General features: G+C 48.3%; 2 protein-coding genes and 1 non-coding gene across 4 annotated transcripts; 1 reads left to right on the top strand and 2 right to left on the bottom strand.

Moving 5' to 3' along the window:
• Positions 1-8,746: 8,746 nt before the first annotated feature.
• Positions 8,747-8,853, top strand: LOC112207154 (U6 spliceosomal RNA). Its single transcript, XR_002941620.1, has one exon. It is a non-coding gene; the product is annotated as a U6 spliceosomal RNA (small nuclear RNA).
• A 15,421-nt stretch (positions 8,854-24,274) lies between these two features.
• Positions 24,275-37,737, bottom strand: SUV39H1 (SUV39H1 histone lysine methyltransferase). 2 transcript variants are annotated; one of them, XM_016947496.3, is made up of 6 exons: positions 37,421-37,737; positions 34,243-34,388; positions 32,538-33,200; positions 26,882-27,028; positions 26,666-26,795; positions 24,275-25,854 (listed from the first exon to the last, which is right to left on the bottom strand). In XM_016947496.3, the coding sequence occupies exons 1-6, from the start codon at positions 37,470-37,472 to the stop codon at positions 25,721-25,723; spliced, it is 1,272 nt and encodes a 423-aa protein (XP_016802985.1). In that variant the 5' UTR covers positions 37,473-37,737; the 3' UTR covers positions 24,275-25,720. The 2 variants fall into 2 exon arrangements, with proteins under 2 accessions (XP_016802985.1, XP_016802986.1); XM_016947497.4 differs by lacking the exon at positions 37,421-37,737 and adding an exon at positions 36,485-36,788.
• Positions 37,738-41,876: 4,139 nt separating this feature from the next.
• WAS (WASP actin nucleation promoting factor) lies at positions 41,877-49,684 on the bottom strand. The gene is made up of 12 exons (XM_016947498.3): positions 49,320-49,684; positions 48,882-49,022; positions 47,672-47,758; positions 47,469-47,571; positions 47,318-47,359; positions 47,171-47,224; positions 46,350-46,524; positions 45,210-45,252; positions 44,853-45,006; positions 44,240-44,646; positions 43,872-43,986; positions 41,877-42,197 (listed from the first exon to the last, which is right to left on the bottom strand). Exons 1-12 carry the CDS (start codon positions 49,449-49,451, stop codon positions 42,142-42,144), a joined length of 1,509 nt encoding a protein of 502 aa, XP_016802987.1. The 5' UTR covers positions 49,452-49,684; the 3' UTR covers positions 41,877-42,141.
• Positions 49,685-70,004: the final 20,320 nt, after the last annotated feature.

The following is a 70,004-nucleotide window of genomic DNA, read 5'->3' as shown; positions in this document are numbered from 1 at the left end:
CATGGTGAAACCCCGACTCTACAAAAAAATACAAAAATTAGTCGGGCATGGTGGTGGGTGCCTGTAATCCCAGCTACTTGAGGGACTGAGGCCAGAGGATTGCTTGAACCCAGGCATTTGAGGTTGCAGTGAGCCGAGATCATGCCACACTGCACTACAGCCTGGGGATAAAGTGAGATCTTGTCTCAAAAAAATAATAAAATAGGCCGGGTGCAGTGGCTTACGCCTGTAATCCCAGCACTTTGGCAGGCCGAGGCGGGCAGATCACGAGGTCAGGAGATCGAGACCATCCTGGCTAACACGGTGAAACCCCGCCTCTACTAAAAATACAAAAAATTAGCCGAGCGTGGTAGCGGGCACCTGTAGTCCCAGCTACTCGGGAGGCTGAGGCAGGAGAATGGCGTGAACCCGGGAGGCGGAGCTTGCAGTGAGCCAAGATCGCGCCACTGCACTCCAGCCTGGGTGACGGAGCGAGACTGTGTCTCAAAAAAAAAAAAAATAATAATAATAATAATAAAATAATAAAATAGAGCACAGCCACTTTATAATGTTGTTTAAGCACAAACAAAAATAAGGATTCACTGTGTTGCCCATAAAATACCAAACATTCTCCTCTCTTGGTTAAAATGAGTGACTGCCACTTCCTTACCAATGACAGCGTTAGCCTCACTCTAGTCTGCCCTCCCTATAGATAAGATTTATTGAAATACCCAATTGTAAAATTGCCCTTGTTTTCTGACAGCATCTAATCTAGAGTGAGCCCCCACTTCCTTAGACCCTACCCCCAAATCACTCAATCAAACCCGACCACCCCACACTTCCCCATGGAGTGCGTTCTCCCTCACTGCAATGAGTAATCATCCCAACTTGTTCCACTACAGGTATGTTCCTGGGTGGGGCGGGGGTCTTTGGCTAAAGGACACTGGCAAGCTATATCCCTGGCTTCAACTCACAGATGACAGTAGCACGCCCGCAACACATATTTGTGACAGCCAAAATGTCCTTAGATATTGCCAAATGTTCTTTGCGGGGCAGAATCGCCTCTGGTTGAGAACCACTGGTCTGTGGGGTATGAAGCGTTTGAACAATTTGGGGGTCTTTGTCTGAGGTTTATGTTCTCTGAGAGGTGTTTGGGTCTGTGTCTCAGAGTGTGAGGTCTGTGGTCTGTCTTACGGTTTCTGTTCCAAGGTTTGAAAGCTCTGAGCTCTTTCGGGGTGCTATATCAGGAATTAGTGACCTTTTCACATACCAAATCCAGACATGAGGTATGTGTGACATCTCCTTTTCCCTCTGCCTGGACCATATGCCAGTTCAGAAAGGCAGTGAGGGTTGGGTGTGGTGGCTCACGCCTATAATCCCAGCATTTGGGAGGCCAAGGTGGGTGGATCACTTGAGGTCAGGAGTTTGAGACCAGCCTGGCCAACATGACAAAACCCCGTCTCTACTAAAAATACAAAAATTAGCCGGGTATGGTGGTGCATGCCTGTAATCCCAACTACTTGGGAGGCTGAGGTTGCAGTGAGCCGAGATCGCACCACTGCACTCCTGGGCGACAGACCAAGACTCTGTCTCCAAAATAAAGAAAAAGAAAAAGAAAGGTGGTGAGAAGTAGGAACCCCACAATTGGTTGTGAACTCCTCCAGTACACATTAGGATCGGGATTCACAGCAATCCTAGCCTCTTTGTCTAGACCAGCAGGCTTCCCTGGGCCACATTGGAAGAATAATTGTCTTGGGCCACACATAAAATAGCTAACACTAACGATAGCTGATGAGCTAAAAAAAAAAATCGCCAAAACATCTCATAATGTTTTAAGAAAGTTTACGAATTTGTGTTGGGCCACATTCAAAGCCGTCCTGGGCTGCATGTGGCCCATGGGCCTTGGGTTGGACAAGCTTGGCCTAGACCATAAAGTATAAATTACCAACTTCCTTCAGAACCTATCTCGCCCTCTGTTCTGGAGGGCACAGTTTCCCTTGGCACTGTTTGTGGAGATTGTGTTGTAGGGAGATGTTTGTTCTGTGTCTCCTGACATCAGCCACTGAGTGGGGACCCCCATCTCTCAGGATGGACGTTGCTCAGATGGATGTTGGAGTCCATCTCCCCTTAGGCTTTGATCACACTGATGATAACCCAGAACACATGGACTTTGGAGCCTGATAGACCTTCTTTCAAAGCCTGGAACCCCCAAGTCCTGGTTGGATGGTAGGAGAGTTTAGCGTTTTGGATCATCTAAACCTTGAGCTGCTGAGGTTTTTACAAGACTGGTAAGAATCGGTAGGACAATGCACAGTCCACACACGCTCTCCTGATTTCAGTCCCTTCCCCCTAATCCCACACCCCTTCTGAAAGTAGAATTCAGGGCTGGGGGAAGGGAAGCAAGCAATCCATATAAATGCCAGGGGCCAGTGTGGGCTTGGGACTGTCTCAGTTGGAACTTAGGAATCATGTGCACATGTTGTTTAATGTAAATGTATGTTGGGTTTTAAGAAAGAGTAAACACTCCCCAGAATTGTGTCTTCATCTCTAGTAAATCCACAGTTTTACTTCAGTTGTTCTCTTGAGAACATGCATAATAGATTGTGCACCATGAGGCAAGGATGCACAGTGAGAAAAAACTTTGTTCCTCTTCTGAAAACTGTGCTTATGAGATGGGTTTATACATTTATGTGAGAGGCAGGGTATGAGCTCCAGAGAAAGACTTTAGGGGAGGATGCAGGGCCCCAGTAGCTCAAAGTAGTCTCAAGAGAAATAAAAAATAGTTTGGACTAAATGAAAATCAAAATAAAACTTACCAAATTTGTGGGATGCAGCAAAGCAGTACTTACCTAGAGGGAAATTTAAAAGGCACTATGGCTTCTGCTGTACTTTTTCTTGGATCACTGACTAGTAGAAGCCAGCCATCATTCGAGGATGCTCAAGCAGCCAAAAGCCGGTAAATTTGGGGGTTATTTTTTATGTGGCAATAGATAACTCATAAGAGGTGTTTCTGAGCTCTTTGATGGTCTGTCTGGAGTTCGAGACTTTGGAGCTTTTTCGTGGTCTGTATCCATGCCATGATGTCTGGGTCTTTTGGGCATTCTATGTTTCGCATTTTTAAGTGACCTTTTGAGGTTCTCTCTCTAGGTTTTTAGATCTCTGAATTATTTGGGAATCTATGTCCCAAAGCATGGGGATTCTGGGCTGTTTTTTTCTGTTCATGTTCAGAACGTGATCAAGTCCAGAATATGAATTATCTGAGCTCTCTGGCAGTCTGTTCTGGGTATGAGGTCACTGGGGTGTTTGGCAGTCTGTGTCCCAGGTTCACATCCATGAACTCTTTGGAGGACGGTGTATTGTTTCTGTTTATTCTTTGGGGTATATGGATTTCTAAGTCCCAGGAAGAGACATCACCAAGGTGACTGGAGTCTGCATCCAGAACACTAGGTGTCAGCTGTTTGGGCCACTGAGTCCCTGGATATGAAGTCTTTAATGTGTTTGAGAACCTGTGTCCCGACTTTGATATTTCTGAGTTTGAGGGCAGAGGGAATCAGTACTCTGCACTGTTTATGAGTATATATCTCAGGATGTAAGGCTCCCAAACTGTTTGTGAGTATCCCTGACATTTATGTCACAGTATATGAGATCTCTGTTCATGGGTGTATATACCAGGGTGTAAGGTATCTGAGCCCTTTGATCGTGTGTGTCCAAAGTTGTGGGGTCTCTAATCTGTTTGAGTCTATATTTCCCAGAATAAGAGATTTCTGATTTTTTTGTGGGTATATATTCCAAGATGTGAGTTCTGTGATCCATTTGGAAGTATATTTGAGGTTTCCGTTCTGTTTGTGGGTATATGTCCAATGGTGTAAGGTTTCCAATGTGTTTGTGAGTATTCATCCCAGGGTATGAGGCCTCTGATCTGCTTGTCATTATACAATGACAAGATGTGAGGTCTCTCTTCATGAATGCATGTCAAGGGTTTGAGGTCTCTGATCTGTTTTTGGTTTTATGTCCCGGAATGTTAGATCTCTGATCTCTTTGTGGGTGTATGTGCCAAGGTGTGAGTCTCAGCTTTTTGTGGCTATATTTCCCTAGATGTTATATTTCTGAGCTTTTCTGGTTGTATTTTTTTAGGGATGTCAGTACTTTAATCTGTTTATTTGGTGTGTGTTGGAGAATATGAGGACTATTCTGTCTGAGGGTGTATGTCCTAGGGCATGAGGTCTCTGCTATGACTGTGGGTGTACATCTCTGGGTATGAGGTCTCCAAAATGTTTGTGGGTATATTTCCCAGGATGTGAGTTCCCTGAGCTCCTAGTGGGTGCATGTAAGGTCTCAGATCTGTTTATCCCTGTATATGTCCCTGTATATGTGAAGTGTCAAGGGTATGAAGTCTCTGATATTTTTGTGGGTATATGTTCCAGGATATGAGGTTTCTAATCTGTTTGGGGGTGGATTGCTCAGAGTGAGTTCTCAAGTATGTTTGTGGTTATATGAGCTAGGATTTAAGTATCTGATCTTTTTGGGTGTGTAAGTCCCATGGTGTGAAGTCTCTGAGCTCTTTGATGGTATATATGCAGAGGTGTGAGGTGTCTGATTTGTTTGGTGGTATATTTCCCAGGATGTGAGGTCTCTGATCCATTTGTTGCTGTATACTAGTATGTGATTTTCATTGGTGTATGTCAAAGTCAGTTTGTTGGTGTATTTCTCAGGATATGAGGTCTCTGGTCTGTTTCTGGATGTATGTTCCCAAGTAAGAAGTCTCTGATCCATGTGCCCACATATGTCTCTGTATGTAAGGTCTCTGATCTGTTCATGGATACACTGAGTTTGAGATCTTTCATCTGGTTGCAGGACAGGCAAGCCCCAAAGTTGAGGCTTAGCCCAGGAGGGTTCTTGGCTTTGCCTAGGAAGGAATTCAAGAGTGAGCTGGTGGTGTTAAATAGCAGCTTTTATTGAAGCGGCAGTGTATAGCAGGAGCAGATGTGCTGCTCCTTGCAGAGAAGAGCTACCCATAGGCAGTATGCCCAAAGTAGCAGCTCAGAGGCAGTTCTGCAGTCATATTTATGCCCACCTTTTAGTTACATGCAAATTAAGGGATGGTTTATGCAGAAATTTTAGGTATCTGGGCTATTTCTGCAAGTATGTCCCAGGATGTGAGGTTGAGGTCTCTGACATGTTTGTAGATGTATTTACTAGAATAGAAGATCTCTGACATGTTTGTGGATGTATGTCCCAGTGTGTGAGGTCACTGATCTGATCTGTGTTTGTGCATGTATGTCCCAGGATTTTAGGTCTGTGATGTGTTTGTCATTGTAATTATCAGTATGTGAAGCATCTTTCATGGGTATCTGCTAAGAATAGAAGTTCTCTGATATGATTGTGATTGTATGAACCTAGGTATGAGTTCTCTTATCTGTTTGTGGAGTATGTCCCACAGTGAGAGGTTCCTGAGCTGGTTGGGGGTTTATTTACTAGGATATAAGGCTTATGACCTTTTTCTTGTTGTGTGTGAGGTCCGTGGCTATCATTGTATCATTGTGTATCCTGGTATGTGAGATCTTTTTCATGGGTGCATGTAAAAAATGTAAGGTCTCTGATCTATTTGTGATTATATGTCCCTGCATATTAGGTCTCTGATCAGTTTGTGGATTTAATTCCTACAGTTTGGCATCATCAGTCTGTTTGCAGGTGTATGTCCCATGATGTAATGTCTGATCTTTTCGAGGATGTGTGAGGTATTTCATCTATTCCTCAGTGTGTTTCCAAACATGAGGTCTCTCAACTGTGTGACAGTGTATGTTCTGTGATTTGAGGCCCCTATTTTTTTTTTTACAGGTTTATTCCCAAGGATATGAACTCTCCTGTCTCTTTTGGGTGGTATGTCACAATTTGAGAGAATTGATTCATTTCTGAGTTGATTTCCCAGTATGTGAAGTCTCTGATCTGTTTGTGGTATATACTGCAGAATTTAATTTTTATTTATTTATTTATTTTTTAAGATGGCGTCTCGCTCTGTCGCCCAGGCTGGAGTGCAGTGGTGCGATCTCGACTCACTGCAGCCTCTGCCTTCTGGGTTCAAGCGATTCTCCTGCCTCAGCCTCCTGTGTAGCTGGGATTACAAGCATGCACCACCACGCCCGGCCAATTTTTGTATTGTTAGTAGAGACGGGCATGTTTGTTCATGTTGACCAGGCTGGTCTTGAGCGCCTGATCTCAAGTAATCTTCCTGCCTCAGCCTCCCTTTTAAAATGCTGGGATTACAGGTGTGAGCCACCGCACCCAGCCTTAGTTCTTTATGCATATACATACCAAGCTTTGAGGACTCTCACATGTTTCTATATATGTTCTGGATGTACCTAATATAATCTGTTTAGTTGTGAATGTCCAGCGTGTGGGGTTTCAAAGAGCCCGTAGTGAATGTATATCTTTTGGTCTGAATCCTCTGATCTCTTTGTGGGTACATGTGGGTTCCTGTTCCTGGATATGAGCTCTATGATCTCTTTGTGGGTGTATGTCACAGGTTATGAGATCTATGATCTATTTCTGACTTTTTTTCATAGCATGTCTGGTTTCTGATGTGCTTGTAAGTGTATGTTGCAGAATTTAGGATCCCTGGTCATATATAGTGTCTGATGTGTTTTGGAGTATATCCCATAATATGAGCTCCCTTATCTGTTTGTTGGTGTATATCTCAGAGTGTGAGGTCTCTGATATCTTTTTTTTTTTTTTTGAGACACAGTCTTGATCTGTCACCCAGGCTGGAGTGCAGTGGCACAATCTCAGCTCACTGCAACCGCCACCTCCCGGATTCTAGTGATTCTCCTGCCTCAGCCTCCCAAGTAGCTGGGACTACAGGTGACCGCCACCATGCCTGGCTAATTTTTGCATTTTTAGTAGAGGCGGGGTTTCACCATGTTGGCCAGGCTGATCTTCAACTCCTGACCTCAAATGATCCACCCACCTCGGCCTCCCAAAGTGCTGGGATTACAGGCGTGAGCCACCACGCCCGGCCGTCTCTGGTATCTTTATGGGTATATGTTGCCGGGTTTGAGGCCTGTGGTCTCTGTGTGGTTACATGTCTAAGTTATGAGGTCTCTAATCTGTTTGCTGATGTATATCCCTGATCTTTTTTTTTTTGTAGGTGTATGCCTAATGGTGTGAAGATTCTGATCTGTTTTCTGGTAAATGAACCGGGTTGAGATAAGTCAGACATCCTTGAAGGAGTTTTTTCAGAATGCGAGTTCCCTAATGTTTCCGAATACATATCCTAGGATGTGATGTCCCAGGGCTATTTGTGGATATATATCCCAGGTGTGAGTTTTCTCAGCCATTTATGGATATACATCCCAGGTTGGTAGATATCTTAGGCTTTTGGCATTATTTACAAGCATATGAGATTTCTGATTTGTATGCTCATATGCATATCAGGTTGCAAGGCGTATTATTTGTTAAAGTGTATATACATCCAGGGTATGAGGTTTCTGAGCTCTTTGTTGGTGTATGTCTCAGGGTCGAGGCTTTTGATCTGTTTGCAGGTATATGTCCCAGGATCGTAGCTCTCTCATCTCTTTGTGGGTGTGTACCCCAAGATATCAAGTATTTTTAATTATTCTGAGTGTGTATTTGCCAGGATGTGAGATCGCTAACATGTTGTGGGTTCTTGTTGCAGGATTTTAGACCTGATCCATTTTGGTTATATTTCTCAGATGAAGTCTCTGATCTATTTGTGTGTGTATGTTACAGTATGTGAGTTTAAAAAAAAACACCTCGGCTGGGCATGGCGGCTCACACCTATAATCCGAGCACTTTGGGAGGCTGAGGTAGAAGGATCACTTGAGCCCAGGAGTTTGAGACCAGCCTGGGCAACATAGTGAGACCCCGTCTGTACAAAAAATAAAAAATTAGCCAGGCTTGGTGGCGCATCTGTAGTCCCAGCTATTGGGGAGGCTAAGGTGAGAGGATCTGCCTGAGCCCGGGAGTTCGAGGCTGCAGTGAGTCTTTATCATGCCACTGCACTCCAGCCTGGGTAACAGAGTGAGACCCTGTCTGGAAAAAAAAAAATCTCTTTTGCTTGCTTATCAAGGGTATGAGGTCTGTTCTGTTTGTGGGTGTATGTCCCAATTTGTGAGATCCCAGAACTGTTTGTGGGTGTATGTCCCAGAACACGTGTGTGTCTGCTCGCTCTTTAGATGTATGTCTCAAGGTAGGAGGTGTGTGATCACTTTCTAGATGTATAACTCAGGATGAGGTAAGTGAGCTGTTTGTGGTGTGTGTCCCAGCATTTCAGGTCTCTGAGCTTTCTGGAAGTGTGTGAAGTCTCCCATTGTTTGTGCATGTATGTTTTGTTGTGTTGACTTAAGGCCCCTGAAGATGCCCATGTCCTAATCTTTGGAAACTGTGATGTGACTTTACATGCTAAAAGGTACCTTGCAAACAGCATGGATGGAGCTGGAGGCCATTATCCTAAGTAAAATGACTGAAACAGAAAGTCAAAAACTGCATGTTCTCACTTATAAGTGGGAACTAAACAATGGGTACACATGGACATACAGAGTAGAATAATAGATACCGGAGACTCCAAAAGATGTGAGGGTGGGAAAGGGGTGAGGGATGAAATACTGCCTATTGTATACAGAGTACATTATTCCGGTGGTAGGTACACTAAAAGCCCAGACTTCACCACTACACAAGATAGCCACGTAACATAACTGTACTTGTACACCTAAATCTATAAAAATTTATATCTAAATATATAAAAATTTAAGTGTTTGCTTCAGCAGCACATATACTAAAATTAGAATGATACACAGAAGATTAGTATGGCGCCTGTGCAAGGATAACATGCAAATTCGTGAAGTGTTCCAGAAAATTTTTTTAAGATTAAATTATTTTAAAAATGTTTATTAAAAACATTTTTGAAAGGCCAGGCGCAGTGGCTCATGCTTGTATTCCCAGCACTTAGGAAGGCTGAGGTGGGCGGATCACTTGAGGTCAGGAGTTTGAGACCAGCCTGGCCAACATGGTGAAACCCTGTCTCTACAAAAAATACAAAAATTAGATGGGCATGGTGGTGCACGCCTATAATCCCAGCCACTCGGGAGGCTGAAGCAGGAGAGAGAATCGCTTGAACCCGGGAAGTGGAGGTTGCAGTGAGCAGAGATGGTGCCACTGCACTCCAACCTGGGTGACAGAGTGAGACTCCATCTCAAAAAAAAAATTTTTTTTTAAAAGGTACCTTGCAGATGTGATTAAATTAAGCATCTTGAGATCGGGAGATTTTCTTGGATTTTCACTGAATATAATGACACAGACTGAGTCAGAGACAGCGATATGATGACACAAGTGTTGGGGGTGTGGGTCCCAGCTCATGAAGTCCTTGCGCTGTTCATGGGAGTATATCCCAGGAGGTGAAATCTCTAATTGTTTGTGCACACCAGTCTGTGGTTGGCTGAATAAAGCATCCCTCAAAGATGTCCAGTGAAAGAGATATGACCAGGGAGCCCTAAATGATGGAAGGGAATGTGATGGTGGAAGCGGAGTCAAAGAAGGAGATGCCACAACAGAGGTAGACATCAGAGAGCATTTTGAAGATGAACTGCTGTCCGCTGTGAAGATGGAGAAAGGGGGAAGGGATGAAGGACTGCAGGCAGCTCTAGAACCCAGAAAAGGCAAAGAAACGTGCTCTTCCTTAGAGTCTCCAGAAAGAAGACAGCTCTGTTGACACCTGACTTTAGTACCCTAAGGCCCATTCTTGGGTTTCTGCCCTACACAGATGTAATATAATAAATAAATTTGTGTTTTTCACAGCACTAAGATTGTGGTGATTTGTTACAACAATAAGAAATGAATACTGTGTCCCAGGTGCATGATGTCTCTGTCTGGTTGTTAGTGCAAGATGTGAATCCCCAATCTGTTTGTGAGTGCATGTCTTTTATTTATTTACTTATTTATTTATTTTTGAGATGGAGTCTTGCTCTGTCGCCCAGGTTGGAGTGCAGTGGCACGATATCGGCTCACTGCAACCTCCGCCTCCTGGGTTCAAGTGATTCTTCTGCCTCAGCTTCCCCAGTAGCTGGGATTACAGGCATGTGCCACCACGCCTGGCTAATTTTTGTATTTTTAGTAGAGGACAGGGTTTCACCATGTTGGTCAGGCTGGTCTCGAACTCCTGACCTCAGGTGATCCACCTGCCTCGGCCTCCCAAAGTGCTGAGATTACAGGTGTGAGGCACCACGCCCCGCCGAGTGCGTGTCTTATGTGGCAGATCTTTCATCTGTGTGTGGGTGTATGAACCAGGGAGGAGGTCTCTGACCTGTCTGAGGGTGTCTATCCCTCAGTTTGTGTTCTCTGAGGTTTCTGCAGGTATATGTCTCAGGATATGAGGTCTCTGACCTGTTTGTGGGTGAATGTCCTAGAATGTGAGGTCTCTTGGCTGATTTGGAGTGTATGTTCCAGTAAGTGAGATCTCTGAGGTAATAATAATATATATAATAACCTATATAATATATAATGTGTATGTTCACAATATTTATAATTGTGCATTATAATTATTATATGATTATATTATATCATAATATATCAATATATTAACATATAAGCATATGTTAAGTATATATTATATATACATAATAGTATATATAATATGTTAACATTAACATGAACAGATAACTATATAGTATATATTATATTTATATATAATATACCATAATATATTATATATTGTATTATATTGTGTAGTAACAATATATATTATATTATGATGTATTTCACAATATACCATTCACAATAAATATTGTGACTACATTATGCATGGCTTGAGGTCTCTGATATTTTTGTGGGTTTATATCCCAAGGATATGAACTCTGAATTCTCTGTGGGTGTATTCTGAAGATGTCAGGTGTATACTCAGTCTCTGGCTGTTTGTTCTAGAATGTGAGATCTCTTCTTTGATTGTGGGTGTATGTTACAGGTTGAGATCTCTGTTCTGTTTGTGGATGTCTTGGAGTGTGAGGTCTCTGATCTGTTTGTGAGTAATGTATTGCAGGAATTGTGGTCTCTCATCTCCTTGTGGGTGTATTTCTCAGATGAGGCCTCCATTCTGCTTTTGCCTTTATATTGCAGTATTTAAGTTTCTAATCTCCTCATGTGTGTTTGTCAAGGGTGTGAAGTATCTTCTGTTTGTGATTATATGTCCCAGTGTGTGAAGTCCCCACCCTCTTTGTGGGTATATGACACAGAACATGTGCTTCACTTCTTTCTTGGATGCATGTCCAAAGGTGGGAGGAGGTCTCTGATCCCTTTGGAATTATATAACATAGGAGGTGGAGTCTTTGAGTTGCTTATGTGTGGATACCTCAGCAAATGATGTTTTTCATTGCTTGTAGATGTATATCTTAGGTTGGTGGAGTGAAGGTCTCCATCCTTATATCCCTGGAATGTGTGACTGTGACCTTACATGTTAAAGGGTCCTTGCAAATGTGATTAAGTAATCATCTTGAGATGCGGGGACGGTTCTGGATTTCCCAGGTGAGCCCAGTGTAATCACAAGGGTCCTTAGAGGAGAGAGGCTGGACAGTCCGAGTCAGAGAAGCAGATGTGATGCCAGAAGCAGATATCAGAGAGATAGAGATTTGAAGATGAAATGCTCCTAGCTTTGAAGGTGGAGGAAGGGGCCACAAGCCAAGGAACGCAAGCAGCTCTAGAAACTGGAAAAGGCAAGGGCACAGATTCTCCCCTAGAGCCTCCAGGAGTAATGCAGCTCTGCTGACACTGTGATTTTAGCCCTTTGAAACCCATTTTTTTCTTCTGACCTGCAGAAAAGTAAGATAATAAATGTGTGTTGTTTTATGACATTATGATTACGATTTGTTACATACTGATCTCTGTTTATTGGTACACATCCCAGGATGTGAACTCCATGATCTGTTTGTGAGTGTATGTCTGATGGTGGAAGTCTCTGATCTGTGTGCAGTTGTATGAACCACATTGAGAGGTCTCTGAATGTTGAGGGTGTGTGTCCCAGAATCCGTGGTCTCTGAGCTGTTTGTGTGTGCATGTACTAGGATGTGACATCTTTGAGCTGATTTTTGGGAGTACATTCCAGTAGGTGAAGTCTTTGAGATATTTAAGGATTATGTTCCAGGTTGTTACGTCTGTCATCTGTTTGGGGGGTATTTCCTGTGACATGAGGTTTCTGATTTGTTTGGTTACATATGTACCAGGATGTTAGGTTGTTAGGTGTCTGGTCTGTTTAGGTTTATTTGTCTAGGGTGTGAGGTTTCTGAGCTCTTTGTGGATGTATGTCTCAGGATTGAGGCCACTGACCTGCTTACTGGTAAAGAAATGTCCCAGTCCATGAGCTCTCTGATCTGCTCGTGGTTCTGTGTTATGAGATGTCGGGTCTATTTCTGGTGTTTTCCTAACCTGTGAGGTCTCTGACTTCATTGGAGTTGTACATTGAAGGATTTGAGATCTCTGTTTGTGGGTGTGTGTCTCAGGAGTGTATGGTCTGTGCATTGCTTGTGGAGTATATCCCAGAATGTGAACTTTCTGATCAGTTTGTTATATATGACTCAGGGCCTGAGGTTTCTGATCTGTTTGTGGATTGTGTTGCAGAGTTTGATGTCTGTGGTCTCTTTGTGGGTTCATGTACAGGTTGTAAGGCCTCTACTCTTGTTTGTGGGTGCATATCCCAGGATTTCAGCTCCCTGACCTGTTTGATGCTGAATGGCACATAATCTGAGGGCTCTGCGCTATTTTTGGTATTTGAGGTCTCTGATCTGTTTGTGGTTACGTGTCCATGTTGTGAGGTCTGTTATCTATTTGTCAGTATATGTGCCAGGATGTGAACTCCCTGATATACACGTAGGGGTGTATCTGATGTGAATTCTGTGATCTGTTTGCAGGAGAATGAACCAGGGTGGAAGGTCTTTAACCTCTTTGAGGGTATGTGTCCCAGAATATGAATTCTCTGGTCTATTTCTGGATTCATGTCCCAGGATGAGTGATCTCTGATCTAGTTGAGTATGTGTGTCCAGGGAAGAAAGTTTGTGAACCCTTTGTGGTTTCAGGTCCCGTGGCCTGAAGCCTCTGATGTTCGTGGATACATGTCCAGGTTGTTATGTCTCTGATCTGTTGGTATATGTCTCAGGATGTTAATTCCCTGATCTGTTTGTGGGTGGTGTCTGATGGTGTGAAATGTCTGATGTGTTCACTGGTGAATGAACCACTGTGTGAAGTCTTTGACCTTTGTTGAGGGTTTTAACATAGGATCTGAATTTTCTGATCTATTTGTAAAAGCATGCCCTATGAGATGTTTGATCTTTGAGCTCTTTATGGATGTACATCCCAGGATGTGAGTTCTCTGAGCTGTTGGGGCATACATGTTCTAATGTTCTAGGTTATCAGACCTCTGAAGTTTTTTTTTAGTTATATTTCCAAGCATATGTGATTTATATGCTGACATATATATTCATATATATATGTAACAATATAGCTGTCCCTCAGTATCTGTGGGTTGGAGGAATTGGTTCCAGGACCCCTGTGGATACTAAAATCCGTGAACACTCAAGTCCCTTATATAAAATGGTATGGTATTTGCATGTAACCTATGTAAATTCTTCTGTATACTTTAGATAATCTCAAGATTTCTTATAATACCTGATACAATGCTACGTAAGTAGTTGTTATACTACATTGTTTTTGTTTGTATTATTTTTACTATGTTTTTAAATTATTTTTTTCCTCAGTGTTTTTGATCCAGACTTGGTTGAATCCGAGGGCTGATAGTAGATATAACATATATATTGTGTGTGTGTGTGTATGTGTGTGTGTATAATATATATACCTGATTTGTTGAGGTGTGTATGTGTCCAAGCTGTGAAGTTATTGAGCTATTTGTGGGTTATTTCCCTTGGTTTGAAAACCTCTGACCTATTTGGGAGTATGTCTCAGAATATAAGCTCTCTGATCTCTTTATGGGTGTATGTTGCAAGATTTCAGGTCTGTGATCTATTTCTGGCTCTTTTCCCTAGCATGTGAGGTCTATGGCTTGATTATGGGTCTGTACTGCAGGATTGAGACCTCTGATTTGTTTATGGGTATCTAGCTCAGGTTGTGAGGTCTCTGATCTGTTTGTGGCTTTATGTCTCAAGATGTCAGGTCTGTATACCTATTCTGCATATATATCCTGCAGGTAAGGTCTCTAGGCTGTTTGTAGTTTCATGTTGCAGGATTCAAGGTCTCTGATCTCTTTTTGGTTGTGTTTCTTACATGAGGTCTGTGATCTGTTTGCTAGTGAATGTCACAGTATGTGAGTGTCTCTTTTGTGTGTATTTGTCAAGGATGTGAGGTCTAATTCAACATGTCCTGGATTGTAAGATACCTAACCTGTTAGTGGGTTTATGTCTGAGAATGTTTCTTTCTGCAGTGTGTGTGTGTGTGTGTGTGTGTGTGTGTGTGTATGTCCCAGGTTTGAAGATTTGATCTGTTGGGGGTGCATTTTGCAGCATGTGGGGCCCCTGATATCTTCGTGGGTATATATCCTATCATGTCAGGTCCATGTTTTCTTTGAGTGTGTATGTCCCAGATGGTGAGTTCTCTTATGTGTTTGTGAGTTTAATTCCAAGTGATTGAAGACTCTGAGTATTTTTTGGTATATGTCCCAGAATGTGTCTCTGCTCTTTTTGGATGTCTGTTAGAGAGTGGAGGTGTCTGATCTATTTGGAAGTGTATGACTCAGGATGTAAAGTCTGTGAATTGTTTGTGTGTGTATGTAGGTCTCTGGTAGCTAATGGTACCCCAAAGATGTGCACTTCCTAATCCCTGAAACCTACGATTATGCTAATTTACATGGAAAGGGGGACTTTGCAGAGGTGATTGTGAGGGACTTTGCAGAGGTGACTTTGTGGAAGTTAAGCATCCTGAGATGGGGATGCTTATCCTAGATTAACTGGGCAGGCCCAATGTAATCACAGGTGTCCTTATATGAGGGAGGCGTGAAGGCAAGAGTCAGAGAGGGCTATGTAGTGATGGAAGTACAGAAAAGATGATGGACAACATATACAGAGATCAAAGAGAGCTAGAGATAGATGGATACAAGGAGAGACAGATGGAGGAGGAGGAAGAAAGGGGGGTGGGGAGAGAGACAGAGAGAGAGAGAAAGATTTGAAGGTGAAACAGACCTCTGGCTTTGAAGATGGAGGAAGAGGCCATGAGCTCAGAAATGTAGGCAGCCTACAGAGACTGGATTCTCTGGCCAGGCGTGGTGGCCCACGCCTGTAATCCCAGTACTTTAGGAGGCCAAGGTGGGCGGATCACGAGGTCAGGAGATCAAGACCATCCTGGCCGACATGGTGAAAACCTGTCTCTACTAAAAATACAAAAATTAGCTGGGTGTGGTGGCGCGTGCCTGTAATTCCAGCTACTCGGGAGGCTGAGGCAGTAGAATCGCTTGAATCAGGGAGTCGGAGGTTGCAGTGAGCCAAGATCGCGCCACTGCACTCCAGCCTGGCGACAGAGCAAGACTCTGTCTCAAAAAAAAGAAAGAAGAAAAAGAAAAAAGAAATGGGATTCTCCCCAAGGAACTCCAGAAAGAAGTCAGCTCTGCCAACACCTTGACTTTTACCCTGTAAGACTCTTTGTCAGAAATGTAAGATCATAAGTTTTTTTTTATTTTTATTTTTTTGAGACAGAGTCTCACTCTGTCACCTAGGTTGGAGTGCAGTGGTGCCATCTTGGCTCACTGCAACCTCTGCCTCCCAGGCTCAAGCGATTCTCGTACCTCAGCCTCCTGAGTAGCTGGGACTACAGGCGCCCGCCACCACTCCTGGCTTATTTTTGTATTTTTAGTAGAGACGAGGTTTTGCCATGTTGGCCAGGCTAGTCTCGAACTCCTCGGCTCAAGGGATCCACCTACCTCAGCCCCCCAAAAGGCTGGGATTACAGGTATGAGCCACCCCCAGCTGAGATAATAAATTTGCATTGTTTTATGACAAAAAGCTTTTAGTGATTTGTTTCAGCAGCAATAGAAAATCAATAGTGTGTCAGGTTGTGCTGTCTCTATCTGGTTGTCAGGATGTGAACTTCATGATCTATTTGTGAGGGTGTGTGTCTGATAGTGGAGGTCACTGATTTCTGTGCAGGGTCTCTGATCTGATGACCTATTTGGTGGTGTGTGTCCCAGAATTTGTGCTCTCAGCTTTTGTGGAGGAGCGTATGTTCTAGGATGGGACATCTCCAATCTGATTTTGTGTACATGTGCCAGTGTGTGAGTTCTCTGATCTGTTGAGGTGCGTATGTCTAGGGTATAAGGATTCCAAGCTCTGTGTGAGTATATTTCCTTTTGCTTGAAATTCTTGCCCTGTTTCTGGGTTTATGTCCCAAGATGTGAGACTCCCTGATTTGTCTGTCTCTGTGTCATGGTGTGAAGCCTCTGGTATGTCTGCTGGTGAATGAAGCAGAGAGTGAGGTCTCTCACCTCTTTTTTTTGTTTGTTTTTGAGATGGAGTCTCACTCTGTTGCCCAGGCTGGAGTGCAGTGGTGCGATCTTGGCTCACTGCAACTGCTGCCGCCCAGGTTCAAGCAATTCTCCTGCCTCAGCCTCCCAAGTAGCTGGGACCACAGGCCCGTGCTACTATGCCTGGATAATTTTTGTATTTTTAGTAGAGATGAGGTTTTGCCATGTTGACCAGGCTGGTCTCGAACTCCTGACCTCAGGTGATCCGCCCACCTTGGCCTCCCAAAGTGCTGGGATTATAGGCGTGAGCTACCGCGCCCAGCCTCTCACCTCTTTGAGAGGGTTCTCTCAGGAAGTGAGTTCTCTGATCTGATTCTGAATGCTTAGCCTAGGATATGAGGTCTTTGATCTGTTTGTGGGTATATATCCCTGGCATGAATTTTCTGAGCTGTTTTGCCAATATTTGTGGGTACTTATGATATGCATATAAAGTTTCTGGTTTGTGTGCTGGTATTTATAGTAGAAGTCAGGTTTTGTTGTGGTACATGTATCCACAATGTGGTTTTGGAGCACTCTGTGGGAGACCTGTGATCTCCTCTTGGGTCTATACCAAAGACAGCAGGTCTCTGTACTTCTTCAGGAGTATTTTCTGCATATGAGGCCTGTGACCTGGTGTTTCATGTCGTGGTATTAGAGGTCTCTGGTATGGTTTCTGGTTGTGTTTCTCAGATAGGTTCTCAGATAGGTCTCTGATCCATTTGTTCGTGTGTGTCATCGTATGTGAATGTGTCATCTCCTCAGGGTGTTTATAGAGGGTGTGAGTCCCATTCTTTTTGTGGTTTTATGTCCAGTTTGTGAGGTTCCTGACCTGTCTGTGGGTGTCTGTCAATGAATGTGTTTTTTTGTGTTCTTTGTGTCTGTGTCTCAGAGTCAGAGATCTGGTATGTTCGAGGGTGTTTGTCCCAGAATGTGGGGTCCCTGATCTCTTCGCTAGTGTATATCCCAGCGTGTCAGGTTCCGGTTCTCTTTGAGAATGTACTTGGCAGAGTGTGGTTCTCTTATGTCTTTGTGGGTTTAATCCCCAGGGTGTGAGGACTATGAGCATCATTTGGCGTATGCCCCAGAGTGTGTGGCTCTCTGATCTTTTTGGATTGATGTCCAGGAGTGGGAGTTCTCCTATCCCTTTGGAGGTCTATGACTCCAGCTGTGAGATCTGTGAGCAGTTCATGGGTGAAAGTCCCGGGATGTGAGGGTTCTCTTTGTGCATGTATGTTCTGTTTCGTCAGATAATAGATCCCCACATATGTCCTCACCTCATTCCTGGAGCTTGTTAATATGTTGTCTTATCTGGAAAGGGGGCTTTGCAAATACATATTAGGTAAGCATCCTGAGATGGGGGCAGTTATCCTGGACAATCCAGGTGGGCCCACTGTCATCACAAGAGTCTTTATATGAGGAAGGTAGGACCTTCAGGGTCTGAGAAGACTGTGTGTGTCACATCAGAGAGGACCATGTGACAACAGAAGTAGAGTCACAGAAGGTGATGCGATGACAGAAGCAGAGGTCAGAGAGAAATTTGAAGCCAAAACTGTTGAATCATCTGATCTCTTGGGAGTTATGCTGTAAGATGTCATGTCTACCATCTGTTTCTGGGTGTGTTTTTCAGCACATGAAGTGTGACTGGATTATGGTTGTATACTGCAGGATTTGAAGTCTCTGATTGTTTTTGTATGCTCCAGGATGTGAGAGCTCTGAGCCATTTGTCCATGTACGTTGCTGGAGTGGAGGTCTCTGATCTGTGTGGGTGCATGTCCACGTTGTAAGGTCTCTAATCCTTTTGTCAGTGTATATCCCATGATGTGAGCCCTCTGATCTGTTTGCAGCTATATTCGCAAGATAGTTATCTGTATGTTTCTGGGTATGCGTGTGTCTCGGGGTCTGTTATCTGTATTCTCTTTATGGGTGTGACCTCCCCTAGATGTGAGGTCTCTGATTTGTTTGTCATTGTATGTTCCAGGATGCAAGATTTGCGAATGGTTTGTGGGTGTGTTTTGCAGGATTTTATGTCTGTGATCTATTTGAGGTTGTGTGTCATAGGATGTGAGGTTTCTGATCTTTTTCTGGGCAAATTTCCTAGCATGTGAGGTCTGTGAACATTTTGTCAGTGTCCCAGGCTATGTTATCTCTGATCTCTTCACATGTATTGCCAAGTGTTTAATGTCTCTGATTTGTTTCTTGCTGTTTGTTCCAGGACATGAAATCTCATACTGCCTGTGGATATGTGTCCCAGGGTGTGTGGTCTCTGATCTGTTTGTGGGTTTGTATATCCCAGTGTTTCATTACTGTCTGTGGATTTATTTCCCAGGATTTTTTAGCGTATTTCCTAGGATGTGCATTTCTCTGGTCTTTCTCAATGTATATCCCACAGTGGACAGTATCTGTTCCCTTTGTGGGTGTATATCCCTTGGTTTATGATCTCTGATCCTTTGTGGGTTTATATTTTAGGATGTGAAGTCTCTATTGTGACTGTGGGTGTGTGTCCCAAGACGTAAATTCTCTGGCCTCTTTTTGGGTTTATGTTCCAGGATGACAGGCCGTCCATCTAGCTCTATGTGTATTTCTAGCCTGCAAGGTCTATTACTTATTTGTGGGTGTAAGTCCAAGGGTATGAATTCTCTGATCTCTTTGAGGGTCAGCGTACCAGAATGTCAAGTCTGGTTTGGTTATGGGTGTATGTCAAGATGTGAGCTCTCTGATCTCCTTGTGGTTGTATGTCTCAGGATGTGAGGGTTCTGATCTGTTCCTGTATGTTTGTCAACAGTGTGTAATCTCTGATCTGTTTGTGGCTCTGTGTCCCAGGTTGTGAGGTTCTGACCTGTCTTTATTTCTTTGTCCCAGCATGCGAGATCTCTGAGGTGTTTGGGTTTATGTCCCAGGAATTGAGTCTCTGGTCTCTTTGTGAGTGTGTGCCTCAAGTAATATGTGAGGTCCCTGATGTAGTCTTTGGTTTATTTCCCAAGGTGTGAGTGCTCTGATCTATTCATGGGTATATGTCCTGGCATGTGAAGTGTCTGGTATTTTTATGTGTATATGTCTCAGGGACTGAGTTCTGTGATCTGTTTGTGGGTATAAGGCCCCAGATGTTAGTTCTCTGAAATATTTGTGGGTGTATATCTCAGCTTGTGTGGTTTTTGATCTTTCTGTGAGTATGTCACAGGATGTGAGGTCCCCGTTCTTTTTGGGTGTGTGTTTCCTAGAATTTGGATTTTCTGAGCTGTGTGTGTGTGTGTGTGCGCACGCGCACATGTCACAGGGTTGAGGTCCCTGGTCTGTTTGTTGGTGTATGTCCAGGATGTGAGGTCTCTGATCTCTTTGGGTGTGTACGTCCCACAATTTGAGGCCTCTGAATTAGTTGATACTCTGCATCCAGCATATTAATTCTCTGAAATATATTTTGGGGTCTATACCCTAAGTCTCAGAAGGATTCTGAATCCTGAATGCGAGGGTTCTGCGCTTTTTCTGGTCTACATTCCAGGGGGGTGAGTTCACTGGGCTGTTTTGCGGACTGTGTTTACCTTGTGAGGTCTCTGAGCTGTTTGTCCACTGGTGTCCTAGGATACGTGGTCCCTGAGCTCTTTTGGTTTCAAAGTCCCTTGACCTGTTTGGGATATATTTTCAGGCGTGAAGTCTCTGTTCCTTTTCAGAGGGCTCAGTCCCGGGGTTTGATATATCTGACTCATTAGGGGTTTGTTCCAGGGTTAAGGTCTCTGAGCTTGTAATGGGTGTGTGTGCGCCAGTGAGTGAGTTTTCTGAGTTGTTTGAAGGTCTATAGGTGTGAAATTTCTTAACTCTCTGGTGGTTCCTGTGCAGAGTATGATGTCTCTGAACTATTTAGCAGTCTCTCTTTTCAGGTGTGAGGTGTTTGTACCCTTGTATGAGAACTCTGATGTATTTGAGTATCACCGCCAAACTGTTTTGAGCCAATGTCCCAACGAATGAGTTCTCTGTGATGCCGTGGGTTTTGTCCTAGGGTTGATTTTTCTGAGCAGTTTCAGGATCTGTTTCCAGAGTCTGATGTCTTTGTACTAATAATGTCTTTTTACTGTTTCAAGCCTCTGGAGTGCTTCACCCTCTGTGTCCCAAAGTGTCAGATCTCTGATCTCTGTATTCCTTGGTGTTGAGGTCCCTCAACTGTTATGTTTCCAAGAGTGAGACAGTTCCTATTGAGGGAGTCTCAGTCCCAGGGTATGAGGTCTGTGACTTATTAGGGGTCTGGTTCTAGGGTTTGGGGTCTCTGAGCAGTTTGGGGTTCTGTTATCAGTTTCTGACGTCTCTCTAGTATTTGAGGGTCTATGCCCAGGTTGTATGTCACTGGGTCACTCGGCTGTTAAGGGGTCTGTATCCTAGGGTGTAAAGTTTGTCAACTCTGAGCATTTTTGCATTGTCTGTCTGCTGTGTGAGGTCTTTGGCATGTTTGTGGGTTTACTTTTCAGGTTGTGAGGTTAACTCTTTGAGGGTTTGTGTCCCATAATATGAGGTGCTTGAGCTGTGTGGGCATACTTAGCCAGGATGATATCTCTGAACTGTTTTCATGTCTGTCTCCCAGGTTAGAAGTTCTCTGAGTCATTTGGGAGCCTGTGTCCACAATGTGAGGTCCTAAGCCGTTTTGGGTCTGTGTTCCAGTTATGAAGTGTCTCTACTGTTTGTGGCCAACTTTGCACAAAGGTTTCAAAGCTGTTTGGTGATCTGTGTCCATGACTGTCAGCCATCTGAAATCTTTCTGGATAAGGACAAAGGGCAAGTTCCATGAATGGTTTTGAGGACTGAGTCCAGGATGTGATATTCCTTAAGCATTTAGAGGTCTGCGTTTAGAGTGGGAAGACTCCGAACTGTTTGGGGGTCTGAGCCTAGGATATGAGGTTTCTAAGCTGTTTGGGGTCCGTGTCCAGGGGGTGTGATCTCAGTTCCTCAGGGTTTTTGTCATAGGGTGTGAAGTCTTTAAGCTCTACAGAGGGTTTGTGTCCACACTTTCAGGTCTGTGGGGCCTCTGAGCTGTTTGGGGATCTGTCTTGGTGTATAAAGGCTGTGAGCTATTTTGGGGAACTCTATGTCCAGTATATAACATCTCTGAACAGGAATCTGTGTCCAGGGTGTGAGCCTCTGAGTAGTTTTCGGGCCTGTGTTCCAGCATAAGTGATTTTAGGGCTCTCTAGCATTGTGTCCGTGGTGCGAGGTCTCTGGGCTGTCTGGTGGTCTGAGAAGAGGTTGTGAGGTCTCTGAACTGTTGGTCCATTTTTGTCCCAGTTTGTGAGTTCTCTGAGAAATTGGTGGATCTTTATCCCTGATTGTGAAGTCTCTGAGTTTCCCGGAGGTCTGTAATCAGATTTCCAGGTCTCTGAGCTCTTTGGGTGTGGGGTTACAAAGTGTGAGGTCTCTGAAGTGTTTGGTATTGTCTGTTACCAATAGAATAGAAATATATTGATTCCTAGGCTGCCTTGGCTTTGAACTGTTGAGGGGTCTGTGTCAGAAGGCGTGAGGTCATGTTTGAGCTGTAAACAGATTTGTTTCCCAGGTATGAGTCCTGTGAGCAGGGTCTGTTTCCAGGCTGTGAGATCTCTAAGCTCTTGGGGTCTGCTTCAAAGACTTGAGTCTGAGTTGTTTGTGGCACTATATTCACGTGTAAGGTCTCTGGGATGTTTACTTGTCTGTTTTCTAGGGTGTCTCTGAGCAATCTGTGGGTCCCTATACAAGGTATGAGTTTTCAGAACCATTTAAGGATCTGTTTTCAAAGGGCAAGGTATCTCGGGTGTTTGGGCAGTCTGTGTCCAGGGTGTGCCAGCTCAGTTGTTTGGGGGTCTGTCCCAGGATACTAAGTCTCTGAGCGGTTTGGAAGTCAATGATCAGGGTGTGGAGCCTCCAAATAGTTTGGGTAGTGACATCTCAAGTTGTAAGGTCTTTGAGATGGTTGTGCATCTCTGTCATCAAAGGAAAGGTCTCTGATGTGTTTGAGGTCTGAATCCCAGTATATGAGGCAGTATGTGAGGTCTAAGAGCTGTTTAAGGGTCTGTAGCCCATAGTTTCAGTGAAGCCTGTGTTACTTGCGGTGTGTCCAATTATGAGAGCTCTGAGATATATGTAGGTGTGTATCCCAGGGTATGAGGTTTCTGAGAAGTTTGGGGTCAATATTCAGGGTATATGGTCTATAAGGCCTTATACCCTAGGTGCCCTGTGTATGTCCTGGTTACCCTGTGTATGAGGTCTCTGGGCTTTTTGGGATCCTGTCACCTCTGTATGAGGTCTTTGAAATATTTGGGTATCTGTCACGGCACGTGAGGTCCCTGAGCAAAAACAAAGAGCGCTGGCTCCCTTTCAGGTTGAGAGATGATGAAAATGAGTAAGTATATCTGAAATGTGGTCTTCGTTCTCCACTTTATACCCTGGCACCATATAGGTGCTCAATAAATATTTGCAGAAAAAGTTTCCCCAGCACACACAAACTTTTCATTTTGAATGCTGGAGGCAGATTTTGGGTTCAAAGCCTTTAAGAGCAGGGAAGGTCCAGCTAGAATATTATCACATTTTAACCTTTCCATTGATGTATTCCTCTGGTTATTTTCGTTTGCTTATGGCAAGTGATCATGGTTTTTCCATTTAGACAGCAGTGGATTTGGTTTTCTCCCTCCCCACTGTGCTCCACTCCTCCTACCCTCCCCCCCACCCCCCCAGTGCTGTATAGTCCCTGAGGCCTGGGCACTTGGTCAGGCAGGAGGTGGCAGGGTCTCAGCCAGACACTACCAGTCATGGCTGGTCACCACCAATCATGGCCAGTCAAGACTGGTCAAAGCTGGTTATGGCTAGTCTAAGTTGGTCAAAGCCGATCACGGCCAGTCAAGGCCAGTTACCAGAGATCATGGCTGGTCAAGGCCAGAAACCACTGGTCATGGCTGGTCAGGATGGGTCAAAGCCAGTCATGGCCAGTCCAAACTAGTCAATTATGGTCACAGCCAGTCACAGCTGGTCCAGGTTAGTCACAGCAGGCCAAGACCAGTCAAGGCTGGTCAAAGCTGGTCAAAACCAATCCATTTCAGTCCCTGCTAGTCCAGGCCAATCCAAGCCAGTCCAGGCTGATCACAGCCAGTTTAAGCAGTCAAAACTGGTCAATCCCAGTCCAAGCCAGTCCTGATTGGTCAAGACGAGTCGAGGCCAGTCACGGCTAGCTACCACCAGTCACAGCCAGTCATGACAAGTCAAAGTCGGCCAACACAGGTCAAGATCGGTCAAGTCCAGTCAAAACCAGTTACGGCCAGTCTAAACCAGTCAATTTAATTGCATTGTTTTGAGACAGGGTTTGGCTCTTTTCTGGAGACAGACAGGCTGGAGTGCAGTGGTGAGATCTTAGCTCACTGCAACCTCCACCTCCCAGGCTCAAGCAATCTTCCCACCTCAGGCTCCTGAGTAGCTGGGACTACAGGCACATGCCCCCACACCTGGCCAATTTTTGTATTTTTAGCAGAGATGTGGTTTCACCACGTTGCCCATGCTGGTCTCGAATTCCTGAGCTCAAGCGATCTGCCTGCCTCGGCCTCCCAAAGTGCTGGGATTAAAGATGTGAGCCACCACACCCAGCCTTAAGTGCATTTTAAAGTTTAAGTATAAAACAAACTTATTTTAGGTCAAGATGTTATATAGATGATGGTGTAAGTGATATGCTGTGGGGGCTGAAATTGTGAGGATTAGAGTCAAATGGCTGAGGTTTGAGGAACATGTTCCTGGGCAAACCCAGCTCCCAGCCTCTATCCCCTCAACCCCCACCCACACAAGCACCTCACATCTTGGTTTGTTCAGTCGACAGTTCATTTTATTGATGCCCACTCCAGGCTGCATAGGGTTGAGGGGTGTACAAGAGGAGAACCAGATTCAGTCCATGCCTGGAGGTTAGTCTGGGGGGCCGGCGGGATGGACACACAGACAGACACATAGATCTGGCATCTGATAGCAGGGCATACAGTCTCATGTAGGGGCACTCTGGGCACAGGTAGTCAGGAAGGACTTCCTAGAGAAGTCCTCACAGGGGGTAGGGGAGCAAGGAGCAAGGCAGCCATCAGAACCTTCGCCTTTTGTACATTTGTAGGCAGGTGACTTTTGAGACCAGTGGAACCAGGGTGAGCACAAAGGGCTGGGGTCTGGGAATGGCAGGCAGCAAGGGCTTCCCTCTCGCCTTGTCATCCCATAGTGGGGAAGCCATCTCCCCCACCCCCAATTCTTGGCCTGTACTTTGCCTTCTGCCACATGGGCCCTTTCCTGGCATCCACCTCCGTGGTTTTCAAGGCTTCCCTGAGACAATCCACGTGGACCAGGTGCTCTACCCAGTGCCTGGCACCTCATCACCACCCCATCAATGCACATTCTTGTCCTAAGTGCTATCTATGGACTATCTAGATCTTGGTTCCAGCTCTGAGTGGTGTCAGCGGTCATGACACCCCAGGTCAGGGCCCCTAGCAACCGCAGAGCTCCCAAGAGCCCTAGGTACCTTCACTGCACTGTGAAGGCAGAGCTTGGTCCCAGCCCACCTCCAGGGCTGGCCAGCTCTGCACTGCCTTCCTCTCACTGCTCAGTGGGCCATGGACACCCACTTCCCTTCCAGTGGCATGTGGGCATCCACTTCTCAGATATGCAGCCCTGAAGAAGAGACCCTACAGCTCTTAGGGCCAACATTACCCAGCACTGTAAGCACGAGCAGAAACCAGCCTCAGCCCGTAGCCCAGGGACCCCCTTTCTTTCACTAGTACAAAGTTTCTGTGGTTGGGGAACCAGCTTCATGTCGGGCTAGGCACTCTGGCCTCTGATGTCTGCCTGCTCTGGGGTTGCTTCCCCATACCTTTGGGGCAGCAGGGAGGAGGCCTGCAGCAGACCCCTCAATCTCCAGGCAGAAGCAGGTGCAAAAACAAATATATTCTGGGGCTGGGCTGGGACTCACCCCTTGGACCTCCTTAATAGGCCATGAATCCCAACGACAGAGAGTCTTGATGTTGAAAAACTATTTCTGAAGGTGGGTGGGGGTTTGTAAGTGCAACCCACAGATGGGGCTGGGACAGGGAAAGGGGACTCCTGGAGTCGGTCCTCACCACGGCCACAGCCCTGAACGTAGAGCAGGTAGGAGCAGGTGGGGGCAGGTGGAGGCAGGCGAGGCCCTGGCAGTCATTCTCGACAGGAGGGCAGCGGTGGGGGAGGTGCATGTAGCTTCAGGCCCCCTCAGTCAGTCTGGCCTCAGACTTCTAAGGGCTAGAAGAGGTATTTGCGGCAGGACTCAGTCCCACACTTGCATTCAATACGGACCCGCTTCTTAGGGGAGCCAGGGAGCCCAGCCAGGCCAAAGTTGGAGTCCATGCGGGTGCTCTCCATGTCCACGGGGTCCACTGTGGAGTCACAGCCAGGGAGGAGAGGAGGGAAGGAGGCAGGGAGGGAGGGGGAGAAGGAGGGAGGGAGGAAGGTAGGGAAGGAGGCAGGGGACTTGTTAGAAGGCCTGGATGAAGGGTCCCACTACCCTTTATACCATGAGACCAAGGATCTTTGGGGCTGGGAGCAACTCTGGGATTTGAGTTGGGAGGAGATCTTAGGGTTGGTGGTTTGGGGCTAGGGCCAGGGCTCAGCACTGGAGGTTGTTCAGGCCAGGGGTTGAGGAATGCTGGGGGAGGCAGGGAGCCGTCAAGGAACCAGGAGGGTCGTTTTAGGTGTGGGGGGGGGGCAGGGGCAGGAATAGAGGGCCACCTGGGCATCCAGAGGTACATCTGAACTCTCCTGCCAAAGACCTGCCCTTGAGGGTCTCAGAGGTGGCTAGCTTATCAAGGAGGGGACTGGCTGGAGGCCACAAGGCTGTCCAGAGGCTTGGGATGAAGAAGGCCAAAGGGAGCTAGGAGTGGGGAGGGGCTGGGGGATGAGGGAAACTCAGTCAAGACTGGAGTCAGGAGTTTCTTAACTCTCCAGGAATCTTGGGAGAAGTTGGTATGAATGCCTCAGGGTTAGGGTTCAGGGGCTGGGAATGAGGGCACTCGAGGGGTAGGCAGGGGTCTAGTAGTCCGAATGGGGGACTGGGAGTCAGGAAGAGCATCTTAAAGCTCCCGCTAAAGAATTTTCCTTGGTTCTCTGAGTGACTGGTGTGCGTTTGGGAGGGGTCCTTGTGTCCCAAGTCACAGTGCGCCCCTGCCCCCAGTCCCTTGCCACCCCCACCTTGCATGTTGTAATCAAAGGTGAGCTCCTCGCCTGCCCGGATGGTTCTTGTGGCAAAGAAAGCGATGCGGGGCAGCCGCTCGTCAAGGTTGTCTATGAAGACGTTGTACACCTGCAGGTTGGGGTCACACTGGGCGAGAAAGAACAGTTGGGAGAGTGAGGAGGGGCCCCAGCCTGCCCCTCTCGACCCCTTGCCCGCCTGCCGGGGGTACCCACACTGTGGTTGACAAAGTGGGAGATGTTGCCATAGTAGGCGGCATCCACGGTGTACACGTCCTCCACGTAGTCCAGGTCAAAGAGGTAGGTGGCGCCCTGACGGTCGTAGATCTGGCCCCGCCGCTCTGCCTCCTCTGAGGTAATGATCTAGGGAAAGGGCCATGGGTAAGGGGAGATTGGCCGCGAAGTCTCAGGAAAGCCAGCACTGCTCCTGACTTCCGAAGGACAGGGAGCAGGAGGCACCCCTGCCCGTGGACACACATGGGCAGTGACGCAGAGAGTCTGTCGGCCCTTCCTGAGGAGCTGGGCCTCAGCTGGCAACTGCCCGGCCCGCCTCAGGCCTCTGGCTAGCAGGAGGAGTCCCTGGCGGTGAGTGCAGGCTGGCCTGGCTGCAGGGCCCAACTGAGGCCACGCGAGCACCTCCTGCCGCCACCCAGCAAGAGCTGCCCAAGAACCCCTGGAGCCTCCAGTGCCTTGGGACGGAGCAGGAAGGTGATCAGGAGAGACCAAAGCAAGGGCAAGAAAGAAAGTGACCCAGGGTGCCACAGGGAGAGATACTTACTGATCCAGGCAAGGGAGCCTGAGCCCATGCAGGACCCAGCAGGGAGGGCGTGGAGAGAGGGGAAGAAGAGACCCAGGCCATGGGGAAAGGGGGCAAGGGCCTCAGACAAGAGAGGTGGAGGCAGAGGCAGAGGGAGGCCCAGGTTCAGAGAGCCAGAAAGAGGCTGAGGCTACACACTTCAGAGACAGCAGCAGAGGAGGAGGAAAGATGAAGGGAGAGCACAGTGAGAGAAGCTCTCCCTCGGCCCAGGGCTGCGCAGTGCCAACTGGTGCTTCAGACGGCAGTGGGTGCCTCCTCCCCAGCTGGTTCCCTACCTGTCCTAGGAAATGGGAAGCTTTGCTGCCATCCTAGCGCCAGCCTGTCCTTGCCTCCCAATCCACCCCAACAAATCTCCGGCCCCATGGCCCCTCTTCCCTGAGGCCAGCAATGGCAGCCTCCTGCCAATCCCCAAGCGTAGCTGACCAGGCCCTTCCCTGGGTAGGGGTCCCACTGTACCTCAGCCAAGGACAGTGCACAGCACACAGGAGACACATGGGGACTGCTGTTTACTTTGATTCTGCTTCCTGGCTTAGCAGCCTGTCCTCTGTCCAAGTGGCGGCCCTCCAGGTAGCTCCAGTACTCCCCCGCCACACTTCTTCCTTCCCCTCCCTTCTCCAGAGACCCCTCTCGGGCTTCCTTCCTTGCTCACCCTCATGTGGGCCGGTGACCATGCCCTTCTGACTTGGGAATCCATCTCCTTAGCTAGGATGGCCACACTGGTATTCTCCCTGGCTGTCCCCTCAAGGCTGTGTTCCATGCCAAAGGCTGACTAACAATGCCTTGAGGAAACCAAGATTTACCCTGCCTCGGGCCACACTACCCATTGCCCCGTGCTCCAGTTCTGTTCCTTGAGGAACCTGGCTCCCTTGCCAGGGTTTTTATTGAGGCCTTCCTTGTGCCCAGTCCCAGCATGCAGGGCTCACGGTCTGATCAGGGAGACACAGGGACCAGGCCCGGTCCACTCTCAGGGGTCACAGGTGGGTAGGGGATACACAGGAACCAGGATTGGTCCCTGCCCTCAAGGGGTCAAAGTCTGGTCACAGAGAGACAGATTCACACACCCACAGTGTAAGACTGTGATCAGGAAACAGTGCTTAGGGCTTGAGGGGGAATGGAGAAGAGACGGATTCTCTAAAACGAGTTGCAGATCATAAAAGGGCTTTACCACCTGGTGGAAGAGTGGGGACTCTCTCCTAAGGGCCACAACATGAGGGTGGAATATGTCAAGATCAGTCTCCCTTCACCTCCTGGAGAACAGTCTTCCTTGTGGCATCAGCTCAAACAGATGGGACCTCTCTAGGCAGCCTTCCAAGCTTCCCGTTCCTCCCCTACCTCAGAAGCTGGCCACTTGTCTGATCAAGTCCTGGGATCAAAGGGCAGCCTCTCCCAGGCTCACAGGCCTAGTGGGTGGGGTATGAGCCATCTTTTTCACCGTAGGCCCTCCTTGAGCCAGGAGGAGTGCCCACATCCTTCCTAGTCTCCATCTTCATGCCTATTCTGCCACTACCTGCTCTCCCAGTCTCACCAGGAGTGAGTCATACTGCAGGCCCTCCAGGGCACAAACACTTCCTGGTTCCTTCTCATCTTCTTTTCAGTCCCATTCTCTAATGATTGGTCAACCCTGAAAGCTTGGGAACAGATGGGCCTGTCTCTGCTCCCTAACAGCTCTCCAGAATGAATGGAAAAGACAGGCTGTAAGCTGGCAGTTCCGAGAGGGTGCTGACGTGAATGGGAACTAGAAGACTTGGAGTCAGCTGCTGCTCTGCCCCCTCCTGGGTATGGGATCCTGAATGTTCTCTCTGTGCCTGTTTCCTCAGCTAAAAAAAAAAAAAAAAGCTACAGCCTGGCAGGGTACCAGTTTTAGACATTATTTGGGCCTTTATTTTTTTATCCATTGTACTACTTTTGTGATTTTAATCAAGTTATTCTACCTCTCTGGGCCTCAGTTTTCTCATCTGCAGAATGGGAATGACAGTGACAAAATCCCAACCTGACAGGGGCTGTTGTAAAGATCCATACAAGATCATGGACGTGAAAGGTGTTCCTGTTTCTGATAGGAGAGTGAGCAATGTTAGGAGTGGTTATGAGGACCAGTTATAAATGTAAGGCACACCCTTAATTTTATGTGCCCTTTACCAAGAAAGGAAAAACTGCTGTTAATTATAAATGATACACCATGATTTAATTAAGACATCTTCATTTCCGAGATGTTAAAATAGGAAGAAAATGCATGTTTTAGAATGGATAAAATAGGCTGGCATTGTCTCTTGGGTGAGGATGGGAATGTTCTGCAGGAACGTGAAAGTTCTGACCCAATGTGGGAGGCTGCAAAGGAGGGAAGGGCAGCTCCCGTGGAGGGAGCTCTTGGTACAGACTGTCAGTACATGTCCCAGCTGAAGGACAGTAGATAGCATGGTGTGCAGATAGGCCCTTGATTCCGTAACACCCTGGTAGCATCTGGGACGGCACTACAGAATCAAGTAAATTAGAACTGCTGCAACGAAATGTATGACTATTACCCCAAGTAGGATAAATAAAAACTACAAATAGGACCCTATCCGGTCAGGCTGGGTCCTGTAGCCAGATGGGTTACAAAAAAACTTGGTCTTCCAGACATTTTGGATTTGCTGAAGTTTGAACTATGCTGATAACGTTTGTATCAAACTTACTGTGTACTGAACACTGTTCAAGTGCTTTTTCCAAGTGCTTGATACATAGTAACTCATTTAATTTTTGTAACAAGCCTGTGAGGTGAGTGCTATTATTGTTCCCATTTTACAGAGTAGTAAATGCAGGCACAGAGGTTAGTGATTGCTGATGAGTAGTGGAGCTGGGATTCAGCCTCGGGCAGTCAGGATCCAGAGTCCACCCTCCTAACCATTTGCTATACTGTCTCTTCAGAGGGGGATGCGGGAAGATGAGTTTGGCTCTTTCCGGAGGCCTGTGGCACCATCAGGAGGACCCATGGGTCTGAGGGTGCTGGAGGGCGGTCAGGAAATAGTGCAGCAAGAATGTGTGGAGAGCAGGAAGGGTGAGGACAGGGCTGAGAGGATCCCTGGGAGGATTAAAGACACTGACACTAAGGAAGAGCAGCCAGAAAAGTCTCAGGCCCAGGAGGGTCTGAGGCTGCCCTTGGGGTGTAGTCTTCCTCCTCGACTGTCAGGACCCTGTGTGGTAGACAGTGTTTCCTCCAGATGCCAGTACAGTGAGGCTGAGATACTTCCTGCTCTGTGCAGCCCCTAGGACGGTGGACTGTCTGGGTCCTATGGGGTCTGGACATCTCCTCCAGAGAGTTTGGGTTCCTTCAACCTCTGGACACTTCCTCCAGAGTGTCAGGACATTGAGGGCATGGACACTTCCCCCGATACTGTCAGGGTGCCCTTGGGTGTAGACTAGATCTCCAGGCTGTCCGGATCCCTCTGGGGTGAGGACACTTCTTTTTCCTGTCATGACAACATGGGTGTGAACACTTCCTAAGTCAGACCACCAGGTCCTCTAGAGTGTGGAGAGCACAAGCTCTTCCTCCAGGTCACTGGGGTCACTGTGGGACATGGACTTCCTGCAGATTATCAGGACTCCTTCCCCTGCCCACTGTCAGGAGCCCTCAGGGTGTGGACACCTCCCCCCCTCCTCCTTCCAGATGGCCAGGTCCTGTGGCATGTAGACATCTCCTCCAGCAGGCCAGCAGGGTTATCTGGACAGGGTGTGGCTGTCTCCTTGCCCAGACTGTCAGGGTCCTCTGTGGTGTAGATTGTTCTACCCAAGATTGTCTCTGTCCCTGTCAGATGTGACCCTCTGTACAGTTTCTCAGAGTAGGAGCCTCTCCTTGTCATCAGTATCAGTGCTACAGTGTGGACACCCTCATGTGAGTGTTCCTCAGGCCAGTTTCTGTCACTTTCCAACTATATCACACCCCTAAGGGACCTATGGCTATATATAGAGGTATCTGGGGTTGTCACTATGACAGGGCACACTCATGGATTTAAATGGTCAAGGTCCAGGGATGCTAAATGTCCCCCAATGCATGAGACAGTTCTACATAACAAAAAATCATCTCATCCCAAATGCTAACTGCATCCCATCTTAGAATGTGACATTTTTCTGTTGTAGATACTTGCTAGTTATCTAGTTGCTAGTTATGGCTGTGCTTTAGCCTTGTGCAGCTGGGCGCATGGCTAAAGCACATCCTGTTGCCTCTCTTGCATGGAGGTAAGGCCAGTGACTCAGTTCCAGCCAGTGGAGCATGGGCAGAAGTGATGGGTGCTGCATCTAGGCCTGGCCCACTAGGATGGGCCCCTTCTATCCCCCACTTGGCCCGCCTGCCAGGCAATGCTGAGGATCTGGTAGTGACTCCAAGGCTTCAAGGCACAGCAAAGGCACAGGAGGGAAAGAGCCTAGGTGTCCCAGTTGCTGTGTGAAAGGATACCCACTCAAACCCCCACAATGGACTGTTCCATGAGCAAGCAAACTTGTAATGTGCAAAGTCACTAAGATGAGGGGGTTGTTTTTACAATGGCTGGCTTGCCTAATACACTCGGCCTTCCCCAGTGTCCTGAAAGTCTAAAGGAGTTAGCCAACCTTTGTCCAAGGCATGTCTCATCCTACTCCAGACTGCGTTCCTTCTGTGCAGACTGGTAAAACAATGCTCCTCAGGCAGATACTGCTTGGTGATAAGATGGGCCCTTGTGAAATGAGAAGAGGAAGTGCCTTTCCAGCTGATGCAGCCCTATGCCAGACCACATGGCCTGTTACAAGGAATGCTAAGGCTGCCTGGATCTCAGCTCCCACTTTTCTTCTTTGCTAAGTACCCTGATAAAGTCAACCCAGTGCAGAAGTATTTTGGTGTTCCTGTAACCACCAGCATGGCCATGCTGGTGTGTACCAGCTTGGAATACTAGCCCCTGCCCAATGTCCCTGTGACACTCAGATCAGTCTCCCAGGCCTTTCCCATAGGGAAAGCAGGGAGTTTCAGACACACAGTGAGGAGAGCTGGGTGCACACTGTGAACACAGGGTGGGAAGAGCTGCACACACACACCGGGTCCCATCTCCCTACCTCTCCCACGTACTCCATGACGAAGCTGTTCTTGCGAATCTTCTCCAGGGTGCGGACGCCCCAGCCGCGCCCATCATCCGTGCGGAAGATGCAGAGGTCATATCGGATGCCCTTCTGTACCACGCGATTTGGGCAGTCATAGCCACAGCGGCAGCGGGAGTTGCACTCGTAGATGGGCAGCCCGGCTCGAAGCCGCACCTGGCCCTGGTCATTGTAGGCAAACTTGTGCAGTGACGCCCCCGGGCAGCAGCCTCCAGTGGGTGCCCACAGACAGTCCTGGCACTCGCAGCCCACAGCCACCTGGTTGAGGGTGATGCCCTCACCAACACGGTACTCATTGATGTACACGAAGGCCCGCGGAGGGCCGTCCAGGTCCACCTCATTCTCTACAGTGATGCGTCCCAGATGGCTGCGCTTGGCATTGAGCTCCTGCTCCCAGCGACGGAGCGCCCGCCTCTGCTTGGCCTTCTGCACCAGGTAGTTGGCCAAGCTTGGGTCCAGGTGCCGGGGGGTCTTTGACCGGTGGTGCCGCCGGAGCAGCTCCCTTTCTAAGTCCTTGTGGAACTGCTTGAGGATACGCACACACTTGAGATTCTGCCGTGGCTCCCAGGTGCTCTCTGAGTCTGGATATCCACGCCATTTCACCAGGTAATATTCCTGTTCCTGTTGGGGGTGGGTAGGGGGACGGGGGTACCGTAAGTAGTGAGATCTTTGGGCCAGCCTTCATGGGGCTTCCATCCCAAAGCTGATGGATAACACCTACCCCACCCCACCCCTTTTCTGGAATGACTTCATGCGGTGGTTAAAAAGCATGGGCTCTAGAGTGAGGATTACTAGGTTCAAATCCTCCTCTCCCCCTTACTGTCTGTCCAAACTGTTCCAACTTTTAATTAATCTCCCAAACCCACTCCTCTCCTTGGTCTTCCCCATCATCAGCTCCCTCCCTTCTAGCTGTTCAGACCGGAACTCCTGGAGTCATCCTTGACTCCTCTTTTGTTCACACTTCCGACACCCACCCTCTGCACATCCCGTTGGCCCCACCTTCAAAATACGTCCAGTGACAAACCATCATCACTGCCACCACCCTGGCTCACCTGGACCCTGACAAATCCTTGCCTGTTCTAGGCAGCTTACATGTATTATTAACTAACTTAATCCTCACAACCCCACATGAGGTAGATGCTCCTAGTTATCCCTCTTTTACGACAAGGAAAATGAAGTACTGAAGGTTTGGGTAGGTAGCCTGGGGTAACACAACCAGGACTGGAACCCAAGCATGCTGACTCCAGTTTGTTCTCCTAACCATCCTGCCACTCCCCCTTCTGGCAATAACTATCCCCATTTCAGTTGTTAGGGGATTAAATGAGTTTCCGAGAGGAAACGCCTGGCACACTGAAAGTGCTCAATAGCCATTAGCTATTGACATTTCCACTCCAGGGTTCAGCATCTCAATCTCTGCAATTACTTTGTATTCCTAGGGAGATGGGAAGAGATTTATTTGGGAATTCATTCCGGCTCCTGCCCAGAAAGCTACTTAGTTTCCCTATCTGTAACATAGGATAAAAGGGTCTATTCATCCTGTGTTTTCAGGGTCAAAGGAGAAAATTCCCTTTGGAAACAGATGTGGGCAGTTGGGGACAAGAGGGCAGGACACTAACTTCCTTGTGACCTGTCCCCTCCCAGAGCATGGTCACCCCAGACTCACGCGGATCTTCTTGTAATCGCACAGGTACTCGACTTCAAAGTCATAGAGGTTCCTCTTAGAGATACCGAGGGCAGGGCAGGAGAGCTTGGCCAGGCGGCACAGGTCCTGCAGCTGATTCCAAGAAGACTTGCAACACACGCTGCAGCCTGGATCAAGCGGGGCAGAAAGAACTATTACTGGGCAGCCTGACTAGGCCAGGAGTCAAAGGGGACCCCAAATCCTCCCTGGGACATCCCAAAGACTGCCTAAGAGTCAGGGAAATTTAATCCACAGGCCTTCCCCAGTGCTGAGACTGTTCTACAACAGAAATGTGCTTTGAACCCCAATACTCACTGCCCAAAGCCGCCCCTGGAGCAGCAGACCTCTAAGCGGGGTTTGCAACATGAATTGTCCTAAAGGAATCTATTTCCAGAGCTTCAAACTCCATGTCATTCCTAAAACTGCCTGCAAACCTGCTTTGGGTTCAGGACCTGATCACCCCTCTCTCCACTTTGCAAAAGAAAGAGAACAACCCCCCATCTCAGTAGGATGCAATGCCCCGAGGTGGGGCGGATAGGAGGACAAGATTAAAACCTCCAGGGCACCAAACAAAGGCGTAACTGGAAAGACTGGTCTTTAATCCCTTATCTCAAACTCCTGGGCCAGATGTGTTTTGGAATTCAAAATTTTTTGGATTTTACAAGACTAGTTCTAGGATATCCCATACATCACCTAACACCCCCAGCGTGGCCAGGGGACATCAAGCTATAATCAAATGCATTAACCGTCCTGCAGCAAAAGTATGAATTTCCCACATTAAATAGGAGAAACAGAGATATAAAATAGCCTCACAGAAGAGTTCCACTTTATAATCTACTTTTGCCATAAATGGTGCCAAATTTAAGAAAAGGATTTCAGTTTTCAGGGCTTTTTAGATTTCGGAATTATGAGCAAGAGATTGTGGAATGATACTACATTACAGGAAGGCTCCTTAAATGATCAATCTGGGTGCCTTAAAACCACAAGGTATATTTTTTCACACTGCATTTGGACTTTCTGTCTCATCCATCTTTCTGTGAAGAGTAAAGCTCATCCAAAGGGTTATGCTCTGAATTTATACGCAAAGCGGTACAGATTAGTGACACTGATTCTTTTAAATATACCTGGTATATTTCTGGGACTGCCAAAATTTTGTAAGACACGGATTTTAAAAAACAGATTTCTTTCTGATTCAAGGCACATTCTTAATCAATGTGCTTTAGAAGCCATTTTATCAAATCATGTCTCAAAACACTCCAAGGGCAGTCAGTCCTCATCCTATATCATCTTTTTAAAATGTTTAATATTTTCTGCCTCCCATTGCAAAAATCACACCTAAACTTTAGATGTCAACCTAAAAACGTACAAGAGCTTTTCAAAATTATTTCGTGTGCAAGCCCTACCCCCCCTACTTAGGCAAGACCAAGTGGAGACTGAGCCCGCCTGTGCCCACGCTTTCCTCTCCCTACAGCCTGTCCTCGCAAACCCCTTCCTTCACTTGCATTTGAAACCCCACTTAAGTGGTCCCAATTAACACCCTCCAGCTGCTGGCTCCGGAACTGGCCACAGGTGGACTCTCCTGAACCCCTCAGAGGTCCTCCCACTTGTGGAACCCATCCTCCCTGCGGCTTTCGTCACATAGAGGGGCCCCCCAACATAACTGAGTCACCCCTCTTTCCCTGCACATGGGGGAGTCCAGCTGTCCTATTAGGAAGGCCCCATTTCTCTCTTCTGGGAGATCCTCTATTCCAAACCCTTCCCCCATCACGCCGAGAGGCGATACGTTCCCCCAGAAGAGTTCCCTGTCCCCGCACTCTGAAGGGGGGGTCTGTCCCCCTTATCTTCCCTCCCCTTCCGGCGTCTCGCGTGGACACCGAATGGGTAACGGTCACCAGGGGCCGATTTTCCCGCGCGCGGGCGCGGCCTCCCCGACAAGCCCCCGCGCGTGCGCGCGCCGGTCCGGCCGCGATCTGCAGCGCGCGCCCCCCTCCTGCGTCCCCACTTAGCCCCAGGCCCGCTGCGTTCCGAGGCGCGCGCCCCCTCCCCTGAGCCCCGCCCAGCCCCGCGCACCAGGCCCGCGCTCCCCGAGCCTCATCCTTTCCGCGCCGAGCTTCCGGCTCCCGGCGCCGGGGCCTCGGACGCCGGGGCCCCGAGCCGGCAACGCCACCCCTCCAGCCCACCCGGCCCGGCCAGCGGGCCCGCGCCTCTGCCTCCACTGCTTCACCTTTTAAATTTTCCGCCATCTTTCCCCACGGCTAACGACATTCGGGCCTAGCCGGCCTCGCGAGAAGAGCGCTCGCGCGGGCGTGGCCGGGAACGCGCAGCCTATTGGCCGCGGCTCGCGACTCGCAGCACCCGCGCGGACCAACCGGAGAGCCGTGACCGAACCCCTCCCTGCCGCCCGGCTCGGTCCCGGAGGCGGGTGCTCGCCGCGCTTTCCCAGAGTGCGTCTGGGCGGCGGCGGCAGCGGGAGCGACAGCGGCGGTAGCTAAAGTTGCCAGAGGCCCTGCCCGTGCGCTGGTCTGTCTGTCACACTGCTAGCCAATCACGTTATCAGCCAGTCGCAGTGGTTCCTCAGTCCTGTCATACTCCCTGTTATCACCGTCAGTCAGCCCGTCATCTCATTTTAACCCCAAGCAGGCCGGGGCTCCCAGGTGGACTAGTGCTGTATCCAACCGCTCAGGCGGTCGCCCCAGACAGGTGCCTAGTCAGACTCCCGGCCCCCATCCACACTGCTGGGCAGTCAATACTGGCTTCCATTTGTGCCCTGGCCAGCAGCGACTCCCTGGAGGCAGGCAGGCAGACAGCACTGTTAGCCAGCCTGCCTTATCATTCCCTAAGACCATCCTGTCCTCACGTTGTCAGCAGATCAATCAGTCCTCCTCTCCACCCACCATAGCCCTGGGACCAGCTGCGATTCTCCCTGGCTAAATCCTCTCATAGACTGCAGCATCCAGCCATGCCCCCAGGCGGGCTGTGATTAGGTCGGGACAAGCTGTCACTGTCAGCATCTAATACAGCCCTGTCGGGCACTATCAGTTGGTCACTGTCTTTCCCTCAGATTACTTCTCATTCACACCACGATCAGTCACAACACCCAGCTAGGCCCTCAAAGCAAATAGTCACAGCAACTAGAGGTACGATTAAGCCTCCACACCACCTGTCAGTGGGTCAGCCAGTCTGTCATTTCTCAGGCGACTCATCCCCACCATTGGTCAGTCAGTCTCTTCTGATGCGTTGAAGCTGAGATTCTATCAGGGCAGACAGTCTGTAACCACGTACAGCCATCGAGTCAGACAGCTATGCCGATTTTGCTCCTGGCCAGCTGGCCTGTGACTCGTTCAATCCGCCCCTCATCACATCGTCAGTCATTCTCAGCATCCGACTGACCGCACCGTCTGTCAGGTGATCAGTCAGTCAGAGCACCCAGCCAGGCCCTCCAGCATGCTGTGATTCGAGCAGCGTGGATAGTTGATCACCAGATACAGCTGCCTAGCAAGCAGCCACGGATCTGTTGATCAGTTAGCCTGAAGTTTCCCCAGGTGGCCCTCCTTTACACGGTGCCAGACAGTATAACATCTAGACATTCCCCCGCCAGCTGTGATTCCTGACAATAGTCATTCACAACATCCGGCCACCCAGGCAGGCAGTAGCACCACGGGCCATCAGTCAGCCAGCCTGCAAGGTCCTCAGGAGGCTGCCTGTCTTTTCCACTGTCAGGCTACCAGCCCCAGCCAGTCCTAGGCAGGCTGTCATTCAGTTAGATGTTCAGGAAACTGCGCTGTCACGTTCTCAAATTGCGCCTTCTCCCTGTCACTCCATGAGTTCTGTAGTCAACCAAACAGTTATACAGTTAACCAAACGGATATTCTGTCTGCCTGCCAGTCCAGCTGTGAGCTCATTAAGAAGTGACTGGCTGGTCTGAGGTTCCGTCAGCCCCAGCTTGCCCTGAGGGGACAGACAGGAGCGAAAGTCCCACCATGCATCCCCTTCCCTCCCTTATTCCTTCTCGAGCAGAGTCAGGTGCTCATCCTCATGTACCCCCAGTCTCCTCGGGCAGCAGGGCTCTCCCACTCCCGGGTGTCCAGGAGACCTGTCCAACCCACAAGAGTGATTTAAGACAGGACCTCTGCCTGTCTGGATCTGAGGGGGAGACAAAAGGGTCTGTCGCCAGTAGTGCCCCCAAACACTATAAAGTAGTGGGCAAAAGCCTGGATTCTGGAGCCTGACTACCTGGACTCATATCCAGGCTCTGCCATTTACTAAATTACTTGATCTTAGGCAGTTTCTTAAACTGGTCTGTAAAACCTCCAGTAAGTGACCTTGGGGTGGGTGTCTCCTGCTCATCTGGAAAGTGAATCATTCTGGACTAGCACTTTTTCAGGAGACCTCAAAAGTTAAGAGGCCATCTTATTGCTACCGTGTCCCACTCCCAGCCAGTTGTCTGTTCATTCAGCATTAATTTAATGATTACTGCGTTGCCCAGTGCCGGAGCCAATATAAGGTTTTATTCATTGCAGGCTTCACAGGTTTGACCTATTGTAATGTAAACCTCAGATTGGAGTGTAACACAAATACAGAAGGGTACACAGACCAGGGGTGAACACTGTAATGAGTTTTCACAAGCAGACCTACATGTGGAACCAGAATGCAGGCTGAGCAACCATTAAGCCAGATCTCAGAAGCATTTAATTGTTTCGTATAAATTTATTGGGTACAAATATAACATTTTTTTTTTTTGAGACAGAGTCTCACTCTGTCGCCCAGGCTGGAGTGCAGTGGCGTGATTTCGGTTCACTGCAACCTCTGTCTCCCGGGTTCAAGCGATTTTCCTGCCTCTGCCTCCTGAGTAGGTGGGATTACAGGCGTGTGCCACCACACCTGGCTAATTTTTGTATTTTTAGTAGAGATGATGGGGTTTCACCACGTTGGCCAGGCAGGTCTCAAACTCCTGGCCTCCAGTGATCCACCTGCCTTGGTCTCCCAAAGTGCTCGGATTACAGACATGAGCCACCATGCCAGGCCACAAGTGTAATTTTGTTACACAGATACATTGTGTAGTGGTGAAGTCAGGCATTTTACTGTATCCATCATCTGAATAATGTACATTGGCCTCCCAAAGTGCTAGGATTACAGGCATGAGCCACAGCGCCAGGCCACAAGTGTAATTTTTTTACATGGATACGTTGTGTAGTGGTGAAGTCAGGCATTTTACTGTATCCATCAACTGAATAATGTGCATTGGCCTCCCAAAGTGCTGGGATTGCAGGCATGAGCCACAGTGCCAGGCCACAAGTGTAATTTTGTTACACAGATACATTGTGTAGTGGTGAAGTCAGGCATTTTACTGTATCCATAGCCTGAATAATGCACATTGTACTCGTTAAGTAATTTCCTCATCATGTACTTCCTTCCCACCTCCCCACCCTTCCAAGTTTCTGTTGTTTATAATTCCACATGCTATGTCCATGTGTACACATTATTTAGCTCCCACTTACAAGTGAAAAGATTCAGTATTTGTCTTTCTGTTTCTGAGTTGTTTCACTCAAATTAGTGGCCTTCAGTTTCATCCATGTTGCTGCAAAAGACATGATTTCATTGTTTTTTATGGCCGAATAGTATTCCATTGTGTATACCACATTTTTTTTTTGAGACGGAGTCTCGCTCTGTTGCCCAGGCTGGAGTGCAGTAGCGTGATCTCAGCTCACCACAACTCTGCCTCCCGGGTTCAAGCAATTCCCCTGTCTCAGCCTCCTGAGTAGCTGGGACTACAGGCGTGTGCCACCACGCCCAGCTAATTTTTTGTATTTTTAGTAGAGATGAGGTTTCACCATGTTAGCCAGGATGGTCTCTATTTCTTGACTTCATGATCCGCCCATCTCGGCCTCCCGAAGTGCTGGGATTACAGGCGTGAGCCACCGCGCCCGGCCAACCAGAACACTGGATTTCTAAGATTTCTGTGGGGGACTGGGAGTAGGGATAAATGATGCTGATGGATCCTTCCTAGGCTCAGTGCCCATCTGGGGACCTGGTCAGGGTGGGGTGGGGAGTGGTGTTGCGGTGTAAAGAATAATGAATTAAAGGAAACCTGAGACTCCCTCCTTCTCTAGCTTGGGGGAGTTCCCCTTTCCACCTAGAAATTCTTCCGTTGCTCTTGCAGACTGAAGAAGCCTGCCCTCTCTGGAGTCTCCCTCACCTTTATCTTCCTCCCCACTACCTTTCTCTTTTTCTCCTCCTCTAAAGGTAGGATGTCTGAGATCTCGAATTCACCAGATTTCAGAAATCGGAAGGGGCAGGGAGCTCAATTCTAGGCTTTGCTGTGCAACAGTTTCTAATTATGCCCTTGGAAATAGCTGTAAACGCCAAGGACGCTTTTGAGTTACTCCTTTGTTTCTGGGAGAGCAAGTCCTGAGGAGGCAGAGAGGTGACTCAGTGGGATCCCCGTTGGAAATCAGTTACCTCCATTGTATAGATGCGGAAACCAAAGCTCAGAGGTGAGGCATCTTTCCCGGGTTCTAGAGCAGATCTGTCTGATTAATAAGTCTTTGCCTTTTCCATTGCAATTGGCCAGTGCTTGATTTGAACTGGGAACTGGGCAGAGCCAAATTTTAAAAATGAGAGGGGGATCCTGCCCATCAAGATCCTGGTGTGTGAGTTGTTATGGGCATGGAGAATGGGGAGGTCTGCTCATTGAGTATGCTGCTCTTAATCTAGTATTGTGTTGATTGAATGATTTTTTTTTTTTGAGACGGAGTCTCGCTCTGTTGCCCAGGCTAGAGTGCAGTGGCACGATCTCGGCTCACTGCAACCTCTGCCTCCCGGGTTCAAGCAGTTCTCTTGCCTCAGCCCCCATTAGGAGCTGGGATTACAGGTGTGCACCACCATACCCAGCTAATTTTTGTATTTTTTAGTAGAGACAGGGTTTCACCATGTTGCCCAGGCTGGTCTCGAACTCCTGACCTCAGGTGATCTGCCCACCTCGGCCTCCCAAAGTGCTGGAATTACAGGCATGAGCCACTGCACCCAGCCGATTGAATTATTTTTAAAAAAATAATTAAATGCATGACATCTGGTCTCATGCCAAGCCTTTTCTCACCTCAGGGTCTTTGCACTGGCTGCTCCCTCAGCCTGGAACCCCTTTTCCCCAAATATTAACTGGGCCGACATTTCTCTCTCTTTAGGTCCAGCACCACCATCACCTACTCCAAGTGACCGTCCCTGACTGCTCCATCTGAATGTTGTTTCATCTGTATCTCTGCCTTACCACTCCACAGCATTTATCATGATCTGCAACTATCTTTTATTTCTATTTGATTTCTTGTTTCTTGTCTGTCTCTTCCCCTAGAATGTGGATTTCACCCCCTAAGGGCAGGAATTCTTGTCTGTTTTTTTTTCCACTTCTTGATTCCTAGCCCCTAAAATAGTACCTGACAATAAATGTTGAAAGACAGAGGGGCAGAAGGAAACAAAGAAATACAGGCTAAATGACTGAGGGAATAAATGAATGAATGAATATATACATGTAAGGCTAAATAAATAAAATGGGATAAATGAATAAAAGGGACTTTGGGGGAAAGGGACCCCATTCCCACATTTGGAATGTAAACAGACTGAGATTTATAGAGAGACAGAAAGACAATTCTTTTATTTTTCTTTAAAAATCCTTGAGTGAAGAGAACTGAGAATTTTTGTATAAAAAGGGCCTTGGGATTGTTGGGTGAGTGTGAGGACCAGGCAGGGATAACAGCATTGGAGGGGTTGGTGGGGAAGAAATGGGGGGTTGGGGGCCTGGAAGAGGAGAGTGGAGGGTGGGCACAGAGCAGGTGGAGGGGGAGCCATGTCCTGCGGGGAGGAGCACAGGGCAGCAAGTAACTCAGCCACTCAGTCATCCCATTCATCATCTTCATCTTCATCGCCAGCCTGGTCCTCCCCTTCGTCTGGAGGGAAAGAGAAAGATAAGATGCCCTGGGAGGTTGGTGGGGGGCTTCATAGGGCCTGGGAGGTGAGGACTGGACCCTGGGGTTCTGAGGTCTCATGCTAGAGGAGGGCAAGTTAGAGTTTCCATTTGGGACAAGAAAGGGATTATAGTTGGGGTCTGAGTTCTAGTTGGAGTTGAAGTTTATGCTGTCAAAAATGTGGTTAGTCGAGATATTGTCAAACAAAGGGTTAATGTTAACCTATTTATCACATAATAGGGTGAATTTAAATAATATTAGCAAAGGTGTGATAATATATTATTGCTTCCTGTCTGGTTAACGCTAATATTTTTGACACATAATGGGGTTAATGACAATAACATCAAAATTAGCTGGGCGTAGTGGCGTGCCTATAGTCCCAGCTACTCGGGAGGCTGAGGCAGGAGAATCGCTTGAACCCAGGAGGCAGAGTCTGCAGTTAGCCAAGATCGCGCCACTGCACTCCAGCCTGGGTGACAGAGCAAGACTCCGTCTCAAAAGAAAAAAAAAATCATTGTCGAAAGATGAAGTTCCTATAGTAGGTTGATACTAATATTTGCATCATATAATGGATTAGTGACAGTATTGCTGACAGATTAAGAGAGTAATAGTAACATTATTATAAAAAGATTAGGTTAACAGCCAGGCCTGGTGGCTCATGCCTGTAATCCCAGCACTCTGGGAGGCTGAGGCGGGGCAGATCGCTTGAGCCCTGGAGTTGCAGAGCAGCCTGGGCAACATGAGAGTAGTGAGAGCTTGGTAGTGAGAGCTCATCACTACCAAAAAAACACCAAAAATTAGCCAGGTATGGTGGCACACGCCTGTAGTCCCAGCTACTTTGGGAGCTGAGGCGGGAGGATCGCTTGAGCCTGGGAGGTTGAGGCTGCAGTGAGCCATGATTGCACCACTGTACTCCAGCCTGGGACACAGAGCGAGACCCTGTTTCAAAAAATTTTTTTAAAAGATTAGATTAGGTTATGTCATAATGAGTTAATGTAAATCTGTTAATACATGGAATTAAAATTAATATTGTCAACAATAGTGTTCTTCATAATATTGTCATCACATAATGGGTTAATTTTTTTTTTTTTTGAGATAGGATCTCTGTCACCCAGGCTGGAGTGCAGTGGCACAATCATGGATCACTGCTGCCTTGACCTCCCAGGGTCAAGCAATCCTCCCACCTCAGCCTCCCAAGTAGCTGGGACCACAGGCACACACCACTATGCTTGACTACTTTTTTTTGAATTTAGTTTTTATGGAAACGAGGTCTCACTATATTGCCCAGGCTGGCCTCGAACTCCTGGGCTCAAGTGATCCTCCTGCCTTAGCCTCCCAAAGTTCCTGGATTATAGGCATGAGCCACCGCGCCCGGCCAGCTGATGTTAATAGTACTGAACATGTGGGAATGACATTAATATTGTGGACACACCCTGGCATTAATGTTAATATTACTGTCAAAGTTGGAGTTAATTATATTATTGTCACATAATGACTTAATGTTAACATTGTCAAAAAGGAGGCTGACACAAGATTCATGTTAATGCTGTCAAACAGATGGGGCTGATGTCACTATTGGTGGTGACTGCTGGGATTGTTTTGAGGCCAGTGCTAGCCCTGGGAGCCAGGTTTGAGGCCCCGGCAGGATCAGCTCACCGGAGGAGTGGATGGCTCTGCTTCTCTTCTGCATCACGTGCATCAGGGCCCCCACCAGTCCCTCTGAGCTCTGAGGTGGTGGCTGCAGCGCTGAGCTCTCTGGGGCCCCAGGGGTCTGCAGCAGGCAGGGATCAGCACAGAGGGCTTAGGGCCTGGGAAAGGAGCATTTCTTCCCGCCCCTCCATCAATATTTTCTCTCCCACACACTCCAGTCCCCTTCAAGGCTTCCCACCAACCTTTCAACCCTATCACTGAATCCCTAAGGCCTGGCACTCTCCTCAGTCCTGGCCTCAGCCCCCCAGTATCCTGACTTAGACGGGACACCCCAGAGTCCTAGACCCCCAATCCTCCATCCTGCCTGTCCTCACCTTGTTCAGCTGAATTCCCTGCCGGATTTGATCCAAAAGTGCTCCCCGACCCCCACCAGGGGCCAGGCCCCCGGCAGGCACCAGAGCAGGAGGGAGTGGGGGAGGGGCTGGTCCATTCCCGGAGCTGGGCGGCGGTGGCGGTGGTGGCGGTGGTGGTGGCATGGGTGGCCCACCAGCTCCAGGGGGTGGAGGGGGCAGTGGTCCAGAACGTCCAGTAGCTGGAGGGGGTGGTGGTGGAGGGCCCCCTCGGCCTGGGGGTGGGGGTCCCCGGGGTGTTGGTGGGGGTGGGGCAACCCCCAAAGGTACAGGGGGCAGTGGACCAGAACGACCCTTGTTACCCCCCACAATAGGGGGCCGGGGGAGCTGGTTCCCTCCTCGAGATGGCGGTGGGGGCGGCGGAAGTGGCTCTGTGGAGGGGGTATAACACATAGCTGTAACTCTCATTGATTTCTTCTGAGCCTCAGTTTTGCTCATTTGTAAAATGGGTACCCCCACTGACCAACTCCTGACTGAAGCAGTATAGGTGCTCCCATAAGGACTGAGTGACTTAGTGCGTATCTTAGCTATGAGCTGCTAGGGCTAGAGAAGGGAGCGTATGGAAGCAGGGGCTCACCCTGGCGCCTCATCTCCTGCCGCACAGCCTCCAGCCCACCCTGGTCCTCAATGAAGTCGTAGATAAGTTTAGAGGTCTCGGCGTCGGTGAGCTGGGCCTCGCTGATTCCTGCCCTGGAGAACAGACTCCGCAGATCCGGGTCGAGGTTGTTCACCTGCCCAGGAGGAAAAAGGCCAGGGGCAGGAGTAGAGGAATAAGGCGAGGAGACAAGCAACATGGATTGTCGTTGGGTCCATCCCAGCAAGGGATCTGAGAGGGGTGTGGGAAGGGCACGGTCTGGGGGTGGGGTCTCAGCAGTGGTCTTTGGAAGGGTGGGTGGAAGTTTAGTGGAGTCCAAGAGACTCTGAAGTTACTCACGTCAAATCCATTCTGGGGGTCCCACCCCACGTGGCTGACATGCCTGGGAGAGGTGAAGAGACTCCAGTGAATCCTCACTGCCCTTCCTTCCCTCCCTTCATAGTGAAACCCTCTTGCCCTCTCCTGCCCAAAGAGACTCTGAGGGGCCAGAATTAATGAATGAGACTGAATGAGTGAATGAGTATAGGCAGGAGTTATGGAATTAGAAGGGCTCCATAGTTTGTGGTGCTGATCCATCCACCCATCCCTCTTTCCCCATCTATTCACCCATGCATTTGTCCACCTATTCATTCACATTCATCTGTTGGACTACTGATCTGTCCATACATCTGTCTCTGCAACTATCTGCGCACATATGTCTGTTCACCCATTTGTCCACCAGTCTGTCCTCACACACACTTGTCCATCCACCCATCCACCTACCCATGTGCCCACCTTTCCATCTATCCATCCACTCATTTTTCTACCCATGCAACCACACACTTCTGTTCACTTATCCATTGAACTGTCCATTCATCCACGTATCTGTCCACCTGTCCATCCCCATCCACCTTGTCTGTGAGCCAATCAGCCTGCATATCAATCTGTCCACACACCTATCCACTCACCCATCTATCTATCCACGCACCTCCCATCAACCCATCCACCCATAAACTCGTCCATCCAACCACTTATCCATTCATTCTTCAGCCCATTCATTCATCCATTCATTTATCCATCCATCCACCCATCCACTCACCCACCTACCCACCAGCTCTTCTCATCCATCATCTACCTCATCTATCTATCCATTCATTCACCTGCCCACCCACCTGCTCTCCTAACAGCCCACCCAGAGTGGGCCCAGGGTGAGGCAAGTAAGGTGCCTAGGGTGCAAAATTTAAGTGAGTCACTCTCAGAGTCAGGAATTACAGTTGCATGCCTCTGAGAGTGAGTGCCTCCTTAAATTTTGTACCCTTGGTGCCTTATTTACCTCTCCCTAGACCCAGCCCTGCACCTACCTATCCAACCACCCATTTACCCACTCAGCCACCCAGCCATCTGCCCATCTGCCCATCCTTCCATTCACTCAGCTGTCCACTTGTTCATGTGCCCCTCCGCCCCCAGGAATCTGTGGGTCCACTGAGGAGTGGCTCTCACTTGAATCCGCTGGGTGCACCAATATCAGCTTTGCTGATCTTCTTCTTCCCTGAGCGTTTCTTATCAGCTGGGCTAGGTCCAGGTGCTGGGAGCCCACGGTATCGTGAACTCGTGATGTCAGGGTTCTGGATGTCCACTGTCGCCAGCCCCAGGGAGAGCGGACCCACTGGAGGGCCTGTGGGGAAAATAGGGTGGTTGGCTCATTGACCCACTTACCAACCAACCAAAGCACAGGGGCAAGAAATGGAAGCCTTGAGGGAAATCTGTGTGTGTGTTGGATGGTCATGGAGGTAGTGGGTGAAGGGTTCAAGTAGGGTCTATGGAGAAGTGGGTGAATCCCACAAACCATTCATACATTCACTGATTCATTCATGTTTTCATTCCCTCATGCTTTATCATTCACTGGCTCATTGACTAATGAATTTGTTAAAATATTCATTTACTCATTTATTCATTCAATCATGCTTTCTTCACTGACTGAAACTTGTCATTTAGTCGTTTATTCACTGTTCATTCATTCACTCATTGATTAATTTACTCAGTCATCCATCTACCTTTTCATTCATTTATCCACATACCCATTCACCTATGCATCTATCTACTTAGACTTTCATCCTCCCATCAATTCATCCCTCCACTCAGCCATCTACCGCCAATCCATCCACCCATCCATCAGTCCACACATCCATGCACCCGCTCGTCCATCCACATACCTATCAATCTACCCATCCATTCACCCACTTACGCACCCATCCAACTCCTCATTCCTCCATCCACTCTTACCCATCCATCCAGAGACACAGGGAAGAATCAGCACGCACCTCCTTGGTCTCCACCTGGATGCGGGGGCAGGGGTGGGAGCCCTCCTCTTCTCTCTGGGAAGATGGAATGTGTAGAGAGCTATCACAGCCCTGCCACAGGTTCCTGGGCTAGCCCCTTATTACCCCTACTTGCACTAGAGGACTCACCTTCATTGGCTGGTGTTGGTGGTGGGGGTAGCTGGCGTCTGTCTGTGGATAGATGGATTGGGAGCCAGGACCATGAGAGGGGACTTTTCTAGTTCCCCACGCTTGCACTCACCTCTGCCCAACTTCCTTTCCTCCCCTGTGGCCTCCTCACCTCCACTTTGCCTCTGATTCCTTTTTTGTATCTTCTCCTGCACGAGGGCCCGGAAGGCCTGGGCCTCGTCCTCGTCTGCAAAGTTCAGCCCTGCTTGGCAGTCCTGCACATACCTTGGGGTCAGCCGCCTCCCAGGTCCCCCGCAACTTTCCCATCTCCTCTCCACACCCCAAGTGAGGCCCGAGGGCTGGTTGATGACTTACATCTCCAGCGAAGGTGTGGAAGAAGGGGGTGGGGGTGGAGTAGACAAGCTGTGAGTACAGCTCCTGTTCCCAGAGCAGCCGACCAGCCTGGAGAGGTGTAGGGTGGGAGGCACAATGGCACTGAGGCACGCCGGGGGTGGCAGGCTTTTGTTAGCTGGGCAAGGAGCAGGGTGTCTGGATTTGGGGGCCTCATAGTCTGGTTTGGAGATTTTCAGCTCAGCACCAGAGAGTTGGGGTCTAAGGGTGTGGATTGTGGGGTATAGTCTGGGAGCCATACACTTTTGTGAGAGGTTTGGATTTGGGGTTTGGGGCCCTAGATCTGGGACTTGGGGGCTTGAATTTCATAATTTAGGACTCTAGTCTTAGGAAGTTGAGGCTCATTCACAGATTCAATCCATGCCCTCCCCCACCACCCCAGCCCCAATTCATGACAAGTAGGATTCTAGTATTTGGGGGTTGGAGTTGAGATTTGAAGTTCAGACACATAGACTTGGGAGTTTCGCGGGGAGTCCAGCTAAAGTAAGTGCAATTTGGGGTTTGTGGAGAGAGTTATGGTTTAGGAGTTTGGTGGATATTTGATAGCCTTGGGATCTGGAAGTTATGCTGGGTCCATCTTTATGGGTTTAAAAGGATGAATTTGGGGCTTAAACCTAGAAAGTTCAGGTCAGGGGATTGTGGAAAAGACTTTTTGCGTAAGAACTACCTCGGTATTTGAGTGTTCAGGAATTTTAATATGGGAATTCTGGGGTCTGTGCTGTGGATTTAGAAGGACAGATTTGGAGTTCAAGGATCAATGGAATATTCAACTTTGGGGTTTGTTGAACAGATTTATGACTTAGGAGCTTGGCAAACATCTGGGGTTCAGGAGTTTTGATGAGAGATTCCTGGGATGCAAAATGTTGAGTTTAGAATAGATTTGAGGTTCAGGTACAAATACAGTGCTCATTTATTGGAATTTGTGGAAAAGATTAGGCTTAGGCAGCAGACTAATACTGGGGGCTTTAGAGATCTTGATACGGAGACTGGGGCCAGTCATTGCAGACTTAGAAAGGCAAGTCAGAGTTTGCCATCTGGATGAGTCTTTGGTTCTGGGGCTCAGGGATTCACTGATCAGGTCTGAGGTCTTGAAGCTATGGACACATATGGACACAGATCTGGGTTTGCGGGTTGAGAACTGGCTTGCAAGTCCAGTTGGGGGTGGGGGGGTCACCTGAAGGCCGTAAAGGCGGATGAAGTAGGACTTCTGGGGGTTATCCTTCACGAAGCACACAGCCCCACAATGCTCCTTGGTCCAGTGCTCAGCTCCAGGGGGCAGCGCCAGGTACAGCTGAACAACTGCAGTGGCCAGCGTCTGGGAGAGGAAAGCAGGGGTCAGTGGAGTCTGGTCAGGGGTAGCCACAAGGTCTTGGAGCCAGACCTGGTCCTTCCTGCCTCATGACAGTCATGGGCCCAAAGGAAGAGCTGCAGCCAGAGGGAAGGCAAGTAGACATTGAGATCTTCCTGGGAAGGGTGGATGATGACGGGAGATTCTAGGAGAGGAGATGATGGAGAGGGAAAGGAGGAGCGGGAGGAGGGGAAGAGAGAGAAGGAGGAGAGGAAGAGGAAGAAACGGTGGGGACGGGGCGGGGGCAGGAGATCCCCAGCTCACCAAGCATTTTCGTCCAAGCATCTCAAAGAGTCGCTGGTTCTCGTGGTCCTGGAGGAGGGTGGAGGGTATGTTCTGCTGAACCGTTGGTGCTCCTCGGCCCCCGGGCCTTCCTCCCATTGGGCCCCCACTCATGGTGCTTTCTGCCCTTGTCTTCTCTGGCGAGGCTCTGGGTGCAGGGTAAGAAAAGGAACTTCCGCAATGAGCAGCAAGGGAACAGGAAATGCAAAAAACCACAAGGGACAAGGGAAACAAGTCCTCCAGGGGCCCCTTGGTGGGCCTGGCCTCCTCGTTAGGCTGAGCTTGGGCCCTCCGCCATCAGATTGGAACCCTCCTCCACTTGACTGCTTAGACCCACCTTTTGGATCAGCTTGGGTCCTCCTCCCACTTTCTTACTCTCTGGGGCCCATCTCCTTCTGACTGGCTCAGACCCTCCTCCCTCTGGCTGGCAGCGAGAGCTTAGCCATCGGCAGCACATCTGTGTGCAGGGCTCCCTGTGGCAAGGAGTAGTCATGGGCCTGGGTGGCCTCCTTCCTAAAGCACCTAGGTAGCCTGAGGCTGAGGCCCGAGGTCCCTAGTCCTGAAGGGTTACTACAGTAAAACTTTTCCTTTTGGCTGGGGACAATAGCTCACACCTGTAATCCCAGCACTTTGGGAGGCCGAGATGAGTGGATCACTTGAGGTCAGGAGTTCAAGACGAGCCTGGGCAACATGGCAAAACCCCATTTCCACTAAAAAATACAAAAATTAGCCAGGCATGGTGGCACACACCTGTAGTCCTAGCTGCTCAGGAGGCTGAGGCAGGAGAATCGCTTGAACCCAGGAGGCGGAGGTTGCAGTGAGCTGAGACTGCACCACTGCACTCCAGCCTGGATGATGACAGAGCAAGACCCTTGTCTCAAAAACAGCAACAACAACAACACAACAAAAACCCTTTTCCTTTTAATTACAGAGCGAGCCCCTGTGATCCACGCCTATCCTGAGTGCTTAGACACTGCCAATGACGCATATGCCTCTGGTCCACTTCCCCATCCCTTACCCTTGCCTCCCCGCAGCTCCCAAATTACTTTCTGCTTGTCATACTTTTTTTTTTTGAGATGGAGTCTCACTCTGTCGCCAGGCTGGAGTGCAGTGGCACAATCTCGGCTCACTGCAACCTTTGCCTCCCGGGTTCAAGTGACTCTCCTGCCTCAGCCTCCCAAGTAGCTGGGACTACAGGCACACGCCACCACGCCCAGCTAATTTTTTTGTATTTTTAGTAGAGACAGGGTTTCACCATGTTGGCCAGGATGGTCTCGATTTCTCGACCTCGTGATCCACCTGCCTCGGCCTCCCAAAGTATTAGAATTACAGGCTTGAGCCACCGTGCCCAGCCCATCCCTTTTTTAAAGAAAGGAACTTTATATCATATATGAATGCCTGAACAACATCTTGTTTAGTTTTCATTGCACTTGAAGTTTGTAAAAGCACATAATCTTCAAAGGCTTGCTTTCTCCCCACTGGACATCCTAGTTTTATCTTAACACTCACATAGCACTTAACGTGTGTGCCAGTCACTGTTCTGACCCCTTTGCCCGGAGTGCGAGCCAGGCAGGCCAGGTGTGAGTGCATGGTCTCGTCCCTCCACGCCTTCACTCTTGGCTGTTGCTGTGATTCCTGTTTGCCTATAGCGGTAGCTGTTCATTTATTTCCACTGCCATACAGCATTCCATGGTGTGCATGTGCAGCCTGGGTGTCCATATTCTCCTGTAACAGCCCTTTGGGCTGTTTCTGGTTCTTGCTGTTGGGAGCAACACTGCAGTGTTCACTCCCGCACACATCTCCTGGTCCACATAGGCACGCAGACTCTCAGACGGGAATCTGAGGGCTGTAGGGTTTGCATGTCTCTAACTTCTCCAGATGATGCCAGACTATTTCCACAAGTGAATGCTAGCTCAGTCCCCGGCCTCCCCAGGCCTCAGTTTCCCCATGTATGAGGTAGGCCATTTGGAGACTTGAAGCTCTCAGATACAGGAACAGCAGTTTGGGGGAGCTGAGCAGGTCTGGGGTGTGACTGACATTCCCAGGTACCTGAAGGAGGAACGGCACATCTCCAGTTGGGACCTGCAGTCCTTCCTGGAAACTTCCATGGCTTCCCACACGTGCAGGTTCAAAGCCTCTCTCCTGAACCTAGGTTCAGACCCCCTTCTGCAGTGGCAGTTCCAACCTCCCTCCCGTGTCCCCACTCACAGCTAAGCTTCGGGCCTGGAGCACCTCCAACCTGCTGATCAGGGCAAGCCCCGATGTGGCCTTCAAGGCCATTGCACGTGTTCACTGTGACACTGCTCACTGAGCAGTCAGTGTGTGCTAGGCGTATCTCCAGCATTTGGACAGATGACACTAAATGGGTATTGAAGCATTGAATGAAGGTTCAGTAATGATATCCAATTTGATTCAGTGGTTCCAGAGGTTTTTCTAAGTGCTTTCCATTTATTAACTCATTTCACATTCACAGATGACCCCACAAAGTAAGCACTACTGGCCGGGTGCGGTGGCTTACGCCTGTAATCCCAGCACTTTGGGAGGCCGAGGCAGCCAGATCACGAGGTCAGGAGTTCGAGACCAGCCTGACCAACATGATGAAACCCCGTCTCTACTAAAAATACAAAAATTACCCTGGTGTGGTGGTGCACACCTGTAATCCCAGCTACTCAGGAGGCTGAGGCAGGAGAATCACTTGAACCTGGGAGGCGGAGGTTGCAGTGAGCCGAGATCGTGCCATTGCACTTCAGCCTGGGTGACAAGAGCAAGACTCCATCTCAAAAAAAAAAACAAAAAACGTAAGCACTACTGTTACCCCATTGTACTGACTGGGAAGCTGAGGCCCAGAGGAGCTTGGGTGCCTTGCCCGAGGTCACACAGCTTGTGAGTGGTGGAGCTGAGGAAAATTATGAGAGAAATTGTTGTTCCCAAGCTGTGAGGTGCCACATGGAGGCTAAGATAAAATTCTTCTGCTCCTTTGTGTCTTTTGTTCTCCACCTTTCTACTTCTTTCTCAGCCTCCAGAACTGTCCCCTTGAATAGGGGATGCTAAGCCTCTGATATATTTGCTGGTTGTTGGTGTTGTTGTTGTTGTTTTTAATGTGAAAGCAAGTTTATTAAGAAAGTAAAGGAATAAAGAATGGCTACTCCATAGGCAGAGCAGCAGCTTGGGCTGCTGGACTAAGGATACTTACAGTTATTTCTTAATTATATGCTAAACAAGGGGTGGATTATTCATGAGTTTTCCAGGAAAGGGGTGGGCAATTCCAGGAACTGAAGGTTCCTCCTCTTTTTAGACCATGTGGGGTGACTTCTTGACGTTGCCATGGCACTGTCATGGCGCTGGTGGGAGTGTCTCTTAGCATGCTAGTGCATCATAATTAGTGTATAATGAGCAGTTAGGAAGACCAGAGGTTACTTTCATTGCTGTCTTGGTTTTGGTGGCTTTTAGCCAGCTTCTTTACTGCAACCTGTTTTATCAGCAAGATCTTTGTGACCTGTATCTTGTGCTGACCTCCTATCTCATCCTGTGACTTAGAATGCCTAACCTCCTGGGAGTAGCCCAGGAGCAGCCCAGTAGGTCTCAGCCTTATTTTACCCAGCCCCTATTCAAGATAGAATCACTCTGGTTCAAACGCCTCTGACATATTTGCCCTTCCCTTTTACAAGGAAACCCTTAATCCTAACGGTTTAGAGGGAGGAAGATTCATCTTCTGTAACTTCTTCAGGCGGAATAGGGGCGATGATATTCCTGCCTATTAGGGTCTCTTGTATTCAGGGTAGAAGGGAGCTCAGTCATAACTGAGCCACTCATAACTGAGCTCCAACAAAAGGTGTTGTCCATCCCTCTTGTTTCTTCTGAGGAGCCGTCACAGGTCACTGATTGGTTCACAGGAATAAGCAGGGTCAGTCCAAAGTTGGCCAATCAGTGCTGCAGTCTTTTTCCTTTGGGTCGAGGGTCTCCTCAGTATCATCCCTTCGTGGTTCACCAGGAAGATGTTACCGGAAAGGGGTCCTGATCCAGACCCAAGAGAGGGTTTCTGGATCTCACACAAGAAAGAATTCGGAGGCAAGTCCATAGAATAAAGTGAAAGCAAATGTATTAAGAAAGTAAAGGAATAAAAAATGACTACTCCATAGGCAGAGCAGCTGCTGGTTGTTTTATTTAACTCTGTATTTATTTTTGAGACAAAGTCTCACTCTGCTGCCTAGGCTGAAGTGCAGTGGTGCAATCACGGCTCAATACAGCCTCGACCTCCTGGGCTCAAGGGATCCTCCTGCCTTAGCCTCTCAAGTAGCTGGGACTACAGGTGTGCACCACCATGCCTCGCTAATTATCATATTTTTTGTAGCGATGGGGTCTCACTATGTTGCCCAGCCTGGTCTGAATCTCCTGGGCTCAAGCAGTCTGCCCTCCTCCACCTCCCAAAGTGCTGGGATTACAGGTGTGAGCCACAACAGCCTTGCTGGTTGTGCTGGTTGTTTTATAAATTAACATTTAAAGGTGGATATTTCGTTACCAAGGTATGAGAATGAATTTTTTAAAGTTGTATATTTCCTGTTCTTATTTCTAAGTAGCAGACAAGTGTAAAATGTATATTTTTCTCTAAAAAACAAAACAAAACAAAAAAACCTGAAGCAGGCTGGGCGTGGTGGCTCACCCCTGTAATCCAGCACTTTGGGAGGCCAAGACAGGTGGATCGCTTGAGCCCAGGAGTTTGAGACCAGCCTGGGCAACATAGCAAAACCCCATCTCTACAAAAAGTTTTTTAAAAATTAGCTGGGTGTGGTGGCATATGCCTGTAGTCGGGGAGGCTGAGGCGGGATGATTGCTTGAGCCTAGGAAATCGAGGCTGCAGTGAGCTGTGATTGCCTCAGTGCACTCTAGCCTGGGCAACAGAACAAGATGTCGGCTCTTGAAAAAAAAAAAAAGAAAGAAAGGAAAACTTAAAGCACATTTTTGTTATTTTAGTCCCTAATAGAATGAGTTTTCCCATTATAGACTATAGTGATTTACTAATCATTTTAGTATCACTTTTCATATTCATATTTTTTGATTACTCCATTGACTGGCATCAATAATTTGGAGCTGGTTTATTACGTTTATATGTATCCACAAACTCTTTTTAAAAAAAATTTAAATTTTTTTCACTCCGTTCTTCTAGTCTGATGTTCTCATCAACTCTTGCTGTTCTGCACTGGATGCCAGTACTTGGTGAGGTGATGACCTCAAAGATAATTTGCTTTCCTGGGCCTTCAAATAGACTCAAAAACAAAAACAGGAACTTTAATCCAGCTTTTCTGGTTGCTCTCAGCAGGAGAGTTGGTCTAATGCAAGCCAGTTCACACAGCTGGAAGCAGAAGTGTTAATTTACTTCACAGTAATACAGCAAACACCAGGAACCCCCAAGAACCAGGATGGACCCCATCACCTTCCCCTCCAACCCCTAGGGGCACCAGATGAATCACCTCCTGTTTATATCTTGTTCTTATTTTGCTTCTTGTTGGGAAGATATTGACTACAAGGTCCTGATCACCACACCCCAAGCCCAGAGTAGGTAATAAGACATGGGGGTGTCTTCCACACCTGGGCCACCACTGATTGAATCCATGCAGGAGACCTAGGCATGGGGAGGGTCCAACTGCTGTCCTTTAAAACCAAACTGAGGCCAAGATGGCAAAATTTACGTTGCTGTATCTTCCTCCTCCCCTCACCGTACTATCTTCATGGTCCTCCGTATCCCTGACTGAGGGTTGCTTCCTGGGACAGGCCTGACCTAAGGAAATATCATTTCCCAACCCTCAGACCCAATGCTCCCTTTTAATAAGAAACATTTTGGGAGGCCTCCTTTTACCATCCTGAAATGACATTCACATTCATGTACATTACAAGTCTTGCTGGTGTGGGACAGCCCCCCAGCACCAGACCTCTGCCCATTCAATGCCAAAGCACCCTCAAGGAGGAATTCCCAAAACACACCCCGAGGGCAGGCAGGAACAGGACCCTTGTCTGTCTGGTTCAGTGCGGTATCCGCACCACCTAGCACAAGACCCTGAATGCACTAAGTAAATAATTGCAGTCTGGATAACTATGCTGTGATTTACTGCCCTCTTCCAACAAGGCTTCCCTCTCCTCTGTTCAGTGCCCCTGCGTGGGGAGCCAGGGAAGAAAAACGACTCAGGGTGCGCAGGGGCCAGCTCCCTTGCACAGAGAGTTCTACACAGTTCACTGACGCTGTGGGCAAATGGATGCTTCAGGGGCCCTCTGTCCTGCCGGGGGCGGAATGAGGACAGGGTGAGCACAGAAAGCAGAGACATCTGTAGAGTCAGTGACGCAGTGGTCAGAACACAGAGTCCAGAGTGCACAGCGTGACCCTTGCCCTGGCCCTGGCGCTTCTCAGCTGTGTGCCTTCTGGTAACCTCTACAGGGCCTCAGGTCTCTCATCCAGAACGCGAAGATGATAATAGTAGTTAAGGTTGTTGTGAAGATGCAATGAGATGATTTGTGTAAAGTGATCAGGAGAGCTTGGCACGTGTTATAATTATTCATTACTGTTGCCGTTTCTATGAAATAGCTGAGTAACTTGGATCAATGAACTATCATCCCTGACGCCTAGATTCCCCCCTCCCTCAAGCGCCTCCTCACCTTCCTCCCTCAGGCTTCCAGGTTCCACCACCATTGGTGGATGGTCAGGAAGCCAGTATGCGCGACCTCCCTTTTCTTTCCCCTGCTGCAAAGCCCATCTCAGAGCTCCCTTCTGTGGGGCTCAGCCAGACACCCCCAGGGCTTGGACAGGCTCCTGGAGCCCTCCCCGCCAACCAGAGACCCCGCCCTACTCCCCGCACCTGCACAGGAAAACCCTGGCCCAGTCAGGCCCCACCAGGACCAACCAGGGAACCAGAAGTCTCCTCCCAGTCCCTACCTTGCCCTCACCCTCAGCCACCACCAACTCCCTCTGGGCGGGCGCGCCCTACCTTCCTGCGCCTCAGTCTGTGTGAGCCCAGGAGTGCCCACTCCCCAATGTGTGTGCCCCTGTGGGTGTCCAGAGCCTTGTCTGTGTGACCCTAGGGGTGTCTACAGCCCTGTGGGTGGACCCGGCAACGTGCACTCCCCAGCGTGTGCGACCCTTGGAGCCCGCAGCCCGCAATGGCTGGGCATGGACGCGCGCACGGAAGCGTCCACCCGGGGCCGCACCACTGGGGAGGGGCGGCCAACCCGGGCGCACCGTTTTGTGTTGTGGGAGGAAGGCGCCCCCTTCCCCGCGCGGGGCCGGGTCGGCCAGTCCTGGTCCCGTCCTACCGGCTCCCCCCGCCCCGGGCGGCCGTTGGCCTCTCTCCCGCCCACCGCGTTGCCCTCTCCTCCTTTGACTTAGTCTTGACCCGGCCCTCCCGCACCCGAGCTGGCAATTGGCTCAGGGCCGGGGGGGAGGGGGCGTGGGGGGCTGTGAGCTCTGATTGGTCGATGACCGAAGTCGGGTCCCTGTGCTTCTCGATAGCGGCCCGGGCCCGCCTCCGCCCCTGCGCGCCGGGCTCCCATTGGTCGTCGCTCTGGGGCATGCGCAGTGGGTGCCAGTCCAGAGCCCGGGCTCCGGGAAAGCCGTGCTTTTGCGGTTCCGGTTGCTGGTTCTCACACCGCTGCGTCGTGTGGGGTTGTTGGCCCGTGAAGGGGCAGGACAGGGTGCGCGCTGGCGGAGGTTAGTGAGGTCACATACCGGGCCGTGGCGCCTGGTGCACTGGGCGCCTCCACCGCAACCTTCGTAGCAAACCCGGCGGGGTTCTCTGCCTGGGCACCATGGTTCTTGCGTTCATTTACTGTCCAGTTTCTCATTCCGAAAAGTGGCTGTGAGTTTGATCTGCAGGAGTAGGACGGGCACAGGGGGTGTCTGGTCCTCCTCGCACCATAAATCGCAGAGCGAGCCCCCTGGGGTCTCTGGATATAGTATACCAAAGTTAGATTAATTGTACTCCTTATCACAGGCCGGTCTAACGTTCGCAGCAGTGAAAAAGCCCTACGTGCCAGGGCCTTTGGCGAAGCGTGTGTAAGGGAATAAACACTTTCCTCAGTTTTCCAGGCGCAAACGGATGGTTTTGGAGCATTAAGGTCTGGTCGGCTGGGGCAGGATGGCTGCGTTGATACGTCTTATTTACCACATCGTAGGTGAGGTAGCCACTTACCTCTTTACAGATTGAAATTTTTACATTTCATGTTTATGTAAGTTGAAATAGAAGTATATATTACAAGCATTATGAAAGTATGTAACAAGGCTGGGCGCGGAGGCTGACGCCTGTAATCCCAGCACTTTGGGAGGCCGAGGTGGGCAGATCACTTGAAGCCAGGAGTTCGAGACCAGCCTGGCCAACATGGTGAAACCCCGTCTCTACTAAAAATACGAAAATTAGCCGGGCATGGTGGTGCACGCCTGTAGTCCCAGCTACTCGGGAGGCCGAGGCAGGAGAATCATTTGAACGCGGGTTGCGAAGGTTGCAGTGAGCCGAGATTGCGCCACTGCACTCCAGCCTGGGTGACACAGCAAGACTATGTCTCACAAATAAATGAATAAAATATGTAACAGTATGTATGAATGTATGATTTATAGGGATGGAGCAGAGGGGACCCAATTCATTGCCCTGGGGTAAGTCACATGATGAAGGGAAGGGGGACTGTTGATTTTTTAACTTGGTGCCCAAAATGTTAGGAAGACTGACCCCTAAGGCATCTGCCTTCACCAACTGGGACAAATTTCCCTTAATTAGCTTGGAAACTCAAAGAGCCCAGTGCTGCCTCCACTGCTGAAAACACACACTGATCTTTGTATCAGGTCTTGTCCCGAGGAAGATCGTGTGCAGAGGATTAGAGAGCTGGGTACAACACATCAAAGGTTCAGATAAAGTGTGAGCATTTAGTCATCATTGAATGTTTCTGAGGGTGGCTGGCCTTGTAACATGCATACTTCACTTTAGTACCTCTGCGCAGGCGCCGTAGGAGGTGAGAGGTGCATTGTTTTTCTTTGGGATCTTGCCCTAATGGTTGTAATATGGTATAGTCAAGCAGAATAAACTATATAACCTCTTTTAGAGAAACACAAACAAAAGTAATACAATTAAAGAAGGCAAGAGAGAAGAAAAGAAAATCTTTAGCTTATGAATAAAAGAAAAAGCCTATTTGAATAGAATAAAATGCTAAAAAGAATCCCACATTCCAATAAATATAGCTTGCCTTATAAATCAGTAGCCATTTAAATAGTAAGAATTTTATCACCATCATCAACCCCATTTTAGACCTTTATTATGGCAACTTGAAGAGAAAGAGTTTTTTTGGTGGGGGTTGGTGGGGGGAGGAGACTAAGTTTGGCAACTTAGGGAAAAATGCAGTATGTGTGTTTATAATCTTATGATCAATTGAGTTTTCAGAAGATTAGGTGATAAATATGTACATATACGTAGTGTTAGCATAGCATGTGTGAGTGATGTAAGTTGCTCATGGAAGCTTTAAAAAGTTATTAACTGGCTGGGCGCAGTGGCTCACGCCTGTAATCCCAGCACTTTGGGAGGCCAGGGTGGGTGAATCACCTGAGGGCAGGAGTTCAAGACCAGCCTGGCCAAGATGGTGAAACCCCGTCTCTACTAAAAATACAAAAATTAGCCAGGCGTGGTGGCGAGCACCTGTAATTCCAGGTACTTGGGAGGCTGAGGCGGGAGAATTGCTTGAACCCGGGAGGCGGAGTTTGCAGTGAGCAGAGATTGCGCCATTGCACTCTAGCCTGGGCAAAAAGAGTGAAACTCTGGGTCGGGCGCAGTGGCTCACGCCTATAATCCCAGCATTTTGGGAGGCTGAGGTGGGCAGATCACCTGAGGTCAGGAATTTGAGACCGGCCTGGCCAACATGGCGAAACCCTGTCTCTACTAAAAATTAAAAAATTAGCCGGGCATGTAATCCCAGCTACTGGAGAGGCTAAGGCAGGAGAATCGCTTGAACCTGGGAGGCGGAGGTTACAGTGAGCCAAGATCTCTCTGAATACTTACTTGTAGTATCCCTGAACAACCTACTGTAGGTTTAGGTTTCACAAAGAGTAAAAACAGATGCCAGCCTATAGGGCAGTTAGTAGCCATAGAGGTCCAGCCAGCTTTTGGACCACTTTCTTCATCCCAAAGATTTTATTTTCCCAGAAGAAACCATGTACTGAAATCAAAGCAAGTAAATGGAGTAAAACATCTTGTGTATCACTAGATGCATTTGGGGTAGATTGTTTGCAAAGGGGGTGCTATGGACTGAATTGTGTCTCCCCTCCCTTAATTCATATATTGAAGCTCTAACCCCAGATGTGACTGTATTTGAGATAGGGACTTTAGGGAGGTAATTCAGGTTAAATGAGGTCATAAAAGGAGGGTCCTAATCCAATAGGACTGGTGTCCTTATAAGAAGAGACATGATGGACGCTCATGCACGGGGAAAAGACCATGTGAGGCCACACAGCAAGAAGGCAGCCGTTTGAAAGCTAAGGAGAGAGGCCTCACCAGAAACCAACCCTGATGACACAACAGCCTTTCTTGTCTTAGAAATTGTGGTGATAACTACTGGAAATTCAAAAAAGTTTTTTAAAGCAATTATGAACTTTCACCAAGTAAGTGTCTCTACAAGGTATACTGTGGGCAAGTGATGGTGTACAATTTGAATGCCTAATTAGTGTGAATAACCAATGTGAAGGTGCTAATTGTTTTGTTTTGTTTTTTTTTTTTGAGACGGAGTCTCGTTCTGTCGCCCAGGCTGGAGTGTAGTGGCATGATCTCGATTCACTGCAACCTCTGCCTCCTGGGTTCAAGCGTTCTCCTCCCTCAGCCTGCCAAGTAGCTGGGATTACAGATGGACACCACCATGCCCAGCTAATTTTTGTATTTTTAGTAGAGACGGGGTTTCACCGTGTTGGCCAGGCTGGTCTCGAACTCCTGACCTCAGGTGATCCGCCCACCTCAGCCTCCCAAAGTGGTGGCATTACAGGCATGAGCCACCACGCCCAGTCAAAAATCACCTGTTTTGATATGTTTGCTCAGTCTATTACAAAATTCTTTCTATTGCCAAAGAGTAGTTGGAATTTTCAGTTGGTCTCAAAACCAAACCCATAATGTTAAATTGTAATCTCCATCAGGAACTTGTTGGCACTAAGTGGCTGGAAATCTCTCCTCATACAAAGAAGTATCATTTTTGCTGAAGATTTTCAAAAACATTCTCTAGTACAGTATTATTATATTGCTGGGCACCATGGCTCATGCTTGTAAGCCCAGTGCTTTGGGAGGCAAGGCAAGATAATCACTTGAGGCCAGGAGTTTGAGGCTAGCCTGGGCAACATAGCAAGACCCTGTGTCCACTAAAAAAAAAAAAAATTGGCGGGGTGCGGTGGCACATGCCTGTAGTCCCAGCTACTTGGGAGGCTGCGGTAGGAGTATTCCTTGAGCCCAGGAGTTGGAGGTTGCAGTGAACTATCATTGCACCACTGCACTCTAGCCTGGGTGACAGCAAGACCCCGTCTCTCTTTTTATTTTTTTTTGAGACGGAGTCTCGCTCTGTTGCCCAGGCTGGAGTACAGTGGCATGATCTCAGCTTACTGCAACCTCCGCCTGCCAGGTTCAAGCGATTCTTCTGCCTCAGCCTCCCGAGTAGCTGAGACTACAGGTGTGTGACACCACGCCTGGGTAATTTTTGTATTTTTAGTAGAAACAGGGTTTCACCATGTTAGCCAGGATGATCTCGATCTCCTGACCTCGTGATTCACCCACCTCAGCCTCCCAAAGTGCTGGGGTTACAGGCGTGAGCCACTGTGCCCGGCCAACCCCATCTCTTAAAAAAAAAAATACAAGCCAGGTGCGATGGCTCATGCCTGTAATCTCAGCATTTTGGGAGGCTGAAGCAGGAGGATCGCTTGAGCCCAGGAGTTTGAGAGCAGCCTGGGCAACATGGGAAGACCCCCATCTCTACAAAGTATAAATTAAAAAATAATTAGCTGGGCATCGTGGTGCATGCCTGTGGTCCCAGCTACTCAGGAGGCTGAGGTGGAAGGATCATGTTAGTCTGGGAGTTCGAGGCTGCTGTGAGCCATGATTGTGTCCCTGGAGTCTAGCCTGGGCAGCCAAGCAAGACCCTGTCTCAAAAACAAAAACCCCGGCTTGGCGCGGTGGCTCACACCTGTAATCCCAGCACTTTGGGAGGCCAAGGCGGACAGATCACGAGGTCAGGAGATGGAGACCATCCTGGCTAACATGGTGAAACCCCGTCTCTACTAAAAATACAAAAAATTAGCTGGGCATGGTGGCGGGCACCTGTAGTCCCAGCTACTCGGGAGGCTGAGGCAGGAGAATGATGTGAACCCAGGAGGCAGAGCTTGCAGTGAGCCGAGATTGTGCCACTGCACTCCAGCCTGGGCAACAGAGCGAGTCTCTGTCTCAAAAACAAACAAACAAAAAAACCCAAGATTATTTAAACAGTCTTTTCCCCCCACCAAAATGAGCATTGTATTTCAGGATATGAGTTCACATTTCATATTTGTTTTTGTTTTTTGAGATGGGAGTCTCGCACTTGTCGCCCAGGCTGGAGTGCGGTGGTGTGATCTTGGCTCACTGCAATCTCTGCCTCCTGGGTTCAAGGGATTCTCCCGCCTCAGCCTCCAAAGTAGCTGAGATTACAGGCACCTGTCACCACACCCGGCTACTTTTTGTACTTTTTGTAGAGATGGGGTTTCACCATGTTGGCCAGGCTGGTCTCCAACTCCTGACCTCAGGTGATCCACCCACCTGGCCTCTCAAAGTGCTGGGATTACAGGCGCGAGCCACTGCGCCTGGCCCACATTTCATATTTTGATTAAGCAGTGAGTAGGTTTGCTTTTGATCAACATAAAGGCATACATCTTGGCCAGGCGCGGTGGCTCACGCCTGCAATCCCAGAACTTTGGGAGGCCGAGGCGGGCAGATCACGAGGTCAAGAGTTCAAGACTAGCCTGACCAACATGATGAAACCCCATCTCTACTAAAAATACAAAAATTATCCAGGTGTGGCTGGGCGCGGTGGCTCACGCCCGTAATCCCAGCACTTTGGGAGGCCGAGGCGGGCAGATCACGAGGTCAGGAGATTGAGACCATCCTGGCTAACACGGTGAAACCCCATATCTACTAAAAATACAAAAAATTAGCCGGGTGTGGTGGCGGGCGCCTGTAGTCCCAGCTACTCGGGAGGCTGAGGCAGGAGAATGGTGTGAACCTGGGAGGCGGAGCTTGCAGTGAGCCGAGATTGTGAAACTGCACTCCAGCCTGGGTGACAGAGCGAGACTCCATCTCAAAAAAAAAAATTAGCCAGGTGTGGTGGTGTGCGCCTGTAATCCCAGCTACTTAGGAGGCTGAGGCAGGAGAATTGCTTGAACCCGGGAGGCAGAGGTTGCAGTGAGCCAAGATTGTGCCACCGCACTCCAGCCTAGGCTACAGAGTAAGACTCCGTCTCAAAAAAAAAAAAAAAAAAAGGCGTACATCTTAATATTGCTTTGTAATATAAATTTTCAATTTTTGATCTTCAGTTTCCTAGAAGGAATTCCCTGCAGCTAAGTGGACATTTGTCATTCAGGAAAATGATGTCACGATAATTCTTCTAAACTTTCACTGAAATAGGAAACTGAAATACATCTCCACTTTGCAGGGGGAAAGCTGAACCACAGAGTTAAGAGATGTCCAGGAACCCATCTAATGAGCTGGAAAGGCTCTTGACAGTTACACAATCTTTATATGGCCGTTGTTCGGACAAACAGATGTGTGTACATTATATGCATACACACACAGACACGTGTGTTCCTATGGATCACGGAGCCATGTCAGGGTTCTCAGAGAAGTCTAATATGATGGAGTGATTTGGTAGCTGACACACCCATCCTTGATATCCAATTATTCTGCTAAAATAATTCAATGAGGTTATTATTACACAAGAATTCAGGATTGGACTTAGGAGAGAAACACTTATGAACGTTATACAATGTATTAGATCTATCTAATCAAAATTCACTCATTCAACAAAATTTTTTTTTCCTTTTTTTGTTAGAGACGGGGTCTCACTCTGTCGCCCAGGTTGGAGAACAAACAATTTTGAATGCCAAGTATGTGGCACGGTGTTCAGCCCTGTGGTGAACAACATGGGCAGAGCTGCTGTCCTCACAGAGCCATGATCTAGAAGGAAGATGCCCAGGTCACCAGGCAGCTATTGATTACTTGGCTCCAAAATAACAAATTTAGGATCAATTACATTACCTGATTTTATTCTGAAGATATTGCTACAGCATTATGTCTTTGAAAACACAGTTTACTGTTTGCAAACTCAGCTAACTCACCAAAAATGTAGGATTTCTCAGTCTCAATAACTTGTTTCTCTTTTTGGCAGAGCTGAGCATTTCCCTGCTTGAGAAGGTGTGATCTGCTCACTTCCATACAGAGAAATTCAGGACCCTAAACTTGAAATCTGCCCTCTTAGAACATGAAGCTGCTGGCTTAGAACATGGCTGCTGACATGGCTCATGTCTGTAATCCCAGCACTTTGGGAGGCCGAGGCAGGAGGCTCACTTGAGCCCAGGAGTTCAAGAGCAGCCCGGGCAACATAGTGAGACCTTGTCTCTATTTTCAATAAAAATTTTTAAAAGGAAGATGAAGCTGCTGCTGGTGGCAGGAGCTGAAAATGATGTGAGCAGAGCACCATCAGCAGCCCCTTCCCCAGGCTTCAGGTAGAGATTTCTTTAGTGTGTTCTCGCATCCACACACTGGAACTTTCAGGCTTAATTTCCCTTTTGGTCTATATAATTTGCAAAACAAAATTTTTTGGCATCTGATGGCCTGGCGTGTGCAGTAACTACCTATTGGTTTGCTCAGCTGTCATCACTAGCTGAACACTTGAGGCCTTCTTAGTCTACTCTCAGCTTGAGAGCCAAGGTGAATAGGATCTCAAAATGGATCTTTGGCAAAACACAAGAGATCTGCCTGGCTTTAATACAGGGTGTCATGCTGAGGGATTGCTGAGGCGCCCCTATGCCATCAGATGTCCATTGAGCATCTACTATATGCCAGGCACTTGGCCCACATGATCTCATTTAACCCTCACAACGGATGCACGAGGAAGCTCCTTTTCTTTTTCTTTTTCTTTTCTTTTTTCTTTTTTTTTTTGACACGGAGTCTCACACTGTCGCCCAGGCTGGAGTGCAGTGGTGCGATCTCGGCTCACTGTAACCTCCGCCTCCTGGGTTCAAGCAATTCTCCTGCCTCAGCCTCCTGAGTAGCTGGGATTACAGGCACCCGGCACTATGCCCAGCTAAGTTTTTGTATTTTTAGTAGAGACAGGGTTTCACCATGTTAGCCAGGCTGGTCTCGAACTCCTCACCTCCTGATCTGCCCGCCTCGGCCTCCCAAAGTGCTGGGATTAAAGGCATGAGCTGCTGCGCCCGGCCGAGGCAGCTCCTTTTATCCCCATTTTAGTAATGGGAATCTGAGAGAATTTTTGTGACTTGTTTGCTCAAAGCCACACGGCCAGCTGAAATAAAGCTGAACTGTTTCCTCAGATATCCGGCCCCCAGCTCCCACATCCCCTCACCCCATTCATATGTCAAACTCCTGTTCAGCCTTCAGATGTTAGCTGAGACCTCACTTTCCCCAGGACTCCTTCCCTGACACCCTGGGTTCAAGTTCTGTGCCTCTCCTGTGTGTTCCTAGGGCCCCCTGGACTTACTTGTCACATTTACTATAAACCCATATATCCCTTCTCTGTAATTGCTAAGTGGGCAAGAGACTTCCCGGCCTTATTTCAGTTTCAGGCGTGTATAGACATTTAAGAAATCGCTGGTGGCCAGACGCCGTGGCTCACGTCTATAATCCCAACACTTTGGGAGGCCAGGCAGGCGGATCACATGAGCCCAGGAGTTCAAGACCAGCCTGGGCAACATAGCGAGACCTCATCTCTACTGAAAATGAAAAAATTAGCCAGGCATAGCGTTGTGTGCCTGTGGTCCCAGCTACTCGGGAGGCTGAGGTGGGGGGATTGCTTGAGCCCGGGAGGTCGAGGTTGCAGTGAGTCATGATTGCACCACTGCACTCCAGCCTGGGTGACAGAGTGAGACCCTGCCTCAAAAAAAAAAAAAAATGCTGTTGGATGAGTGAGTAAATGAACAAATGAACATGTGAATGAGGTACTCCAAAAGTTTCAACAAACCTTCAGCCTCCCTTAACACTCATTTGCCTCCTTACATGGGTCCAGGCCCCATGCTGAGCCCAGGATGTAATACAAAAGTGAATGTGCCTGACCTTGTGGGTTCAGGTCCAGAGCCTGACCCCAGAAAACAACTGATGGTTGTGCAGTGTGCCCTGGGCTGGAGGAGAGGTGAGCCATGCTCAAGGAATTGAGAGAGGGCAGTGCTATTATCTGAATGTCTGTGTCCCTCCAGAAGTAGTACCTTGAAACCTTATTCCCAATATAATCATATTAGGAGGTGGGGCCTTGAACGATGATTAGTGAGTGACATCAGTGAGAAGAGGACCCAGAGAGTTCCCTTGCCCCTTCCACCATGTGAGGACACAACGAGGAGGCACCAACTGTGACCCAGAAAGTGGCCCTCACCAGACACTGAATCTGCGGCACTTCAATTGTGGATTTCCCAGGCTCCGGAACTGTTTCTCAAGTTCTGTCATTTATGAGCTAGTCAGCCTATCATATTTTGTTTTGGCAGCCCAAATGGCCTAAGAGGAAGGAGGGAGGGCAGCTGAAGGAAGGGAAGTGAACTGATGTCATTCGAGAAGGAGGCAACTAAAGTTTGGTTAGTCTAAATTAATTTCCCAATTCAAACATGAGAATGATCGCTTTGGTGGTGTTTTTTTTTGTTTTGTTTTGTTTTTTTTGACAGAGTCTCACTCTCTCGCCCAGGCTGGGTGCAGTGGTGTGATCTTGAATCACTGCAACCTCTGCCTCCTGGGTTCAAGCAATTCTCCTGCCTCAGTCTCCCTAGTAGCTGGAACTACAGGCACGCACCACCACACCCAGCTAATTTTTTTTTTTTTTTGTATTTTTAGTGGAGATGGGGTTTCGCCATGTTGGCCAGGTTGGTCTCGAACTCCTAACCTCAAGTGATCCTCTGGCCTTGGCCTCCCAAAGTGCTGGGATTACAGGTGTGAGCCATTGCGCCCGGCTGAGAACAATCACTTTAATTTAAGTTGTGAAATGGAGACTCTGGCCTGACACCTTTATAGTCAGGTGCTGATGAGTAGGCTAAATATGAACTACTTTGATCTGTGAAGTGATTAATTACAAGTGGCTATTACTACAAGTGACTTACTACTTCCCACATGGCTCTGCTAGTCCCCTCTTTGTTATTTATTTTTATTTTTTTTAGACAGGGTCTTGCTCTGTCACCCAGGCTGGCGTGCAGTGTTGTGATAGCCTACTGTAGTCTCAGACTCCTGGGCTCAAGCGATCCTCTCACCTCAGCTTCCCAAGTAGCCGTGACTACAGGTGTGTGCCACCATGCCCAGCTAATTTCTAAAAAATTTTTTGTAAAGGTGGTGTCTCGCTATATTGCCCAGGCTGGTAGTCCTCTCTTTGGACGGTACAGGGCTGAGCTCCCTGAAGAGGCAGGAAGCAGTTTGAGGACAGGAACAGTGACTCATATTTGTGTTCCCTCCACAGTGCCTGGGGAAACCAGACCAAAAGATAGAGCAAAGTGAGGCTGGGCACAGTGGCTCGCACCTGTAATCCCAGCACTTTGGGAAGCCAAGCGGGGGGGCAGATCATCTGAGGCCAGGAGTTCGAGACCAGCCTGGCCAACATGGTGAAACCCTGTCTCTACTAAAAATACAAAAATTAGCCGGGCTTGGTGGTGCACACCTATAGTCCCAGCTACTTGGGGGACTGAGGCAGGAAAATCACTTGAACCTGGGAGGCGGAGGTTGCAGTGAGCCGAGATCGTGCCACTGCACTCCAGCCTGGGTGACAGAACAAGGCTATGTCTCAAAAAAAAAAAAAAAGAGCAAAGTGTATCATATGGGTGTGCTAATGGCTGTTTCCTTATAAATGTCTATGGAAACCTGTTTGTCTTGCAGACCCTTAATTCAGAAGAGTTTTCTGCTCTAATCATTTAGGATTTTACTCTTACAGGCACCAACAGTTTGTCTCTGCCCAAGGCACAGATTAACTTCAGCCTGAGCCAAAACAGCTCTGCTCTTAGTCACTGACTGGGCAGCCAGCTGGGTGAGCTGGGAGGATGACCGTCTAGAGGGAGTAGAATTAGAACTTTGATGAAAGGTTTCTGTTTCAGGATTTTAGGAAAGTATGCCGCTTAATTCTGTATGTTCTCTTTGCAATCCTGAAAGGAAAAGGACTATTCTATTTTTTTGGTTGTTTGTTTTTGTTTTGTTTTGTTTTGTTTTTAGATGGAGTCTTGCTCTGTCACCCAGGCTGGAGTGCAGTGACATGATCTCAGCTCACTGCAACCTCCGCCTCCCGGGTTCAAGTGTTTCTCCTGCCTCAGCCTCCCGACTAGCTGGGATTACAGGCACCCGCCATCATGCCCGGCTAATTTTTGTATTTTTAATAGAGACGGGGTTTCACCATGTTGGCTAGGCTGGTCTCGAACTCCTGACCTCACGTGATCCGCCTGCCTCTGACTCCCAAAGTGCTGGGATTGCACGCATGAGCCACCGCGCCCAGCCCACCATCCTATGTTTTTATCTCGCTTTTTCTTCTGTAATAAATTGTTTTTTTTCCCTTTGCTGATAAGAATAGATAATATCACATCTTTTAATTTAGGAAAATAAAAGCAATTTTGGCACATTGCTTCAACAGTGCAACTCGAGATCTGAATTAGAAGGAAAAAGGAGAGAATTCCCTTTTGATCATTTTTAATAAAATTCTTAAGATATGTAGATATAGGTATAGATTGATAGGTATTTACTGTCTGTAATTGTTCTAAAATACCCAGGGTAAGGCTGGATGTGGTGGCTCACACTTGTAATGCCAGCCAGAGAATCGCTTGAACCCAGGAGGTGGAGGTTGCAGTGAGCTGAGACCATGCCATTGCACTCCAGCCTGGGCAACAAGGGTGAAACTCCATCTCAAAAAAAAAAAAAAAAGATCCAGCGTAGTATATACAGGCTGCTGACCATTATGTGTATGAAATACAAGAATATAAGAAAAGGTATGCATATTAAATGTAAAAATATATAAATAATAAACATAGGCCTGGCACGGTGGCTCACACTTGTAATCCCAGCACTTTAGGAGGCCGAGGCTGGCAGATCACTTGAGGCCAGGAGTTCGAGACCAGCCTGGCCAACATGGCAAAACCCCATCTCCACTAAAAATACAAAAATTAGCCGGGCATGTTAATCCCAGTTACTCAGGAAGCTGAGGTAGGAGGATCACTGAGCCCAGGAGGTCGAGGCTGCAATGAGCCATGATCAGGTCACTACACTCCTGGGTGACAGCACAAGACCCTGTCTCTAAAAATACAAATTATGAGCAGCTGAGGAGAGCAGGAAAATAAAAAAATTAAAAATGAAAAAAAATTAAAAATGAAAAGAATTAAGCATAAGAGAATGTAAGGTTTAGAAGATAATCTAAGACTGTAATAGGTTTTATGTTCATTTTGTTTATCATTGGCAGGGATTTGCTTTTTATCTGCAAAGGTTGTCTGTATAAGTCTGTGTATATGCATAACATACTATTTGTGAATGCAGTTTCCATGAGCAGGCACAAAATTACAGAGAGATTTAGTACAGGGAAAAGCCAGACTTCAGCAGTGCATTCATGAAGATCTAGTAATGTAGATGTTCTCACATCCTCCTTCCGTCTCAGATATGAGCCACTGCTGTTCAGAGGATTTCATATGAGGTTCATTCACATAGAAACTGCAATGATTCTTTGATTGTGTTTTTGTCTTAGTATAAAAAAAAAAAGGATTTTCAGCATGATTTGATGTTGGATGGCAGGCCATTGCTTAGAGGCTCCAGGCCTAATTCACCATCCCCTGTACCATGGTTGAATTAGAGTCTATGTGTGGCATTGATTTTGAGAATGGGAGATACTCATTTGAGAGGTAGTACTTTCAGGTGCTTTATGAATACTATCACACAATGGACTGAGTGAAATCTTCATGATAAAGCAAAGTTTTAGTGGTGGGGACTTTTTGCAGAACCCAGAACACTGAAATTGGAATGAGCATCAGATTTACAAGAATGGAGGTCATAAAGATGATGACCTACTGTGTGCCATGCCCTCTTAAACCTTATTAACAATCTGAAAAGCTCATATGCAAGGCAGGCATTGTTAGCTTAGATTTACAAGTGAGGCCTATAATCCCAGCACTTTGGGAGGCCGAGGTGGGTGGATCACTTGAGGCCAGGAGTTCGAGATCAGCCTGGCCAATATGGCAAAACCTCATCTCTACTAAAAATACAAAAATTAGCCAGGCGTGGTGGCACATGCCTATAGTCCCAGTTACTTGGGAGGCTGAGACATGAGAATCGCTTGAGCCTGGGAAGTGGAGGTTACAGTGAACCGAGATCATGCCACTGCACTCCAGCCTGGGCAACAGAGCAAGACTCTGTCAAGAAAAAAAAAGAAAAAAAAAAGAAGGAAGGAGGGAGGGAGGGAGGAAGGGGAAGAAAACAA

The sequence above is a fragment of the Pan troglodytes genome, chromosome X (assembly GCF_028858775.2).
Source record: "Pan troglodytes isolate AG18354 chromosome X, NHGRI_mPanTro3-v2.0_pri, whole genome shotgun sequence".
Lineage (NCBI taxonomy): Eukaryota > Metazoa > Chordata > Mammalia > Primates > Hominidae > Pan > Pan troglodytes.
Note: the sequence above shows the minus strand (reverse complement) of the source record. Positions and strands in the feature narration are given on the sequence as shown.

Bases quoted from the DNA above. Each gene is read 5' to 3' on its own strand.
- SUV39H1 (XM_016947496.3), bottom strand. From the start codon at position 37,472: ATGGTGGGGATGAGTCGCCTGAGAAATGACAGACTGGCTGACCCACTG. The intron at 34,389-37,420 runs GTGGTGTGGAGG...CGCTTGATCCAG, and splicing joins ACTGGCTGACCCACTGACAG to GCTGCAGCGTGTGTTGCAAG. The intron at 33,201-34,242 runs GTGAGTCTGGGG...CACCCCCAACAG, and splicing joins GCGATTACAAGAAGATCCGC to GAACAGGAATATTACCTGGT.
- WAS (XM_016947498.3), bottom strand. From the start codon at position 49,451: ATGAGTGGGGGCCCAATGGGAGGAAGGCCCGGGGGCCGAGGAGCACCA. The intron at 49,023-49,319 runs GTGAGCTGGGGA...TTCCTCTCCCAG, and splicing joins TGCTTGGACGAAAATGCTTG to ACGCTGGCCACTGCAGTTGT. The intron at 45,253-46,349 runs GTGAGAGCCACT...CACCTCTCCCAG, and splicing joins GGTGCACCCAGCGGATTCAA to GCATGTCAGCCACGTGGGGT.